General features: G+C 40.8%; 4 protein-coding genes and 1 long non-coding RNA gene across 7 annotated transcripts in view; 2 read left to right on the forward strand and 3 right to left on the reverse strand.

Annotated features, from left to right (window-relative positions):
• Positions 1–1,263: 1,263 nt before the first annotated feature.
• LOC120575645 (von Willebrand factor A domain-containing protein 7-like) lies at positions 1,264–11,376 on the reverse strand. Its single transcript, XM_039826461.1, has 16 exons — positions 11,356–11,376; positions 10,519–10,721; positions 10,137–10,403; positions 9,768–9,861; positions 8,653–8,787; positions 7,531–7,717; positions 7,256–7,425; positions 6,855–6,967; positions 6,626–6,742; positions 4,480–4,695; positions 4,261–4,393; positions 3,862–4,011; positions 3,229–3,321; positions 2,872–3,149; positions 2,482–2,775; positions 1,264–2,382 (listed from the first exon to the last, which is right to left on the reverse strand). Exons 2-16 carry the CDS (start codon positions 10,708–10,710, stop codon positions 1,927–1,929), a joined length of 2,895 nt encoding a protein of 964 aa, XP_039682395.1. The 5' UTR covers positions 10,711–10,721; positions 11,356–11,376; the 3' UTR covers positions 1,264–1,926.
• A 3,460-nt stretch (positions 11,377–14,836) lies between these two features.
• Positions 14,837–18,584, forward strand: LOC120543811 (protein ABHD15). Its single transcript, XM_039777074.1, is given in 4 exon segments — positions 14,837–15,872; positions 17,035–17,082; positions 17,084–17,268; positions 17,375–18,584. Coding segments are annotated over 4 exon segments (1,764 nt in total). The 5' UTR covers positions 14,837–15,077; the 3' UTR covers positions 18,111–18,584.
• Positions 18,585–18,630: 46 nt separating this feature from the next.
• On the reverse strand, positions 18,631–43,226 carry taok1b (TAO kinase 1b). 3 transcript variants are annotated; one of them, XM_039777070.1, is made up of 21 exons: positions 42,556–43,226; positions 33,238–33,496; positions 31,282–31,353; positions 30,630–30,731; positions 30,479–30,524; positions 30,222–30,318; positions 29,984–30,097; positions 29,377–29,468; positions 28,876–28,969; positions 28,648–28,729; positions 27,671–27,838; positions 27,124–27,330; positions 26,511–26,645; positions 25,962–26,198; positions 25,723–25,851; positions 24,763–24,846; positions 24,517–24,636; positions 24,171–24,410; positions 23,821–24,033; positions 23,250–23,432; positions 18,631–22,835 (listed from the first exon to the last, which is right to left on the reverse strand). In XM_039777070.1, exons 2-21 carry the CDS (start codon positions 33,367–33,369, stop codon positions 22,347–22,349), a joined length of 3,036 nt encoding a protein of 1,011 aa, XP_039633004.1. In that variant the 5' UTR covers positions 33,370–33,496; positions 42,556–43,226; the 3' UTR covers positions 18,631–22,346. The 3 variants fall into 3 exon arrangements, with proteins under 3 accessions (XP_039633004.1, XP_039633005.1, XP_039633006.1); XM_039777071.1 differs by lacking the exon at positions 42,556–43,226 and adding an exon at positions 41,788–42,034; XM_039777072.1 differs by lacking the exon at positions 42,556–43,226 and adding an exon at positions 41,627–41,755.
• Positions 43,227–46,439: 3,213 nt separating this feature from the next.
• On the reverse strand, positions 46,440–60,396 carry smg6 (SMG6 nonsense mediated mRNA decay factor). The gene is made up of 19 exons (XM_039777315.1): positions 60,267–60,396; positions 56,524–58,945; positions 55,692–55,884; positions 55,153–55,263; positions 54,720–54,826; positions 54,188–54,266; positions 53,903–54,013; positions 53,573–53,788; positions 52,511–52,572; positions 52,232–52,377; positions 51,255–51,368; positions 50,554–50,713; positions 50,054–50,273; positions 49,685–49,861; positions 49,331–49,498; positions 49,009–49,153; positions 47,839–48,101; positions 47,559–47,640; positions 46,440–47,418 (listed from the first exon to the last, which is right to left on the reverse strand). The coding sequence occupies exons 1-19, from the start codon at positions 60,355–60,357 to the stop codon at positions 47,288–47,290; spliced, it is 4,998 nt and encodes a 1,665-aa protein (XP_039633249.1). The 5' UTR covers positions 60,358–60,396; the 3' UTR covers positions 46,440–47,287.
• An 8,143-nt stretch (positions 60,397–68,539) lies between these two features.
• The window catches only part of LOC120543920, a 4,746-nt gene continuing 1,771 nt past the window's right edge, over positions 68,540–71,514 (forward strand). The window contains exon 1 of the long non-coding RNA XR_005636414.1: positions 68,540–68,729. This is a non-coding gene — a long non-coding RNA (uncharacterized LOC120543920). The remainder of the gene's footprint in view (positions 68,730–71,514) is intronic.

The following is a 71,514-nucleotide window of genomic DNA, read 5'->3' on the forward strand; positions in this document are numbered from 1 at the left end:
TTTCCATAAGGTAAAAGAATAACTGAGCTGTGCTTTAAACTGTCTCTCTGCTACTAACAAACATTGCTCTATCTGTACACTTCTTAACTTTTTTGTCACCTTTTCTACCCATTTCTTATATTCAGTTGTTCTTTAAGTAACGCGCACTTTATTAGTTACGTATAATACTATACTGTGTTATTTACTTGTGTAAGGATTTCATTGTGTGTGAATTGTTGACACAATGTTAGAAAAGTACAACTGTTTGGCCTGATTGGGTCAACTATGGGTCTCAGCTGTTCTCAGTTGCTTGTTTGAAGCATTTGATACATTGAAGACATTGTATGTGATTATTTGCATGTGCAAATTATTTGTATAAGTGGGTATTATGGCTATATTGAAATTACCTTAACTTGGGTTTTAAAGTTGTTACAAAACACAATCATGAGTTACTTCAACTTGGAAGTTGAGTTGAGATAAGAAAGGTTTTAAAGTCATCACAATGTATTATGAGCTACTGCAATTTTGAGTTAGGTTGAGATAAGTAAGGCTTTAAAGTTACCTTAATTTATTGTTGTGAGTTACCGCAACTTGGAGTTAAGTTAAGCACATTTAAAATTTAGAGTTGGACCAACTCAGAAGCAAAACTTAAAAAGTTTAAAATTGTAAGTTGTGTCAACTTTTTATTTTTTATGGTGTAGAGCCAGGGAGGGAAACTTGCCAGCAAGGGTCTGGTGGCAGGGTCTTGACCCATGGGAGCCTGTCGGGCACAGCCTGAAAGAAAGACATGGAGCCACTGCCCTGTGAGCCCACCACTAGCAGGGATAGCCATTGAGTGTATTGCCAGCTGTACAACAGGCAAAGGGGGGGGCCTACTGAGCTGACCCCCAGCATTGCAGTCTCTAGGGACATGGAAAATCACCTCTCTGGTGGGTGAGAAACTAAAGCTAGTGCGGGAGGTGGAACAGTACCAACTAGAAATAGTTGGCACCACCTCTATGAATCGCAGTGGGTCTGGAACCACAATCCTGTTGAGGGGCTGGACTATTCATCCCCCCCACACTCTTTATGCCCTTGGTCTGATTTGGCATTGTTGCTGGTGTGATCCCATCGCAAGATGGTTTCTAGCTTAATAATCACCTATTGCTGCATTCCTAGGATGAAGTTAAACCTATATTCATTGTAAGCAATACTACACAAACCAGTTTATTAAATGGTATTGATATTGTTATCAATTATGCGGATATCTCAATTACAGTTACCCTCTGATGAAGTAATGTAATCTGACATTGCTAGGGCACATTTCTTTATTTACACTTTTGCCATACACCTTTCTCCAAAAGGACCACAGTGATTGACATAACATTTCTTAGCTTTATTGGGTCATTATTAATGTTTTCTAATCATCAAATGTTCATATAATTGTAAATGATCAAATACATTTTATAATCAAATCAACAACAGTAATAACTTAATCAGCAGTAGTACTCAAAATATGAATAAATGATTCTTGATTGAAATATCTTAATTAAATTGACTTGTTCACATGACCATCAAATATTCAAAACACCATTCAACTTTTAAAGATCATTTTGCAGTGACACTACCATGTAATACATACAGCACATGTAGTTAATATTACATAGATTAATATTTCAGTTCAACAGTAAATCACCCAGTTGTATATTTGCCAGGTTATTAGGTTTACCTAGCTAATTCTATTTATATCACCAAAGTTAGACCAAATATTAGAAACACCTATCTGTGTAACACAATGGAACAAACTACAGCCTCCAAAATGACCATAAAGTGGATATCCTTATGTTTTTTTTTAGTGTTGTTCATACAAAAGCACTTACTTGCATTATATTGCATTAGTTTTAGCTATGTAGACCTAATAGCTGGTAACTGAGTATAAAATGTAACTCTTCCTCAAACTGTAAATTCTCAGTTGTTCCCCATTGGTAAGTTGATTCCAAGGATTGTGATGCCTAAGCAAAGAAAAAGAGACTGGGCAGCTCTGTTAGACAAAGACACAACAGCTACCGCAGTTGGACTGGGGCTATTGGTGGTTGCTTGTGGGCTGCTGGTGGCTGTTGGTGTTGTTTTCAGGATGCTGTAGAAACAGGAGGCTACATTACCCACTCCATCCACAACCAGCAGCTCTACATCAGGCGAACAGCAAGATGCATTGTAGGAAACCAGCGTTATGTTCTCGTTACCAGCAGCCAGGCTGGTGTTCAAGGTCCCGTTGCCCTGTCTGAGGCTTAAGCGGTTGACACCTGTCCCTTCAGCCCCATCAGTCACCTGAACAGAGAGCTCCCACATTGATGAGATGCAGTTATCAGAGCAGTTAGACTGCAGGCTGAGCAGCTGACAAACTGGCGAATTGAAATCAGTCACCTATGAGGAAAAAAGGTAAAAGTCAGTTTTACATTAGTTGATTAAACCAATAAACACAATGATATGATATTTATTGAAATGTGATTTGTGATGAGTTACCGTTTTAAGGACAGTGAAACGCAGCACAACATAGTTGGTGTCTGTGCTTCCAGGAGCTACGGCCTCAACAGTCAGGGTGACGACTGTACCAGATGGGGTGTTAGAAGGTGCCGTGAGGTTCACTGTACCATTAGCACTCCCTCCAGTTTCCAGGATTAAATTGGATGGGAAAGTTGAATTAAAACCTTTGTCATTGGTAGCTTGGATGGTGAAGTTTCCTCCTTCACCGTTCGTCATCACAGAGAAGGGAACTGAAAGAGGTGTTCCTGGTACTAAGACGCTGTTTGAATTAGGCTAAAAAAGAAGGGTACAATCTGTATAGTCATATTTAAAAGACTGTGGCATCTTAATAGTAATTTCATAGGTTTTAGATTGATGGATTTTACTTACAGAAGTAACAGTAACAGTAGATGCTCGGATGTTGGTGGATGACTGCCTTTGGAAAATTACTGAGGATGCTCTGGAGGAGCTATTGCTGTTCTGCCCCTTCACAAGCACCACAAACTCCTCTGCTGGTATCCTGTCAAACCGAGCTAAGAAGTCTCCTCCACCCAGAGCCTCCACGCTGCCAGTAACCTCTCCTGACCCAGATGAGGCAACCAGAATGACTTCTGTCACCCTGGCGGAGTCACTCCCAATCACGGTCACAATCAGGCTACCATTAACACCTACAGAAAAAAACAACTACTAAAATAAGCTGAAGTAAATTATGTTACTTGGAATATCACAAAATGTTGTTTCTTTTACCAGATCTGGGACGATTGTTTACAACATCAAAACCTCCAAGTGGGCCCTGCGATTCCTCCAGAAAGTTAAACAGGAAGTCAATGGAACTTTCACCTGCAAATAAAAGAAGCTGAAGGAAGGAAAATCTCCAAACGAGGCCACATGCAGAACAAAGCATTCACATTTTGTCATTTGGATGAACCAGCCCTTTAAGGTAAGGGATAGTTACACCTAAAATAGTCTTTATCCATGACATTCGACTTTAGTGATAACTCCGTTGCCGTTTCACTCTTTCCGGCCGGATGCCCAGTACCTTACGCTTTCTTTGTGTTGGAATTTTAAACTCGATTTATGAGGACTACGGTTGACTGCTCCTCAGATCTCTGCAGGGTAAATCGAGACAGCTAGCAGACTATCTGTCCAATCAGAGTTTTCTGTTGCACGGCTAAAACAAACTTTTAACGTACACATGTTCCACCAAAACAAATTCCTTCCAGAGGCTATTTTGCCAAGGACTCCTTCCAGATGCTATGTCAACTAGTCAGAGCCTCCTCTGCAGCGCTGTGGAGGAAGGTCTGGCAATGTGAGACTTTAACTAAAAAAAAACTAAAAACAGTTATGTGATTCAACCACACAATCATTTTGAGTTCTCACCTACGACCTTCAGAATGTAGGGATTTGTTGACACCATTTTAATTTCCCACTGTCCAGCTTGTGTTTTTAGCTGCAGAGTCATGAAGTTTCCCACTGAGTGGGATGCAGTAATCAATGATCCTGTGGTGTTAGTGCTTTCCTGAGACACACCTAAAAGCAAAGCCATGGCAAGAAATAGAGCACACTGGTTCAAAGGTCATTCATTTCAACAATGAAACATTTCATTGTTCAGGATCAAGAATTTTCTAATACGTGGCTTTACAATACCCCTTCTATGCCAATACACCACGATGGCATACTATTTTCCCTTAAAATTACTGTCTTTATGTATTTTGTAAACTATTGCTTATTAAAATAACTTAACACCTATAAAATATTTAATCTGCAAAGAAGTATCACCTGAGGGACTGATGAGAATAAAGGTGACAGACCTCCCAGTGATGTAAACTGTGAGGTTTCTTACTGACTCATCAACTGTAAAGGTGAAATTTTCAGCCTTTCCTGGACTCCTGGATGCTTGCACAAGGGTCACCTAGGAGGTTAAATGAAACTGGTGACACAACTGAATTGTTTTGGAACTAAAAAGTCATTGGTAATGGCCAGTGAGAGGGTTAATACCAGAGAGGAGCTGGAGGACTCTGTTATTATGCTTGTAGCCATAAGAAGCTCACTCTTTGTGACTTGAATAGCCAGACCTCCTGAAGCCTGAGCCAGGTCTTTGTACACCTGGGCATCTGAGGTCACCATCCGAATGTTTTGTTGTTCTTGTTCTTGGCTGTCATCACTCCGTTTCCGACGACGAAATCCCAGTATGTTAGTAATCATGAAGTTCACCTGAATAGAAGCAGAAAAGATGGATGAGAATTTGAGGTGTAAAGCCTCCCTCCCTCATAGGGGCTTTAATAATGTTAAAGGTCTTTAACAGTGGTTTATTATTGAAAAAAACAATTTAATTCACAAAACAAAAACAAGATTAGTATATCTTTATTTCCATACATAGTGTAAACTCCGGATATTGTAATGACTGCTTATAATGTCATTCAAAAATCATGATGTAATATTGTGCCAAAAATGCTGAGTTCATGTTCAACTGTGTGTATTACATAAAGGAAACCTTTTTTGTACTCATGTCTTTGTATTGTTGCCTCTATTTGTATGTTGCTTGAATGTGTTTCTTTTTTATCTTTCACTCCTGACTGCATATCAAGTTTCCCATATGGGATAATAAAGTGACTGAATTGAACTGAACTGTTAGCTGCAATGTGATCAAGATAAAGGCCAATGTAACAGTCAATATGTGTACTTTATTATTTCCTAAATTTATCTTAGCAGGCCTATTTCATAATTTTGACATACTGTGTCAAATCTAACAGAATTAATATACTGTAAAAGATATTGGGAAGTTGTGATATATTTTTATTTCCATGTAGCCTACATGCATGCATACAAAAATTGCATTAACAAAAGTGACTAGTATTTTATCATAATGTCATAAGTTCTTATGTTATACTATGCACTTAATATTTTTATTATTTTTCCGTGTTTGGGCTCTTGTTTTTTTTTTTTCCCCCCAATTTTTTTTTCCCTTTTTTTGATTGATTGCTATGAAATGTTAATATAGATCCATGAACTACTCAGAATGAATTGTAAAAACAGGTGATTTTTTAAAAACTTTTCATCCCTATGCACTGCTGTGCCTAAGTACAGCACTCAAAGTGCCTATACACTCTCATGTGAAATATTCCTCTGCAGAAAAGTTTGCACAGAGCCGCAGAGATGGCTTGCAAGGCTTGCAGAGAGCCGTGCCGCATCACCTAAACCAACCGTTGGTGGCAGTCATGCAACTATGTGAACGCTGGCAGTTGGAAAAACAATGTAATCACGGGGGCGGTTCCTGTTATTCCCAGGTAGCATGACCGCAGCAATAGTCGGGATGCGTGTTCTTCTTCTTCTGTTATATTGGCGTTTTGCATAACAACTTGTTGCATGACTGCCACCAACGGTTGGCTGTATCCTAGATCATCAGGTGTGTGAAAACATGGAGGCCACAATAACAAAAGATTTGCTGCTGTTTTCTTATACGAGCATCCAAACAGCATATGGACAGGTGTTTGTTTGTGTTATCTGCAGGACAACCAACGGGAAAGGACACGGATAAGCTGTTTTTTTTTATACATGGGCCTATTTATGAATAATTTGAAACATGTTATGTCTGTGTATGTTTCTTGGCAGAGGCATTTGTCCACAATAAACAGTTTATTGTCATTAAAATATATGTTCAGTGAACCAAAGTCGCCTACATCAAACGTCAGTTGTCAACAACGCGTCACCAACTGGGAAACTTGGTTAGCAAAATCTAGCCCAAGTTTCCCACCTTTGATTCCCACAGGAAGTGATGTAAATGATTTTCCGATGTCCATGAACGCACACGGCAAGTTTTGAGCAACTGCACCACCAAAGCAGGCAGTGTGAGCAATAGGCCTATCCTACGACTGGGAAATGCCGGGGATTGGAGAGCACTGGTACGACTGAAAAGTTTTACATGCTGACCCTGTATGTACCGGACAATAAAAAGAGTCGTTCAAAAAGATTTGTATGTCCATTTTCACCATCACTAAGGTGGACTTGTCCAAACATGTCCGCACCGCCACTTTGCTAGCCCCAAGCGGAGAGTATAAACAGAGCTATGCGTCTGTTTTTTTTTTAGCTGTCCATGTACGTGTCCATTCCGGAGTATAATTGAGCCTTAAGAGTAACTACTTACCACTGATTTGGTTCGCTCTATGAGTGCGATCACTGTGCTTTTCAGGTATAGGTCTTTAGCAGGTGCATCAGTGAAGAGGAAGATCTCAGAATTAGGAGGAGCACCAGTTAAAGCCAGCTAGATGAGGAAAAGAGGAAAGCAATGATACAATAGTTTTACTTTCAACTTTTTCTTATTTTCAAGTTTTGCAGAGACAGATTTTGAAGTAGTCTCAAAGACACCACAGCACCTGAAGCCCCGAAAGACTCAATTCCGGAAGATCTCCTCCACCGGCTGCAGATAGTGCATTAATAGCCCGCTTAAAGACATTTGGGTCTGTAGTCCTTATCAGTGGCCCAAAATCTGGAGTTCAGGTAGAGATAGGAGAAATAAATGATTTGATTCTTCATCTTGTGCTTACGTTCGTTGAGTACTTTATGATTCACAGATACTGTTATTGTTCTTATTGTATTGCTGACATACTGTATATGAACAATTATACAGCACTTGACAGCACATACATATCTGCTGGAGTTAGTCAGGCAGATAAAGAGTAAATTCATAAACTTGATAGAGAAAACATCACTTTACTTCAGTGGAAAAAAGAAACGAGGCCGGATTATAAAGTTCATTTTGGGGCATATGTTCTACCTGGATCATTGAAAGGTACAAGAATGTAAACTGGGGGCTCATCTTCTGTTCCCACTTTAGTGTTAATAATAGAGGAAGTGACGGTCTTCACTGCATCAATGTCATCACCCATGCTTCCTGTTGTGTCGATCACGAAACAAAGAGCTTTACCTTTGGAAATTCCCATCATCCTGACGGTAAGGAGAGAGATAGACATTAAAAAAAGACCTCTAAAACTCTAAACTAAACTAAACCTTGTGTATACAGAACTGAAACATTAAGACTGGGTTTCATACTGTAGGAATGTTTTGTCACCAGCAGCTCCTCGAATGTCCTCTAGTAGCTCACTGGTTGCAGCTATTGCCATATTTGCTGCTGTCATGTGGAGGTATCCGTGGCTGGATCCGAAAGTGTCTTTGTTGATCCCACCTTTAGGTTCGATGTTACTTGTTCGATCAAATCCACCTCCATGGCTGCATTTTCCTGTTTAGCATTAGAAACAGAACAAGAACGAATGTTTTATACAGCTTTAAACATCCATTTTCCTTAGGGAAAAGCCAGGTAAGAGACCATCCACTGCGTCAATGTATGTTTTTAGCCAAGCTAGCAGCATGGCCATAGCGGTCTAGCGATAATGGTCCGTCAGTCGGTGGATCCACAACTTTGTTCCATACTAAAATATCTAGATGGACATTCATAGTGCCCAGAGGAGAACTTTATTAGCTGGAAACATTTTCATAAGTGTCCCAAATGTATACAACATATTAACTCTAGCAAGTTTTGAGCATGCAGTGTGTTCACGCTGGAATATGATAAAATAAAGTATACTTAAAACATGTAGTATCCATACGAAAAATCACCTGATTTTGCAATGCACAAATAAAAAAAGGTGGTGCTCACAGCTGGAAGAAATTAAAACTTGTGGATGGTGGTGAAACTGATCCAGAAACAGTTCAAAAAACAAAAATAACTGGAACATCTCTGTTTAATTGGCAGAGGCACTTCAAAGTTGCAATTATATTGCTTTTGCATGGCACACATTGCATCATTTCCTGTTTTAAACAGTTATGTTGATTTATGTTTATTTATGACTCTTTGATTTTGTAAAGATTTTTTAGAAGACATTTATGTTGAAATAAATACACCTACACAAGTAGTTATTTATCTCGTACATAGGTTTGCCATCTTATGGACATAATGTGCCAAAATAGAGGGACACACCACAAAATCTAGGGCGACAGTCGTTCACCGCCAGCCCAACTTGGACCGACGGACGGCCGACGGTCGCCATGCTGTGTCAGGGCCTATAGACATATGAACTGTCAATTTACATTTACAACCCTAATGACAAACATGCATTTCTGTACTATAAATGAAATACAATTATTAAGGTAGGCAGGAAGATCAAGGTCATTTACCTTTTGGTTTGGTGGAAAAAAAAGGCACAAAATTAAAATATCCCGAGGTAAGTATCTTTTCCCGTAGAATATCATCCAAAATGTTGTTACTGCAGTCGTCACCATTACAGTTGCGACAGGTTGCTCTGCTTTCAGCTGTGGAAAAATTATCATTTTTTATCAGTGTTTTCTTTTGTAAAATTATCTCTCTAATTCTATCATTATCTTTCCTCATCTTTGCTTCTTTTATATATATATATATATATATATATATATATAAAAGAAGCAAATTTGAGATCTTTGGTTCCAACCGCCGTGTCTGTGTGCGACGCAGAAAAGGTGAACGGATGGATTCTACATGTCTGGTTCCCACCGTGAAGCATGGAGGAGGAGGTGTGATGGTGTGGGGGGGCTTTGCTGGTCACACTGTTGGGGATTTATTCAAAATTGAAGGCATACTGAACCAGCATGGCTACCACAGCATCCTGCAGCGACATGCCATCCCATCCGGTTTGCATTTACTTGGACCATCATTTATTTTTCAACAGGACAATGACCCCAAACACACCTCCAGGCTTTGTAAGGGCTATATGACCAAGAAGGAGAGTGATGGAGTGCTGCGCCAGATGACCTGGCCTCCACAGTCACCGGACCTGAACCCAATCGAGATGGTTTGGGATGAGCTGGACCGCAGAGTGAAGGCAAAAGGGCCAACAAGTGCTAAGCATCTCTGGGAACTCCTTCAAGACTGTTGGAAAACCATTTCAGGTGACTACCTCTTGAAGCTCATCAAGAGAATGCCAAGAGTGTGCAAAGCAGTAATCAGAGCAAAGGGTGGCTACTTTGAAGAAACTAGAATATAAGACATGTTTTCAGTTATTTCACACTTTTTTGTTAAGTACATAATTCCACATGTGTTCATTCATAGTTTTGATGCCTTCAGTGAGAATCTACAATGTAAATAGTCATGAAAATAAAGGAAACACATTGAATGAGGTGTGTCCAAACTTTTGGCCAAAATTTTGGCCCTTTTTGGCCTGTACTGTGTATATATATATATATATAATATATTTCCATGTAGTCTAATTGTTGTGCAAATGATAAATGAAGAACTTAATCCTTAAAAATCTCTTTACCTGCTATGTTACCAATGCTGGTTAATGATCTGATCAGATTGGAGTTTGGGAGTTTGTTTCCAATTTCCACCCAGTTACTATGACTGTAGAAATCCTATTATTTAAAAAGGAAGACAGGTTAAATATTTACAACATAATAGCAGCATCGCTCTTACATCTCCTACTACCAAGAGCACTTACCAGAACAAAGCTGTTCTCTTCAATAGCCTGTTAAATAATTAAATAAACTGCAGTGCATACACTTTTGAAATCAACCTGCAAACACTATGGTATTACATTGTTGTGCTGCTTGCTGAACATGAGTGTACGTTTTGAAGTGTAACATTTGTAAGAAACTGTAATGGAAACAAAACAAACAGTAAAAAGTACCTGTAAAGGGTGTAAGATTTTTCCCAGTTGTTCTCTCGCTGCCTCAAAGTTTTCTCGCTTGTTACTGGCCTTCACAGCTGACAATCCGTCTGTGATGATATTCCTTCCCTCTGAAAATGTTTCATCGTCAAAGTGGAAGGGCGGCAGGTAGAAACGAAACATGTCTACTCCACGATTGTTTTCTTGGATTAATTTGATGGCTTTGCAAAAGCTTTTGGATGATTTTGATGCTTCACATGCAGCAGCAACAGCATTAGGAGTCAAAGGCTGTGGACACACACATCATTTATAGTATTAATACTAAATAATATGTATTAATAACACAGGCACTGATCATTTTAAATAAAAACTCTGATATAATTTGGTTAAATTTAATCCTTACAGGAAAAGTGAAGTCTTTGCCCTCAGCCAGGGCCAGAGCACGGCACACCTGCGCAGTGACATTTAAGATCGCTCTCTCAGTGATATCCTCATGAATCAGAGAGTCTCCTCTGAATATGTTAAATAGGTTTATACCAAACCCGAAGGCTCCAGTCTGCAGAAGTAGGAGACACAACGCTGCCAACCCAGACATGGCTATACAACCTGTTAAAGAGATTAAAAAAACTAATTTTACTATTTATCATAGATAAATTGTCAATAGCCAGTCCATAGATTTAACTACAAATCTAACTACAATGAAATGTGTTAGGGTTCTTCATTCATCCCAAGAGGATGAACCCTGAAGATTTTGGTCACCCCTGACCTTTGATCTAGAACCAGTCAGGTTTCCTCTTAATCATAATTTAAAAAAATTAAATTGGTAAAAATACAAAACAAATTGGTAATATGTAATATAAACTTTACAAACAAACCTGGTAAATAGAATTTTTTTGAAAATCTACCAAACATAGTTTGCTCTCAAGCTGACAAACCTTTGCATAGAACTGGATGAAACACACTGAACCATTTTTACTACAACAAAACAAGATTTCCCTCCAGCACTTGAAAAATTAGAGAAGCTCACAAATTATTATAACTTATTATTTCACATTTACACAAAATACACAGAAAAATGTAATTGGCATTTGGTTTTCTGGTCAATTGACGATGAATTTAAAGTTAAGACTACTAAAGGGTAAATGATTTTTTATCAATATGAAAATATAGCTTTTAGGTTAAAGAAAAATGTATGTATAAAAAAAATTACTAATAATGATCAGATATGACTATACTGTACCTTAGGTCTTGATGTTGTCTGGTAGACTATCGTGACGACTTAATTTATAATGCTCAATGTTCAGGGTGGAGTCATTAGTGTGCTGGATGGGTTTGACCTGTGGCCTTGGCATGATAACAACATGAGATACTGGCAATAATAGGGGCTGAGGATAAAGCACTGATCCGTCAATCATTGCAAGCAGAAACATGCAGAACTGGATGCTTAAAAATGTACTGCTCCTTTAAGGTGACAGAGCTTTCTGCTGTGCCTGTTTGAATGCTTTCATTCACTTCTGATAATGACAGATTGTATGAGAAACCTGTTTTTGCAGTTAATGTAATGGTATGTGCTACAGTACAATGAAAGGACTGACAAAGAACAATACTCACATTCCTGGCTACTCGCATATTTCTACAACTGAAAACACCTTTAGAAATTTAGAATTTTAAAACCTCTTATTCAACTGCAAAGAAAAGTAGATTGCACTTGTTTCGCATTGCTAGACCTATGTCGACCGGTGTGGCAGTTTACTGAGGCGTCGCGTCGCTCGCTTGGCCGAGCCAACCCCTTTTTATTGCCTTCCCCTCAGAAAACCCCCGGCCCAACCATGCCCTCTTCTGCCGTACGGACGAACACCAGTCGCCCGTCAGCGGGGCGGATGTTTTGACCTATACTAAAAAGGAGTTGCTTTTGACGCTTCCCTGATTAATTAGTTTATAGAGACACACATGCCCTCCGTTTAAGGAGAGACCCTCGCCTGGATCAGGGAACCCGAAGGCGAAGCAAGAGGTTAGACACACACTACACCAGACGTCCCCAACACAAGGGCTTTTATCCCCCTGTATATGACAAGCACTGCCCGAGGGGATCTTTAAAACCAATGATTTTTCTTTAGTACTTACGGTCTGTAGCCGTCCTCCCAGGGTCACCGGAGGCCCCTTCCTTCTCAAGGACGCCCGCCTTGCCCTCCTTGGTCGCCGGACTGAGAGAGGAGGTGCTCAGAGGCTCTGACCAGGCTGTGCGGGTAGGGGAATGCACTCCCACTAGGAGATGACAGGAGGTCTGCATGTCCAAGTCGATCCCCGCCGGGACGCAACTCTCCACGGGCGGTTAAAGAGGAGTCACTAAACCCCGTAAGGGGGAAACCCTCACCGCTGTGCTCTTCTTATCTATCTAGATGCTTTCCTACACTCTTCATAGTTTCTCACTGAAAGCTCTTTCTGTCATAAAATGCAAAAACAGATCAGTATGTAAGCAAAAAACAGATTAATATATAAGCAAAACAGATTAATATGTAAGCAAGATATATGTTATTATTTTTTGGGGGTTTTCAACACACACACACACTAAGCAAGGATATAGTTTGCTTTTCAAAACACATCTATCTAAGTGCTTATATAGTTATCCTGTTAATACTGACAATGTTATATATGTTTTAAAGCAAGGAATAGTGGAATGATTCTGCTATTTCTTTGTTTTGGGGTTTTCATCCGACCCAGCGGTCAACACCTATCTCTACAGCGCTGCAGAGTAAGTTTAGTGACATTCATCATTTTAAATGCAAGTTTTCAAAGCAATTGGATGTAACTAACAAACAGTTCAATAAAGAAAAACTCATCAGTATATCAATCACAAGTGCATCTGTCCTCAAAACTCCTCGTGGTAAAGGAACTTTTGTAAATTCAATTAAATTTTATTTGTAGTATCAAATCATAACAAGAATTATCTCAAGACACTTTACAGATAGAGTTGGTCTAGACCACAGGTGAGGAAAAACTCCCTTTTAGGCAGAAACCTCGGACAGACCCAGGCTCTTGGTGGGCGGGCGTCGTGGGCTGGTCCCGGTTGGGGGTGCGATGAACAGGGGCAATTATAGATAAATAAAGATAAAGATAATGGAACTAGGACTATAAATAGTAGTTGTAGTTGTTGAGGGCGTAGTAGGGAACTGCAGGGCATAGCAGGACGTAGCACAACACTCACAACACAATCCCAACACTTTATGCCAAACATGCACATGTTGCATTAGCAAAGAGGTATAACTGTTAGTAAAAAAATCAGAGTAGACTTCAGGATAATTAAAGCCTCCCTGGATGCTTAAAAATGTACTGCTCCTATAAGGTGACAGAGCTTTCACTTTCACTTCTGATGATGACAGATTGTGTGAGAAACCTGTTTTTGCAGTTAATGTAATGGTATGTGCTACAGTACAATGAAAGGACTGACAAAGAACAATACTCGCATTCACGTCTACTCACATATCTCTACAACTGAAAACACTTTTAGAAATTTTGAATTTTAAATCCTCTTATTCAACTGCAAAGAAGAGTAGTTAGTAGCTTCTATCCCCGTGTTCTGTTCATGTATAGATTGCACTAGTTTTGTACCGCCAGACCTATCTCTACAGTGCTGCAGAGTAAGTTTAGTGAAATTCATCATTTTAGATGAAATTTTTTTTTTTAAGATTATTTTTTGGGCTTTTCCACATTTAATTGATAGGACAGCTAGGTGAGAAAGGGGAGAGCGGGGGAAGACATGCAGGAAATCGTTGCAGGTCTGATTCAAACCCTGGCCTCTGCGTCAATGGCATAAACCTCTTAGTATATGTGCGCCTGCTCTACCCACTGACCTAACCCGGCCACATCAAATGCAAGCTTCCAAAGCAATCTGATGCAACTAACAAACAGTTCAATAAAGAAAAACTCGTCAGTATATCAATCACAAGTGCATCGGTCCTCAAAACTCCTCGTGGTAAAGGAACTTTTGTAACTTCAATTCAATTTTATTCATAGTATCAAATCATAACAAGAGTTATCTCAAGACACTTTACAGATAGAGTAGGTCTAGACCATACAGCTATCAAAATGTGTGACTCTCTCTGTATTTAACATCTGAATATACCCTGTGTCTGTTTGAATTCTTTCATTTTCACTTATCATTAAGGTGAAAGTTGTGTGAGAAACATGTTTTTGCAGTTAGAGTACTTAACAGCAGCAGCTGATGGGATAAGAATCATGTACTAGTACAATAAAAGGACTGATAGAGGAGAACTCAGTGTTACTCGTTGTGTCAAATGCGTTTTTTTAAAGCAATCTGATGCAACTCACAAACAGTTCAATACATACATGTTGTCAGTGTATGAATCACAAGTGAATTGGTCCTAAAAACTGCTCGGGGTAAAGTAAGTTTTGTAAATCACGACAAAATAGACAATATTCCCTTCCAACCAATTTGAAAAGGAAGATAAGAATGCAATATTAATTTAAGACCTCTTTATATAGTTAGATATAGAATAAAGACGTCAAAGGAAAATGTACAAGGACTGCTGAATCAGCAATCCAAACATTATTCTAAAGAAGTAAAGAACAAGAAGAAGTGAAGAACAAGGTCAAAGACTATAATCATTTAAACATTAATGGGTCAGATGTATGTGGCATGTGTTTACTCAGTTTCTATCTGAGATTGTGCTTGCAGTAAATGATTTATGGAGGGAGGAGAAAGGGTCGGGGAGGTCGAGCAACAGCAGGAGTTGGAGACCACACTTTACATGACCCACTCTTTCCTCCAGTTCTCTATTTTGTGTTTCTTTGTTCGCCAATTGTTAAAGACTCCTTTTTACTCTTCTTAAAAAACTGGAAAAAGCAGACGACTATAAAAAAACATCGGTCAACTTATGAGGCAAGAATTTCACACTGGTACATGAAGCAACGAGGCAGGAGTTTGTAAAATATGTGAGTCAGATGTTTTTGAGGAAATCACAGCAACGCTTCCCAGAGAAAACATCGGATTTTATGTTAAACTACAATCTCCTGTATTTACCAATGGCATCATTTGCATGGAATTATTTGTTCTGTTTGCTCCCATCACTGCTACTGCTTCTGTCTCTGTGCGTACCCAGGGTACTTTGTTGGACAAGGCTGGTTGTCAGGGCTGCAGGCTGGAGACTCTGGATCTTTATTTGCCTGATCCTGGAGCTGCCACTAGACAGGAATATAAGAACATGGACCGAATCACCAGGAATAGATATTCTGTCCAGGTCAGGTCAGACCTCAGATAGTCCCAGGCTCATCTGCAAACCCACTGCACTGGCCAAATATCTGCGTCGGCACTGTGGTTCTCTGGCCAGGCAGAGACTTGCCTCCTGGCCCAGGGGAGACCCCCACCTCCAGACTCTGTCCAGCCTGCTGTGTGGACAACATAAAGACATGTTACAGTTCACTAGAGACAATCTGTTACTAAGAGACGGGGGTATTTTGGCTCTGGATTGGGCTGTGGGAACAAGACTGGGTGAGGTGGTCGGGAGGAAGGAGCATCAGTCAGGGGGAAAGGCGCTAGGCTGCTTCACCACAACACCTCCTGTTCTCCTTCTCATCCCAGAGTCCTGGGGAGGGATGACCCCCCACCTAAAGGTGTTGTGCCATCAGGCCATGTGTCAGGGCTTTTATGTGGTGGTGTTTCATGCTCGAGGCACAGCGGGGTGCCCACTGACCACAGCGCGACTGACTGAGTTTGGAGACCAAGCTGATCTTGAGCAGGTATAGAAAGATGTCAGGTCTAAACTTTTTTTTGTTTTAGTTTTTTTAGATAATGATTTTAGGAGACTATTTTACATTTGTTCTGATACAATAATACAATGAATTGCCAAAATTTTTGATCAATCATATTCAGTGATTTATTAAGCAAAATGTCCAATATTTAATGGTCTAAATGTGAGGATTTGTACCTTTGGGTATTGGACTGCTGGTTGGATAAAATAAGCAATTTAAAGACACCACTGCTCTCTTGTGATTGACATCATCTGCTATTTTTTATGTTTGAGCAAATAATAAAAAATAATCAACAGATTAATACATACTGTAACAACCATTTTTTGCAGCTTTTGTTTTTTATCCAATTGACCAGTGTTTCTCAAAGTGACCCAGGGCGTCCTTCAGAGGGTTCCAGGGGGTTACAGGGGCCCCCTAGCAAAAGGGAGAATCATTTATTTTCATTATAATTCCATCCATTAGTAACACAATGACATCATGTTTGACTATTTTGGTCAAAACATCTAAAACCAAAAATCCTATAAGCCTGGGACAAAATCTTATCAAAATGGGGTCCGTGGTCTAATTTGTGTCAGTTTAGGGGTCCTTGTCGTGAAAATGTTTGAGAACCACTGCAATAAACAATGCAAAAAATACAGTTTTACGCAAATAAAATATCTGCAGCCATGCCAGAAACTCTGTGAGGCTGTACTTGGGCAAAGTGTTGCTGAGCTAAATGCTAAGGTCAGCATGCTAAAATGCTCACAATGACAAATACCACATTCATCATCTCATATTAGCGTGTTAACATGCTAACAATGCTAATTATCACTAAACATAAACACAGCTGTGGCTGATGAGAAAGTCATTAGTTTTGCAGGTGTTCGGTTGTAAACCAAAGTGTTGGAAAAACTAAAAGGTTTGACCTGATGATGGCGCTATATGAAATGTTAAGGGATTACCAAAGTCATTAGGTTTCATCTTCTGGAGACCATGAATGTCGGTACAAAATTTCAATCCATCAAAACGTTGTTGAGATACTTAAAAGTGGTAGACTGACCGACAGACCATCCATCCATGCTGTTAGCATGACTAAAATCGACATTTTGTTCATTCAATGACTTTATTTTACCTGACAATGATGGCGATCTTTGATGTCTTTAATTTTCAGGCAGTGGCTTATGTCCACAGCCGGCATCCGTCCTCTGTAATGGTTGCAGTGAGTGAGTGAGGGTTCAGGCTCAGGGATTCTTCTTTCCTACTTGGGGGAGTGTGGATCAAGTTCACACCTGACAGGGGCTGCAGCCATCTCACCTGTACTCCAGGGACAACTGTGGTTTGAAACAGCCATGCCTCCTATCTATCGCTGGGGGGTGTTGTTTCACCGGAAACTGCAGCTCAGTAGGTAAGAGAAATTAAAGCAAAATTAAAATGTATTAATAGTAATAACATTATTGCAATATGGGCAGGATTTTTCAAACTTGTGTTTTTTTCTGTAAATGGCGCATAAGATATGCAAGTTCCTTCAGAGGAGTCCTGGATGTGGATCGGGCCCTCAGCTGTTCCTCACTCAGAGACTTTGAGGAAACTCTCTCCTGCTCTTCAACCCAGCTTCAGCAGAGGCCCCCCAGACCTCCAGTAAGTACTCTAAATTCTGGACTGAACTCAGGATCCATTTCCCAGCGGGTCCTGGCACCCTCAGTGGCCTGGGCACTGGGCGAGAGGGCTTACCCAGCCAATGACTGGGACACCTACTGGGAGAGGAATGAACCACTGAGAGATGCAGATGAGGTGGCGGTCCCTGTACTCTGTATCCGCAGCCGTGACGATCCTCTCCTCCCGCCCGCCTCCACTTTGCCCCTTCCCCTTTTCCAGAGCAATCCATATTTTCTTTTGGTGCTGACAGACAGGGGAGGGCACTGCGGGTTTACTCTGGAGGGCCGAGAAGAAATGGAGGGAGGGAGGACTGGAAATGAAGAGGTGGAGGATAGTAACTGGAGTCATATTGCAGTTCTGGAGTACTTCAGAGTAGTGGCTGATTTCCTGAAAGGGGAGGAGAGGGATGGGGTGAGACTGGATGGTCCACTAGGAGAAAATAGTCAGGCTGGGCAGAGGAGCAGGACCAGCAACAACCCTCGCAGGAGGAGAGCAAACATGGTGAGGAGGCAAAGACTGCAGGCACCTGAAGAGAGCAGTGTGGAGGCAGAGGAAGGGAACTTCACCTGGAAGAGGTCTTACACACGCTGAGGAAGAAGAGATGGTTAAGGATGAGATCTGCAGAGACTTTGGACAACAAGGTTTCTCCTTGTTATTGTCAAGTGATCTAAATGGACGTTAAAGATAATGAAAGTACAGTCCTACGATATAAAATGGAAAATAAAATCAGCAAAATAAAGACAGTGGACAGCTGATGATAACAAAAACTTGTTTTTTACGGAGCCAAATTAGTAAAAATCATCAAGAGGATGCATGACCTTTGGTAAAGATGGACAATAACATGGTCTCAGAACATAGCTTCACTTGTTTGAAATTCCAACAATATTTATAAAAGGATAATTTACTCCATTACTAAAGCAACAAGTTTTCAGGCAAATTAAACAAGCAGTTTAAAGTCAAATACATGTCAGAGAGTAGCACCATCAATTTAAAATGTATTATAATACCATAGTTATTTATGTCAAACAGTATAAAAGAATTCAAGTATTTAGGTTGAAGGTTTTTTAATCATGCTGTCATGCTCCTACACAAAAAACACCATGGGACAAAGAAATATTAAAATTACTTTATTACAGATGATTCTTTATCCAGTAGCCCTCTTCCAACAAAAAATAGTAATTACAAACAAAATATTACATTTATCCCCCTAAACTTTGTTTCTCAATGTCTTTTATACATTTTAAATCACTTTGTCATCTGTAAGGAATAGCTTTTCTCTTCTGCTATGCGACATTCACCTTTTTGCACAATCTATACAATTTAATACAGTTTAATACAGGTCTCTGGACTACGTAGAATAAAACAGCAAGATCCACCAAATGACAGGAGAGATAAAGGGAATACTGATAAACAGACTGTACAGAGACCTAACCCTCCCTCTCGCCTATTTCAGCCAATGGCAGCCGTCCCTCAGCAATACTATGGGGGATCACAGTAGTCTCTTTAATCTGGTCAATCACTTGTGCAATCAGTGCAACTGATCCAGTTCAGAGTGACCAAGGTCTAAAGCTGGACTCTGCCCGACTGCCTCGCAAAACACCTGGGAGTTATAGTAAACACAAGAGAAGTTCTAAAAATCATTTGGCCGAAATCTGCTGACATCTTCTGGAAAGTAAAATTAACCTTTCTGGCATAAAAGGAAATAACACATTGGTTGGGTACAATGGCATACTGGCTGAAGAAAACAGTTTGACCACCACATTCTGTGGTTTTTCTGTTTTCCTAACTTAGCCAAGAGAAACAACATGATTATAAATTCATGTGTGCAGGGTGGTAAGATAAAAAAGGCAAAAACTTAAGTGCAGTGTGAAAATGCTTTGTGTATAACCACAACAGAAGAGGGTAGATGATTCATAAATCAAGTCCAAATTATATCCGTGGACCCTACAACACCTAAGAGTTATATCAAAGAGAGATATCAAACAACAGATGTATTTTCACCGTCTTGTGCAAGAATTTTGGTTGTAGAGTACACTAAATATGGTTTACGCAGCCAAATATTGTAGAATTCAGCAGTTTTCCAGATAGTTGAAGAAAATTCTTTATTGTTCTGTGTTATTATAACATTTACTTTAGGGCTGAGTCTTCTAAAAACCATGAAAAACCTAAATAGACACGTTGAGTCTTCTATATTGGGTAGCATAATGTCAGTAAAATATAGCCATTGCTAATGCAAAGCTACACCTAACTAGAGTTCAAATTATGTGTAAAATCATCCTTATTCAGCATCAAACTAAATGTTGCCATTTACTCAATGCAATATGACCTAGAGTTGTGTTATCATTCACAACAGAATATCTGTATCAAGTTTCAGAACTCGCAGCTGCAAGTCAGGGAAAACCTAGCAGCTGTAAATTGAACGTTCATTTGAATACCGCTGGTCTAAAACCACATCACTGTGTCCGCATCACAACTAGTTAAGTTGTCTTTGATTTGTCAATTAGATTTCCATATTTTCAAATTCAAAATATACAATATTAACAGGTTTCCTGTACATTCCACCTCTAAAAATTATAATGCATAATCTCTGCATTTCATAGTAATACTTCCACCTCTCTCTCTCTCTCTCTCTCTCTCTCTCTCTCTCTCTCTCTCTCTCTCTCTCTCTCTCTCTCTCTCTCTCTCTCTCTCTCTCTCTCTCTCTCTCTCTCTCTCTCTCTCTCTCTCTCTCTCTCTCTCTCTCTCTCATTTTACTGAAAGAGCTCTTCCCAATTAGATCAAGGAGGGGGTGAAGACCACAACAGGCTGAGGAGGGGAGGAAACGAAGGTGGAGGGAATCAGGGAGGTCGCTGGTCAGAACATGACATCGGGTTCACCGGGGGTGAGACAGAGTGGGATGTCAGACCGGGGAAGGTTGCAGGAGCATGGCAGCAGAGATCACAGCATCACCGCCCATCCACCCAACGAGACATTCAGCAGTCACCAACCGGCAGAGGGCTAGTAAAACTCCTCATTTACGCTCCCTTTCATTCACTGTAACTATAGTCCCATGAAATGATTATTTTTTTTTCATTAAAAACACACAGGGACATTTTTAGGCAACTAAGATGGATTTGTTGAGCCAACACAAATGCTGCTGAGTGTGTTGCTCATTTGTAGCCAACTCAACAAACGACTGCGGAGTATGTTATTTTTCGTCTTTTTTAAGCACCTTTATGTCCCAATCCCATTTTCACAAAATGTACCCATGTACATGCATCCATCAACCAAGTGGGCAAAGGGACATACTGTTTCACTGGGGAATAAACATTCTATAACTACTGTATGCGCATATATGTGTGTGTGTGTGTGTGTGTGTGTGTGTGTGTGTGTGTGTAAAACTGATAATTGTTTAGTGTGGGTGAAGGCCTGTGCCAAAGTGCAAGTCATTGTTAATCACGACACCCTGTGGTGAAGCTCTGCTCGAATGTTCTTGAGGTAGACCAACAGGCATGGTTCTATTTGTCAGATAAAGTTTTTTTACTGCGTCGTGCATCGCTTTCATGGACCAACACAGGGCCAGATTAGACCAGAAAATTACTGCAAACTATTTAGGAGTGAACATTAGTTTTGATACTATTCAAGGGGAGGTTAGATGCTGCTGAAAACCCATCCCTGTTATGACGGCTGTGGACTAATAAGGCTACAGTATCCCTCAGACTGGCTGTCCACTTGGCAGGCATGAGTAAAGAGAGGTCTGTGGAAACCCAAGAGCCGAGCCAATGAGGATGCGCAAGAAATGACTCCCTTCTCTCCTTCCATCCAGCAACACATGCATCTAACTTGGCCACATAGTATTACCTGAATTTCCACTGACATCACTCGCACAGTCTCATTAAATACATAACAGTGTGTTGGCATAGATCGGACTGTGCACCCTTAACTTTGGCATCTTTGCAGCCCTGCTCACAGTACACAAAAACTCCTAACTACTCATATCAGTAAAACATTGCATAAGGTGATTTCACTGGTTAGATGTCCTCTCAGGTGGAGAATAACCCTCTCAGTTAAGTCAATTAGGCTGAAATGAAAGATTGCATACTTTTAGCTATTACTATTCGTGACACTTTGGATGTACCTGTGCTACTACTATAAAATCAGAGATACCCACTGGTACTCACTTACAACAACCTTTGCACTTTTTTCATGATCCTTCTAGACCTGTCCCAATGTGTTCTGAAACTGTCTGTTCTTTAATCTTAAGTCATACCCCTACATTACCGCCTGCCTTCTCATTCGTCAATAACTGCACATAAACAACAATCTCATTACACTTTCTATCCGTAAGATGTCTGTGCTTAAATCTTGAACTGTGAGTGATTTGAGGTAAAACAATTTTTTTTAAATGTGATTCTAAAAATTGCACACTGGATGCAAATTTTCCCACAATGCACCATATTGTGAAAGCATCACATTTATGGCAACAGAGACTAACATGGCAAAACACATTAAATAGCACTAAAGGCTACAGTAAAAATGACACTATTGCACTGTGGCTTTCTGTATATGGCCCTCAGCCATCTTGGATGAGTCTTAAGACTTCTGGGTTTCCACAGACTACTGCTAGCAGTACACTGATGTAAGAGAGCAGTGGTGATGGAGAGATACTGGGCTGAGGTAAACCCAGTCTTAGCACTGTGCAGTGTGTGTTAGACACACTGTGGGAAATAAGTGTATGTGAAGCATGTGTGGTGCATGCATGGTGCGTGTCTGTGTAGTGTCACCTCGGTGCACAAGAATTTGACTTTAAGACAATTATCGTGTTGCTTGTGTGTGTGTGTGTGTGTTCTAGGTGTACGACAGGTGGGATCCGTTGGAGATCTGAGAGGTGATGCTGGCGCTCCTGCTCATGCCCTGTTCATTTCTCCCCCCCGATGACGTCCTCCTCATAGCCTGAGGACTGTTCCTCACCCCTCCTGCGCCTCCCGCGCTACCCCTCTGATTCCCTCCTCCAGGGTGGTGGAGGCTCCAGGGTGGCGGGCCCCCAGCCAGCATGGGGTGACCCCAGGGCTGCTGTGAGCTGGAGCCCCCCTGGTGGTGATGACTATGGTGGGCGCCTCCTCCACCAGGCCAGTGGCCCCCACCCTGAGCCCCCTGGCCACCTCCTCCCCCCCAGCCTCCCTGAGAATCGGGAGCCAGGTTTGTGAGCACCATGTTGCTGAAGCCCAGTCGCATTGACTCGGAGTCAAAAGCCTCGATCTCTCGGGCCTGCCGTTCCAGCAGTGAGCGGATTCGCTCCAGGCGCTCGTTCTGCAGGGCAAGCATTTCCTCCTCAATCTACGGAGAAAAGCGAACACATGAGTTCAAAATACATTCTAAGTGATAGCGCACAAATCAAAGTCTGTCATTTGTCTGCTTTAAAAGGAGAATCAACTCAAAAGTTCACTCAACTAAAGTCTGCATATTATTGGGAAATAGAAGAATAACCCCCGGAATAAAAATCTACAATGAAATATAAAACACGAATAAAAAAAACATACAGCCCACAAAAGGGGAAATTACGTAGGAAGGGTTGAATGGCCTTTAAATTAAAGACACAATGCATGGGGACACAGTATGTGAATGTCAACAAAAGGGTAGTCCCATTACCGATATTCAAAACACAGATTTTTTGTCTACTGTCACTCCCAAATGTACTGACACACATCCTGACACTACACATCACTAGACAAAGTCCAGGGCCTTTCTTACTTTCTGCTCCAGCAGAGCCCTCCGCAGAGAAACCCTCTGCTCCAGCTCCCTCCTCTCCTTGTCGTGCTGAGCATCGGTTTGCATCTTGATCTTGCTCTGGTAGGCGTTGAGCAGCTCCAGCTCCTGCTGCAGCTGCATCCTTAAAACCTGACATTCCCCCTCCTGAGCCTCATCTAACCGCAGCTGAGGGCAGGCAAGTGAAAGAAAAAGAAAGTCATAAAGAGAGAAAGATCCAGATATATAGCTACATCTCTCTTTGTAAGCACCATAGTGTTTGTTTTTGGCCCAATGTCAGTGACATACAGTTACTTACAGGAAGCCATAAATACTAATATAATAACTTTGCTAATTTAAATATTGTTTAGCTTATGTTGTTATAAGAGTTGTGTAGAAAAACATATCTAAGTTCCTTAATGCGAGGTATTAACAATGTACGTTTTGGTTTCTTGTATTGTATCGGTACTGAGATTTTTTTAAACGATGACGGTGAGTTTAAAACTACATCAGAAAAGGAGTTCATTTTTTTATTGTTGTTACCTATGCTGTATAGGCCTTCTCTGTAGGTACTCACAGCCTGCGTAGAGAGCATTTCATTAATGGAGTGGTCGTACTGCTCGGCCAGGATGGCCAGCTTCCTGGTCTGCTCCTCCTTCAGCCTCTTGAGCACAGCCTTGTGATCAGCCTTGGGCGTGGTCTCCAGCAGATGGTTCCTGAGGGCCTTGTACTGCCTGGTCTGGGTTTTACAAGTCTCCTGGAACTGCTTTTTAATCTGAAGCTCCTTAGACTGAAGAAGACAGAAAGAAAATAAAAGAAGAAGTTGAGTAATGGAGCATGACCGCTGCAAGTGTTGTGTAAGTAAGTCTGTATATCGGGGTACGTTACAGAACTGCATCCAAGAAAAAAAACTTTGAGTCTACGAACCTTGAGGCTCTTGGGTTGCTGTCGGACCTCCATGACATGCTTGCGCCTCAGCTCCCTCTCCCTTCTCTTATTGTATTCCAGCTGGTTGGTGAGCTCGGTCTGGTGCTGGGTCCGGATCAGCTCTGCCCGCGCCCTCTGGATCGTCCCCAGATGCCTGAACTCCAGCTCCTGCATCGACTCGTGATGTCTGAGCAGCATGGCGTGCTCCAGGTCCTTCTGTGTCTGCCGTTTGTTCAGCTCCTGAAAAAGAGGAGAGAATGCTGGGTGACAGCGGTCAAACAACTAAAATCAATCAAAAACATAAAAGTGGGTGGATGTGGCTGGCTCTCTCTGTGTGACTAAGTACCTCTCTAGCAAGATCCTGCTCCACATTGTGTCTGGCGATGAGGATCCTACGTTTGAACCGCCGACACTCTAGCTCCAGGTACTGCCTCTGTCTCCTCAGCAGGTTGGCCTCCTCCTCCGCCTGGGAAGCAAGTTCTGTTAACATCACAGATTCTACAGACTGTGTGAATTCACTGCTCGGCCTGTGTAAAAGCATAATTTGGTCTTGGGCTTGCCACAGTGTACATATTGTCTGAGAGTTCCGGACCTGGAAGTGCTGGATGTTCTCTTTCTGCTTGGACAGCCACTCCTGCTTCTCTTTCTTAGGAGTCGACTGGTTCTCGCTCAGTTCCTGCCACACAGGTGTTAATTTAGTTTTCTTTCAGTATGTCAGGGCATTGGCATTCCTGGGATTTATGGATATTACAGTTTGTCAGCATGGGGTGAGCACTCACAAATTTTCTTCTTGCATTTTGCTGTTATTCAATTAATAGCAACTGTACAATCAAAACACACAGATTCTTCAAGCTCTGCCTTTTTCAGTGTATGTCAGATCAATATATATATTTTTTATTATAATAATGATTATTATTATATGACAAGAGCTGAAACAATTAGTCAATTAATTGATTAATCAATCAACAGAAAATTAATCAGCAACTAATTTGATAACTAATTCATTGTTTAAATCATTTTTCATGCAAAAATGCAAGAAGTATCTGGTTCCAGCCACTTAGGTGTGAGGATTTGCTGCTTTTCTTTGTCTTATGTGATAACAAACTGTATATCTTTGGGTTTTGGACTGATTGTCAGAAAAAACAAAACATCTGAAGACATAACCCTGGGCTTTAAAAAAAAAAAACGGTGATGGGTATCTTCCCAATTTTCTATACATATTGTAGACCAAGAGACTAAAATCATCAATTAATCAAAAAAATAACCAGCAGCCCTAATAGTGACGCCCAACTCTGCCCACCCATTGTCAATCGGGTCCAGCACATTCACATCATATTGAAATAAACAATCTTAACCAAAAAAACATACCATCAAAATAAAATAAAAGAACAATTATATAGATATGTACAGTACATATAGCAGAGCTACCTCGACCACACACCTAAAGGAGTCCAAGTGTATACTTTATTATGTATGTTTAGTTGATTTGGGTAAATCATAGACAAAATCATCATAGGTTGTGGTGGAGATGTGTGCGGTTCAAGTGTGTTACCTCTTTGAGCTGCTCCTTGCGAAGTTTATACTCCCGCTTCTGTGACTCCAGGAAGCTGCTGAGCTCCTTCTTTTGCTGCACCTGGATGTGCTGCTGGAACTTCTTCTCATCGTTGGTAAACGTCTTAAGCTACACCAAAACACAAATATTGATTAGCAGACAAGAAAAAGCTTGCTATATATAAATAATTGAATTGAACAGTATCAGTAGGCCAATGGAGTTTTCCTTTTTCTGCATACGTCTTTGTCCAGGGCCGCCTGGTGTTTTTTGAGCAGCTTCTCCATTTCCTGGGTGAAGTTGTTCCTCTGACTCTCCAGCTCTTTGTCCAGCCTCAGCCTGTGCTCATCCATCTCCCCTTTCAGCTTGTTCTCCAGGGCCATCAGGTGCTTCTGATGTTGCCGTCTCATGCGTTTGTATCCTGACATCTGCTCCCGCAGCTCCGAGTCCTGCTCGTGTTCCTGCATCTCACGGGTCACCTGCAAGATGTGGACGCAGGAGAGAATCAGCACAGTCCATTTAGATATATATTATTTGAAAAAATGTGATGAAATATAGAAATTTGGCTTGGTGTTTGTGCAGAGGGATAAAGACATCTTACTCAAATGTGTAGGTATAACAGCAATGTTGAAAGACTTAGTAGATGTATGTAATGTAGAACATTTCAAATTATTTCACAGACATTTTGTCAATCATTAAGCACTAAATATCTGGCCCTTTCTGGTATACATCCACTAATAAATTGAATTAGTAAGTGAGCTGCATGAAGGAGTAAACAAGTGTTCTCTCACGAGTGACGCTGTGCGTATGGTGGCAAAGTGCTCTCTGTTGCGGTAGTGCTTCCTTGGGGGCTGAGCTGGTGTTGGCTGGGGCTCAGAGGGTTCGTTGCGGGCTGCCTGCTCCCCAGAGAAACTCTCCTCTTCTTCCTGGAGACGTAAGGCAGCAGGATTAACATATTATATTGTTACGGTATTTAATATAGACAAAAGGAAGCATTGGGGGCATGGGACGGTTTGGGATAAGGGGAGAAACAGATCAAGATAGAACAAAGGAGAATCAGAAACAACTTTGTATGCCAAGTTTTGGGACTTGCACGAGACAGAATGGTTTTGGTCACACTCCAAAACCACGTGATCCTATATTTCCCGCACCTCAATAGCATCTTTCATTAGACATTCCCTGAATTGTATACATTATGTCCATGTCTAAAATTTGACATCGTCAATTTGCAATACAGGGTTTCTGTTATAAACTGATACCACTTGACTAATTTTCTCAGACTATACAAAGCCCCACCAGAGCAAAGGACATGTGTAAAATCGGTGAAGTACCCCTTTAATCAATAATGAAAATAATGCACTACATCCTTCCTCTAAAGCTGTGTGTCGGTGTATCTTTACCCACCGGTTTGAGGTGTATGACGGAGCTGTTGGACATGACGGTGTGGTCTCCCTCCATCAGTTCCAGTTCGCTGCGGCTGTCCTGGGCCGCTTCGTTCAGACTGTTGACAGAGCTGCTCTGGGAGCTGGCGCTGATGGACATGCTGGGAATGGACTGATTACTGCCGACACTGTTCACCGTTCCTGTCCGACCTCCGCCCGGCTCCAGCTCCTGGAGACAGAGCGGAAAGGAACTCTTCTTGTTGAGAACTCTTGGCCCCAGACGGAACATTCACATGCCTCCCTCCCCCCCCCTTCACTCGCTTGCATGAGCGAGCAACTGCCACCGCCTGTTGCTGATTGGCTGGAATAGTGTTTTGTGGCTCTTGCTCACCTTTCGGTTTGTTTTCCATTTACAGAGCCAGGGCTGTGTAGGAACACTGGATTCTTTTTCAGCGCACACAGAAAATAGAGAGCTAGGTGACCGTGAGAAAACATACACTGAATTTGACAGAAAGTGTAGTGGTTTAACATCGCTTACTACACCTTTAATATACAAAACATCCACACACCTCGTCTCCATCCTGGGCTTCTGCTGTGGGTCCGTTGTGGGCCTCTTGAAGGAGGATCTTCTTCATCTTCCTGTACTGCAGGTTGTCAAGCTCCCGCACTGCATCCTTGGTCCTCTGAATAAGATCCATCAGCACGGAGTCCGGACGTTCACGCTGCAGAAACGCATGCTGGAGGGAAGGGTGAAGAAAACAAACCAGAATGACTGAGAGCTTTTGGAGTAGATCAACGTGTGAAGTTGTTTTTGTGCCATAAACTGCACAAACGTAAAATATTCAATATCCCAAGAAGGAACCCTCCCAGTTAGCTCCGAGCGCGGAATTGGCTATTAGTTTCAGTATTCTGGTCAGAACACTATATTTAATGAGGCGGTGGATGGTTTTGCACTGAAACTACAGAAAGAAAGGCCTGTATTAAGTAAGACAGCACAACTCACATTGTTCCTAGTGTTTATAGCTGTTTATTTTACATTGCTAACATTTGTTAGGCTCTATGATCAATGCAAACAGTGTAGTAGAGTGGATCATGCAGATGATGGCCAGTTGTCAATATTGACAAAGATATAAGAATAAAATCAGAGCTGACAAAAACAGGATTTTTAGAATGATTAGCAGGCACTTTGCTAGAAGTCAAAGTTAGGCCAGAAGTCCAATTAAAGAAGATCACAGTGAGAAGCAGTTAAAAGAACAATGTAACACTTTTGGAACTTGACATTTAAAAAAGGAAGACACAGTATGCAGTGCTTCTATACCCCAAGGACAACTTCCATTAGCATTAGTGGACTTAGTGACAGCTGCTCAGTTACTTAACAATGGATGCAGAAGTCGCATCTCTACAGTAATTACATCTGTGTTCTTTCTACAAAACCGAGCTCTGTGTGTACTGTCTGTACATGTTCTTTTGTGTGTGTGTGTGTGTGTGTGTGTGCGTGTGTGTGTGTGTGCAGAAGTAAAGGATTAGTTAATCAGAACAGACTTACACCCAGCATATCGTCAGAGTGTGGTCTGTCCTGGGGGATTTTCTGAAGGCAAGAATCAATAAAGTTTCTAAAGTAATCCGTCCTGAAACAAAGATGACAAGACAAAGGGTCAGACACTGATACCGCCTTTAACAAAAGTAAACCTCATCATTTTAGAAACATACAACTTACATGTATGTGCTCATGCTCATATGTGTGTGTGTGTGGGGGGGGGGGGGTGCATCTCACCATTCACTGGATTGCAGTGTGGGGCTCTCATTCTGCGCTATGTGGTATAAGGCACTCATTGCATTCATGTTAAACAAGGGAGGCTTCCTCTCGGGCTGGAACAGAAATGACCGTCAGTATGTATTCCTGTCACCGGTTTATTAACATATCTTAAGTTTCAGATGAAAATGTTTTGCCTTACTTTAACTGATCATAACTGAAGATATTGGACTGTTTTACTGCGGAGTTCGTAAACATTACTTGTTTAACCAAATCTTATATCAAACAAATCTTAGTCAGACAACATTACGTAAGTAGATGTACAGTAGTTACTGGTGTTAGTCCTTGTGTTCAAAGACCTGTCGATCAATAGCAAATTCTGCGTTTAGAATGGTAGGCCATGATTTGTTTACATCTGGATAAAATATTGTGTATTTAAGTATACACTCATTTTTATAGAAAAATATTCTTTCTACTGCAGTTCCATTTTAAAAGATAAAATACAGACATACTGTCACCTACCTAATTCTATACAGGTGATCCCTAAGGACCAGATATCCACCTTCCCATCATACTGGCCCTCGTCCATAGCTAGAATGACCTCCGGGGCCATCCTGGATAAAGGGAGGAGAAAGATAAGTGAAGGTGAAAGTCCTTTTAAAAAAAGAGAGAGAAGACTTTCAAAGATACTCATTCGCACTTCCGTCTTTATGTGGAAAAAAAGAAGACCGTACCTTTGTTTTAATATTAATCTGCAAACTAAAACACACTGTCACTTTGTTGGAATTAAATAATGATGTTATTCATGAGTCATCTAAGTTATTTCTCAATGGCATAAATAACACCAAAAAAGCATAATATTCTGTAAATAGAGTATATAATCCTGAAGATGATGTCTCCATCCTGAGCATACATTGCCCTCAACAATCACAGCAGTAGAGCATTTGAATACATCAGCAGGATGCTTTTTAAGTATGTGTGCAAATAAAAGGTAAATACTCAAATCCATTTCATGAGCCAATGCTTCTTTAAGCAGACATTCAATAAGAGACTGTTCATTATGTCAATATTTTGGTCAGCTCAACATTTAATACATAAAATAGTTTCAATTCTTTCAGTTTTCACTTACCAATATGGTGTTCCCACAAAGGAGTTGGCAGGTGAGGCAATGGAGGCAGAGCCAAAGTCTGCCAGTTTGACCAGCCCAGGCTCAGTCAGCAGAATGTTACCTGCCTTCACATCCCTGAGAGAGAGAGAGAGAGAGAGAGAGAAAAAAAAAAAGAACGTGTGAGAGAGCAGGGGGAAACAGTGTTTACAGAAGCTTCTTAATAACCAATAAATCAATATGCCATATAAAAATCATTCACCTGTGGATCATATTGTGGGAATGAAGGTAGGCCAGCCCTTGCAGAGCACCATGTGTAATGGCAGCAATCTCTACTTCTTGTAAAGGTTTTTTATGAACTGAAGGAGGAAAAACAGTTTGAGCAGTAATCGACAGCAGCTGATGAAGACACATCAATGTCCAGGTTTCTTTTCTGTGAGCTCATGTAGCCAGTCCTACATCTCATCTCTTGTGGAAGGGTCAAATCTGTTCACAAAAAAACATGCAACACCTGCTCACCTTCTAGCAGATCGGAGGCTGAGCCGAGACAGTACTCCATCACCAGCTGGAAACAAGAGATAAAGTCAAGAATAGCAATGTATAGATACCCTTACACATTGTATAATGAGATCATCTTCCAGTTGTAAATTGTTGTTAACAGGTGACTTACCCATGCTGTGTGCTCACGGAGGTAACAACCTTTGTATTCTATACTGTTGGGGTGCCGGATCCTCTGGAGAAACTTCACCTCCTTTATAATATCCTGCCATTTCTGTCGGAGGAAAGAAGGGAAACAAAACAGGCAATGCATTGCTTGGATTTATGCATTGGAGGTGACTGCATATGTGTGTGCGCAAAAGATTGTGTATGGTGGTTCTCTCACAGATTATGTGTAATCTCATTATAGCTAATCTGAAATCATGAGCAGAGTGAACTGTACCTGGGACAGTGAAAGCACACACACACACACACACACACACACACACACACACACACACACACACACACACACACACACACACACACACACACACACACACACACACACACACGTGACCTTTCACTATTTGACATGAATATTTATTGATGATATCAGCACAACATTTGTTATATAAAGATAAATGTCAAGATCTTGTACTGTCAGAAACACAAAGAGCAGCTGGCTAAAACGATGTGAGGTGTATGGTCATGGTTTGATACATTTACAAACTAAAATATAAAAAAATTTGTTAATGTTCAAAGTAAAATACTTCCCATTCTGTGTGAAAATGTTTATGGTTAAGGTTTGAACTATTATAGAAATATAATCAATCTCGTCTCACCTCATTAGACTGTTTGCCATTGTAGGACATCTTTTTAATTGCCACCACCTCATTTGTGCGTACATCCCGTGCCTGGGAAACACAAAGTTCACTGTCAGTACATATTTCAACCATAACATACAGTACATCTAATTCTCTGTACATTATCTCTCAGCGAGGATGTGGTTTTTCAAGACCTCTTGTACTTTTTTTAAACCACACTGTGTGTAGTGTTCAAGAACAACAAGTCAGATCAGAAAGCTAGGGTGAGTCATATCACTCCGCTGTACCTTTGTGTTATTAAACTCCAACATGGGGTGGTAAAAATAACTTACAGTTAGTAAGTGTTAGACAAACTCTGGCAAATTTTAAGTAGGGCTAAACAATTAATCAACATGTTATCAAAATTGCTATACAGCCTACTACAATTCTTAAAGCGCCCATATTATGCTCATTTTCAGGTTCATAACTGTATTTTAAGGTTGTACCAGAATAGGTTTACATGGTTTAATTTTCAAAAAACACCATATTTTTGTTGTACTGCACAGCTCTCTCTCACTGCTGCAGATCCTCTTTTCACCTGGTTTCTGTTTTAGCTACAGAGTGAGACCTCTTTTCATCTTCTTCTTCTGTACTATCTTTGATTGCACTCGCACATGCGCAGTAGCTCAGATGTAGAGCATGTCAGCTAGCTAACTCTAGAGACAGTAAAAGAAAGCCTGTTTCTCCAACTTTGGTCAGTTACAAGGCAGGTTTAGCTGGGAGACTTCTAAATGAGGGCGCACATGTAAGTAGTTCTTTTGTAGATTATGGTGAACTTGTGTGTGTTGTAGCAGTGCTTTGCTATTGAGAACGACGTAGCATGCTAGCGTTAGCCGGCTAACGCTAGCATTAGCAGACTAACGCTAACGCTACAAGCTAACGGTTGTGGTTGCCAGCTCATTTCGGACTGTGACGTCACAGTCCGAGGCTGATTTTGAACAGCTCACTAGGAGACTGAAAGCAGGACACATTCAGAAACCGTATCTCACTCAAAACACCATGGATGGATTTTTTCCAAAGTTTGTATGTGTGTGGAAGCACCAGAGACACAAAAGAACACCCCAAATCCCTGAAAACGTGTTTTTTTCATAATATGGGCACTTTAAATCACAAGAGTGTTGAAGGTGATTTTAAATTAAATATTGTCGTGCTGCAGAGATGTCCTGGATTACACATCATATTCTACAGACTTAAGAAAACATCTTTGTTTAGTTAAGATCCTCACAAAAAAAAAAAAAAAAAAAATCACACCACAACAATTTGAATATGTTTTTCAAGGATAATGAAAATAATGATGTAAAAATAATCATTCCCTCCAATATCGCAATTGCAATATCAGTCAAAATAATCGCAACTTCGCTGTGGGAGCGGAGGAGATTGAGTCACTTAGTTACCCTGCTTGCTTTTCATGGTTGTAAATAGAACTTTTGGCCCAACTTTTGTAGCAATCCACAGACAGAAGGGAAACGAAAGGGGAGTGAGGGGACAGTCAACGACAGTGCTGCAAGCCGCGATAGCTGTTTCTAAGCTCCTCCCCCTGCTGATTTTGATAGATAATTGTTCATAAATTGTAATTGTTCATCTATTGTAATATGTTCTTATGTGAGTGCTCTGATTAATAAATGCATTTCAAAATAGGCCATATATCATGATTTCTTCGAATAATCCAAGCAATTCTTTGTAAAATCACACCCCATATAGCCCGAATGGAATGATCCTGTTTCATAATCACATTTTCCGCCACTGCGACGATTCGTGTGTTAGATTAGCAGTCAGAATGAGGCTCCTTAGATCAAATTTTCAAATAGTCGACTATTCAGAGTCACCCCTAATATACTGAATAAAGTTTTCCTGTATTATCATATCCCTGATTAACAAATCTATAAATTACATTTCTCTTTTTTGTGAGTCAGCGTGAAGATGTAGTTGCCTTACAAAGTAGACAGCGCCAAAGCTGCCATGGCCAATCTCTCGGAGGTCAGAGAAAAGCTTTTCTGGGTCTTCTTTGAAGAAAAGCTCAGCCACATCCGGATCCTTCAGGCTCCCTGCCCTTACAGAGGAGGGCATCCTGGTTAATGTAGTCCCTGGTCACCCACGCAAAGGGGATGGGACTATCTGGGTGCTGAGCTACACCAAAGCAGCTGAAGATTCATCTGCAGTAATGGATGGGCCTAAGGAACCAGCACATGGGCACCTAGATGGACAGAAGCAGAGTCACAGAGACAGAGGTGTTAACTCCCTGATCCGACACAGTATGAAGACGAGTCTATTTGCACGTATATGTATTAATTATAGTGTGTTCTAGACCTACTCTATCTGTAAAGTGTCCTGGGTTAACTCATGTTGTGATTTGACACTATAAATAAAATAGAATTGAATAAAGATGCAAGTGAGAAAGGTAAATGGCCAAATTTTGAAAGGAGGAAATACACAAATCCAAATCTAAAACATGATGGACTCAAAGTCACATTTTATCAAACTCTGCTTTTCATCCATTCCAACCACAACACACAATAAAGACACTCTACGAAAGGAAACAAAAATAAAATGCTGTGATACATAGGCTGGAAAAAGGTGTTTCAGGAACTGACTGCAGGGCTCCAGAACAACTCTCTACATTGGCCGGACTGGAGCCAGCCTGTCATTTTTTACTTCAGTGATTTCATATGTTCATGCAAAAAATTTGGCCACATACAAACAACTAAAGACAGCACAACGTTTCTTCAGAAAGGTCAGAGGCTCCTGAAGTATCTTAAACCTGCTGATTTTAGCCACTAGTCACACCTTCAAGTGCTGACCCTAATATAATCTACTAATTGCAGTCATCACAAGTGCATCAGTTCAGATTGCTTCAGCAATTATTGCAGATCTGCAAGCTACTGGAATGACTGGGCAATGCAAATATCCCAGCTCGATGATCGATTTAATGTCCCCTGCTATGGAGGTGGCCTACAGTAATGGGGTTTGAGCTGCACTGAATGATCAATTAGAGGACCTTGAGTTACATTTTATTGTGTACTTTAAAATGGATGCAATTTTGGTCTCGCTAATTAATTTAACATGCATGTAAAGTTATGTATGTGTTCACATGCAAAGTTTTCTACCACATACTCATAATACTGAGTGTATGTATATGCATATATTGTATATTTTATACCTTATACAGCAAATTCTCCAAACCTCTAAAGGTCTTTTCTTGGGATATACTTAGGCCTGTCGCGATAGTCAATAAATCGAGTTATCGCATGATAAAAAAAATGAGCTCGATAATTTTTCCGGCCGCGATAATTTGCATTTGCATGCTTGTTTGTTTTCCTCGTCTCTCTCTACCAAAGAGACTGGAGGACCACTCTCGGTTCCTTAGCGTAACGAGGAGTGAACCCTCTTGTCAGTCGCATGGTCTTTGTGGGGGCGGGACTCCAGGTGGAGAGAGAGAGACAGAGACTGACAAACGCTAGTTGAGAGTTGGAGCAGGGTTTCCCGCAGCACTTTGCAGTTAAGGCGCCGTCAAAAAGAAAGTATATGAGCGATATCAACCGTGTTACTCGGCGTCCCGTTATCTCCCTTTCATTCCAAACCACACAGCTGACAACCTGCAGGTGGAGGCGGTGGAGACGGGCTCGGACATACACGCCGCTGTGGACTCGTCAGTCTCGCAAGCGGTTTCAGGAAAGTGGCTGCATGTGTCCGACAATGCACCGAACATTAACGGTACAAGCCTACAGCTGTCCGCGGACACGGAGTGTGGAAAGTATGTCAGAGTTGCACCGTGTGTGTGTGTGTGTGTGTGTGTGTGTGTGTGTGTGTGTGTGTGTGTGTGTGTGTGTGTCGGCCCGCCCCCACGAAGCTCCGACCTGCAGAGGAGCAGAAGCCGCACCTTTGCCAAAATGAAAACTGAAAAACAAAACTATTTTGGTACATTTACTCGCCATGTGGCAGATAGCCATACAGATAGATTTAATTTATTAATTATATATTATTTAAATTTAATATTTAGTATTAAATAATTGTAAAATTTAGTATAGAGTCTGTAGTCTGAGAACTTACGTGTCACAAACGGCAATTCCACAACTGTACATCAGCGTGAAAGACGACATAGGCTACTAAAGGAGATCAAAGACATATTGTGGATATTTAAAATGTCTTACAGTTCCAGTGTTAAATATTCTTTAGAAATAAAAGTGTATTGATCTTTGAAAAGGTGTACCTGGATTATTATGCCATTATCATATTAGATGCAAATGGTCTCTCGATGACAATATTATCGTTTATCGCAATAATTTCTGGGACAATTTATCGTCCAGCAAAATTTGTTATCGTGACAGGCCTAGATATACTGTGGAAACACACACAAACAAACAAAGAGACAGTTCTACTAATCGAGGGTTGTATTAGGCTTCATATTAATTTGTATGTCAATGCCCTATATGTTGTATTGTATAGGTGACACTGCTATGATGTGCATGTGCTGTTTGTTTAATAGGTATTTAATTGTACTTGTTTTTGTCAGATCAGCTTTTTTAAGTTACAATAATTACTAAAATAATTTCGGGGTTGTAGCTTTTACTGTGACTGATGCCGGTTAGTTAACTAAGCTTGCAGACCCACATCATCCGTTGTTCTTTGAACATACGCTTTAACATTTTGAGCAGGGATACATCATGCCCAGGATGAGGTAAAAGAAAAGAAACCAATTTGTCTCATGTGACATTATGGCTTGATGTCAAACATACCTTATGTGTATGTGTATGTGTATACTTACAGGGGGGTACACCTAAAGAGTGGAAAGGAAATGTACAAAGCACTCACCTCTAGTTTGTACTTTTCCTTTTCCCAAATGTTAACCACCAACATGGAATAAAAGAATTACTCCACCTATTTCAACCTCACCTACATGTCTTGCTTCGGCCAGAAATTGGCAACAACCCCATCCATACCTTAACACCACACGTATGTCATTACAGAAACACTGAGTGGGAAAACTGATAGTTGCCTCATTCGGTTTATCTTTGGTTCTGCAGCACCGCTAGCCTAGCCTGGGAGCCTGCTGTACCAAAACCACATTGCTGGCTTAATGTCACAAGGTTTCTCCTGCTGAAAAGCTATCTAGCTGACTGAGAAAAAAAAATAAAAAACACAAAAGTGAAACTTGTATACCAAGACACACAGCCCTCAAGGACAATAAATATCTTAGTGGAGAGAAGCTAAAAACTGCTGTTGGAAACAAGCTTTAGTAACACGAGCAGAGAAGTCTTTTTGAATTCTAGGGAATCTAGTCATTCACTTTTTGGTCTAATTCTGTCACAATGCTTGCAGCAAGATACGCATTATAATACATATGTTTGGCTGCTAAATGTGTCCCAACTACACCAAACCTCGTTGGTTTGGTTGAAAGAAGCAATATGAATCAAAGTTTAAACCTTACACTGAATATTCAGGCGTAAGGATGTTTCTCTTGTGCACAGTGACTTAAATCAAGCATGGCCTTATTCTGTAGACATGCCATCCAATCTGACTTAATGTTGGACAATGATTCAGTTTCTAGCAGGACAATGGTCTTAAATAATGCACTAAGGACAAAAAGAGTGAAGTTAGGCAAATGTACTGCCTGTGTGCAAAAATCTCAACAGTGCAGACGAGACACGATGATACAATATTTTTAAATTACATTACAGATTCAAGCTATAAGGTAAACTTGACATTCAGTATATTAAAAGACAGACCCCTCTGTGTCTGTGTGAAAGGCAGAAAAGCTTAGAAGTAGTGTTGACAAAGTACTCTAAATGATTAATATCCTAGCAGACAAAACTCTCACCCCGCCCCAAATAAGCATCACATACTGACAAAGCATGAACATTAGCAGCAACAAAACAATGTTATAAATACTCTGCTGTCAAAGCTCTGTACTTTTAAAGAAAGACTTTTCCCACCTAACATATACTTCCTCATGAATGCGTGAATCAGCACACAATGATTTGGCATTTTACAATGTGAGACCGCAAGCTAGGTTGCTAAAAAGCATACTATTATTTACCCGTATAAAGTGCTTATTTACTTTGGGCAATATTAAGATAGCCATACACAGAATCATCCTTTAATTAAAAAGGAAATGTGATCACAATGGACGCCTCCTTATAACAATGGTATGATTAATTCCTCTTAATTAAAGCTGCACTCACTAAAACAAATAGTTCCATGTCTTACAAGGATTTTGCTAGTTGCTATAAGGAAATGACCTCATTTCCATATAGTTTCTAGACTATTTTCTAATAGATGTGCTTTCTAAATCATTGGTTTTTTAAGACAATGTTGGCCTGTCTTCACTATTTTTAACCAATACTAATTATAAATATTACATTTTTAGAGGTTTGAGTGAGTTATGCTTGTATAAAGAATCCACTGGTAGCTCAGTGGACTGGAGTGTGTCCAGCCCATTACCTGTGTAGCATTAAATGGTCATGCTCTAAGAGATGGATGACTTACTAATGAACAAGAAAACTGTATTTAAGAGCATCTTGGTTCCTGTGGCAGGGTTGGATCAGTGGTAGAGCAGGAGCACATGTACTGAGAGGTTTATGCCTCGACGCAGAGGTCCAGGGTTCGAATCAGACCTGTGACAATTTCCTGCATGTCTTCTCCCTCTCTCCCCCCTTTCTCACCTAGCTGCCCTGTCAAAAATTAAGGGGCGAAAAGCCCAAAAAATAATCTTTAAAAAAAAAATAATAAAAAAAAGAGCATCTTAGTTCCTTAATTACATTGCCTGATGAAACAGGATAATTTAATGGGACAAAGGGAGGGAGGCATAACTTAAAAGCATAACCAATTGAAAAAAATCAGAAATGGAAAGGACAGTTTTTCTTGATGTTAAATTAGAAAGGTTGGAGTTGTTCAAATGTTGTGATGGTTTTATTGACACACACACACACACACACACACACACACACACACACACACACACACACACACACACACACACACACACACACACACACACACACACACACACACACACACACACACACACAAAGTTGTTTTGCTTTACTGCTCAAGAAAATGGATTCTCTTTGTGTATTATGTGAATTGATTTCCTCTGCACTGTAAAATCACCAAGAAGCCTAATGAAGAGACAGCCAATACACCAAGCTGAGTAGCAAAGGGTGTCAAAGAGAGGAAAAGAGAGAGAGTGTGCACGCGGGAGAGAGAGAGAATGGAGAGGGATGATAAATAATCAAATACGTTATTGATCGCCATTGTGAAATTCTCTTAGCTGCACAGGGTCAGTTACAGAGGAGCAACCCTGGAGCAATCCTGCTGTCTGCTGATTTATCAAAATGCAGATAAAAGATGTACAAAAGATGTTCAAGATATGAAAGATAAAAGAAAAGAATACAAAGGAAAAGCTGTTTAAAACACAGTGTAAGATATCCATCCATCACAGTTCCTTTACATTTTTTTTTGCTGTTTGAAATCCAAACAAAACAGTTACGATCATTAATCCAGCTCCAAAGTAACACTTTTTTGCTCAATAGCCAACTGTCCCGGGTCGTATTGTGACTAGCTACAATTACAGTTTTTTGTTTGAGTTATTTGGGCTGATTACGCTTTCTCTGTGCGGACATCTCCCTGACTCTCCTGAATTTGCTGCACCTGCTAAAGCGGGACAACTTGCACCGTTATGAGTATTTTAGGTACATGTAGTTGACCTCAGCAAAGCTTCAACCTTAAATGTAAAGCTGAAAAGAAATCTAATCAACCAGAATAACTGATATCACCTCTGTGGGTGTGCAGGCCTTTTCTACAGAACTGTGGAAACGCAGTAGTCATTTGGATTTTCTTCATTTCACACACACACGCACACCTCAACAGAAATATATGCGGCATATACTTTCATTAGACATACTTTCAAAATGTCCCTCAGCAAGATGCTAAATGTATTTCTAAATAATTCAAAGTAGGAATGCAGTGAGCGGGTGTATATTATTAAATGGTCATAGTTTAGCCCAAATACTTAGACTTGTGTTGTAAAATTGTAAATATGCAACTTTATGACAACAATATAGTTAAAATGTTCATAAGCCTAAAAATGGCAGCCAATATGCTGAGTTTAGATATTGAATTCCATAGAAGAGAGAAAAGATGGGTTAGATGCATCCTTACTTTAAAGATCAGCCAAATGCCTATTTAAAACAGCACTGCACAGCGGTTTGTTCCGAGACAATGTTACTTTCATGACCTACATTTGTGCTGTTGTTCAAATGGCTTACACACCATGTTTCTATCCCCCAAGATGAAGGGTGGGGTGTCCGTGCTCCTGCTCCCCAGACTGATTACAGATCGTGGCTTTCACTGAGTGGAGGAAGTGAACACTCTAGCTACCAAATGTTAACAACACATTCCGATTTGTGGTACTCTAAAGATGATGGTGACAGGGGAGAGGAGTGGAGTGACCAAACACTAAGAGGATTTGACCCATCCCGTTCCACTCACCAAGCTCCATTTACACTCTTCCTGTTGGCATAAATGACCCGAACATCAACACACACACAGTTGGGTAAAAAAGAAGACAATCTCCCTGTCGCCCCTTCAACAACAAGACATACAGGCATTTAAACAACGTTTATAAAGTCCTCTCAGTGGATGTCAGAGTAACTTGAGACAGAATCATAGACTGTTTAAAGTTCAAAATAATCTCAAAAAATGTGTAAAATTTGAGACTGAAGCTGATGAAGATCAAGTAATTGAAATGTCAATGTGCATCCTATAATTTCAGAAAATGGCAGACCCGCCAATAAAAAAAAAGATCACAAAAAAGAAAAGAAAATGGCAGACCCGCAACTATTGTGGATATTAATTATTGTCTGTGTGTCCTCTGTAAATCACCTAAAAATATATTTTTGATGCGTCTATCCTCTAGGACTGTGCAATTAATAATAATTTTAAAGACAATGAGTAATCGTGTTAAATAATCATAATTTCAATATTGACCAAAATAATTGTGATTATGATTTTGTCCATAATCGAGCAGCCCGACTATCCTCCCTGTTTTACTTCTTGCTCTCAGTCTGACTCATCAAATACGCAATCATTGTTTTCCAACTGTTCAGCAGCCATCCTCAATCAAAGACCTTGACCAGATGCCTAGGAATTCCTTTGAAGGAAGAGGACCATAACTTTATTATCTATTTTTTTTTTAAATTGCCATGTAACTGAAGATGTCACTGTCAGTTGGGTTAGTCAACACAGCTAACACCTGAGGATCACTGTCAATTGATTAGCCATTAGTTTTCACAATGCGATTAAATATAAAAGCACTGTAACATTACAATCAGTAACCTAAAAAATGGGGGGCATACTATGCCTTTTATAACTGCATTACACATTTCAAAACACACAAAAAAAACATTATGATGGCAGTACTGCAGTGGGTCATATTATTGAAATGACACTCGTTCTGCAGAGGCTGACTGCCACTGACTGACTTGGATCTAGACTTTAGCAAGCAGCGCTGGCTTTGCTTCAATGTCTAATCCATTATTCCTGGGAGACACTTACATCCATTATGCAGTGTGCTCATATTCTGCACCCCCTGTTTTAACTCTGACACACAAGAAACATAACTTTGCATCTATAGGCTTCTCATGCATTGAGATGTTTACAGTCAATAACCGCTGCATACTTTTCATCATCAGCTGGCAGCAAGTCCTTGAAAGTAGCTAAAGGGGAGTTGTTCCAGCCTTAGAATGCACTGTTGTTTTGACAAGCATGCAGGTGCATAAATAAACAATTGAAATGTGTGCAGATCAGGAAATGTTATAAAGAACATAGGAAAACAGGGACAGGCAGCCTAGCACAAATACGTGATAACAGAGGACAAGTCGTACCTGCCAGGCTGCATTAATAACATGGACAGCTGTTCATCGCAGTCTAAAGACACGAACAAAGATAGGTGGACTAGTCATACTGCAGTGCTTATTGAACAAACAGAGCCAGTGTATATGGCACATAAAACATAGAGCATGTGTAGGCTAGTTGTTTGGGTATCAGTCATCAAACCTGGACATCGCATTTGACAGATCACTACAATAGAGCGCAACGTCTCTTATTGGTTAGTTAACGTTAAATGGTAAACTTGATGTCACAACACTGACGTTATGCGTGATTTAACCATATTCAAAGTGTTATGGTAAATCGTTGTGTAGCGATTCCCTGTGTCATGCATACATTAATCGGCGAAGTCACAGATAAGCCAAGCAGAAGAGTAGCTGACTGAGTGATAGCCAGTGTTATGCAATAACAACACAGAAAACTGAGGAATGCGACTCACGTCAGTGCACAAAAAAACCCATCAGCAGCAGATGGACGCAAGCTCTCCTCGTCGCTTACACAATCATACTCACAATGACTTGTCAGACTCTCCTGCTTGTAAACACAATGCCAGGACATGTACGTGCGACAGACAGAAAGGCTTGACCCAATGTCACCTACCGTCACACAGTTAGCTATTCAGACAGTATGTGACTCATCATGCTGTCCTTTACAGATAAGCAAACTTCCAAAACAGACACCTCCAAAGCAGAGTTTCAGCCAGCACAGTGCACATAAACAAAAACGAGGGAGTGGCACGTACAGCTTGCAACGATAGTTGCATAAAGCGGATTAGCAAACTAACGTAGCTAGCTAACGCTTCTTAGGCAAAGCAATCCGTTGCCATTATTTACACCAAACCACTCACAATTTAGCTCGCTAGCCCTACTCCCCATACGTATTTTTTTCCTAGGATGGCGAAGGCATAGAGAAGGCATGCCCCGCCCTACTCTTACTCTAATTGGCTTGTATTCGCTGCTTTCGTTGGTGGTTAGGTGGCAAGAGGAGTAGGATTGGTTAGGGTAAGCATGTCAAGGTGAGCCAATCAGAGGCAAAGTAAGGCAGAGTAGGGCGGGACATGCCTTCGCCATCCTGGAAAAAATATACTCGCTGCCCGTACATTGTATTTTTGCTGATGAGTTACACTGACATTCAAAACAAACGCCTTTATGCTAACAAGAGATCTCTGAAGTTACCCAGTGCGGCAGACTAAAATCTGTCGATGCGACAGAACGTACAAGTTGTGACAGCAACTTTTGGTTAACGTTAGCTAGCTAGCTGTCGAATAGCAATCAAGCCAGCGAGAATCTGAAATCCACTGCATATTGGAGAACAAATCTAGCTACCCATTGTCAGTTAGCAGAAAGCTAAAGTTAGCGACAAACTCACCCGGTTAAAATGAATCCACGCAGGTTGCGAAATGGTGTGTAAACGGCTGGTTAATCCAGTCGCAGAGTAACGTTAGCTAGCTAAGTAGCTGACGCTAAAATCACAGACGAGGCATTGCAGTCCAGAGAAATCAAAGTGTGAACTCGTTAGCTATGAATTAGCAATGCTAATCTAGCCGCACAATTGCACTGCCCACGACGATCACACTGACTTCTATCTATATAGTTCACTTTAGCAATAACCGTTGTTTTTGTCACGTATACTGGTCGGCCGCAGGGATAATTTATACCAACGTGAAGCAAGCTGCTGTGGCTAACGACTGCCAAGCGTTAGCAGTCACAACGAACTGGTAGGCAGGCAAGCTACTGGCAAACTAGCTACATAGCTGCTAACGTCAAAGTTTCTCTCTTCAATAGGCAGTTCCCCTAAAAATGGCGGCGAGGAGAATCGCCTCCCTTCCATCGTGAAGGAATCAAGGAGCAAATTAATCGGAAAAAGCACAGAATCGGATCGGTACAAGAGTACACGTGTGACAGTTTTGGAGAGGCTTGTGGATGCTCAACAGCTGTACACTACTAGGGTACACGTTGCCCCCCCTTAATCTCAGTTTGGTACTGCTGTGGCATCCAACAACTGCATCTGGATGGAGAGAGACATCCACATGTGTCCTAGTGCATTTTATAGCAGGGGATAACAATATCAACGATGGTCGGATCTCAATGTGTGTAGTGTGTTTGGTCGGATGCACTTTCAGTCACTGAGCTCCTAACCTGATTAACAGTTTCAGTCTTAATCTGGTGTCACTGTCTACTATAAATAGCCCGTCGTTAACTCACAGACAATGTGACAAACTTTTTTATGTATCCAGGTCCTCTCAAGATGTTAGGAATGGCTGTCCAGGGACCACGCTGCAGTTCATCAGTCCTTGAACGTAGTATGATGAGAAGAGTGGGGTTTGACTCAGAACACCATAATTTATTCTAGTACACAGTAGTGCGGACTACAGTCTAGTTTTGTACTGAAATATAATTGCAAAACTATGATTATCCTCTGATGGACCTGTCAGTTTGCACTCTTTGAAACCTATGAAAGTGTGTGCTGCGTGCAATACCTTATAATCCATGACCTGGCGTGATATGACTTGGTATTACATGGTTATGTAATGAGTAACACTAAAGTGGACTGAACATAAAACAGACATAATTGGGGGGGGGGGCAAGACCTCAGCCCCAAAGAGATTGGCAACTGATCATTGATGTGCTGCAGATTTTTCCACGTCTGACACTGTACTTTTTGCCTCATATTATGTTTACATCAGGGAAGCATACATTTGTGTAGCTGAGGCAAATGCTTATTCTGTATCACAGATTTTTTTTCTCCATTTAATTAAGATGTTCTAGTTCTAGCACAGAAAAACAACTTATCACGTCAGTATAAAAACGTGACACCACATCTCTGAGGATTACACATGTAGCTGTAATCTGTATCGAAATATAGGATATATGCAATGTGCATGGCAGCAGTGAGGTTAAAGATGGGCATTCCACAACAAGCTGCAGGCTGAGAAACCAATCAGCTTGCAGAACTGGGCTCAAAGGGTTTTGATTGGTTGCTTGGTAGCCCTGTTGTCATGATGATGGGAATCGGGCCCTGCCTGTGTGGTCTGTATCCAGGCATAGAAGTACACACTGAAGCAAATGATATGGGTGGATAGGCTGCAGAACTTTATGTCTCTTAAACACACCACATACATGTGTATAATGTAAATACATAAATCCCAGAGTATACCCATAGATGTTTATTCAAATTAGAACTGAACATATTGGTGACTGGGCTTGTTTACAGATGTTACACCCATAGTTACATGCGGAAGAAGCATCTGTCTCACTTAATGTATGCTCTCTGGAGATGCACATTCACCAATAGCTGCTTGTTACAAAATAGTGAGTTTTATCATGTAACTGTTAATAGTAGAAAGCCTCCAAGCACTGATCTCATGCAGTTGGTACTCAGAGTGCACCGAGGGCCTTCATTAACACTGGGATTTTTTTCACATACCATTTATCAGCCATAAGAATAGAAATCAGGACTGAACCAGAGCAGTTCAGTCTTTTGAGGAATGTCTAGATAATGATCAGTCATACAATTTTTGTTTTTTCACAACGTACCTGTGACCTAAACAATTCCTCATGTTTGTCTATTTTTTCAGTTTATTAAGACATTCTCTGTATTGAAGTGCTACACTGAAAACTCAATACTGGCTTCTCGGTTCCATCACTCTCGCCTGTGTCATCTTCTTAAACTACCACATGAGGGCACACATGTAAAGGTTTTGGTATGTCAGTAATTTAGATATAACTTTCTGCAGACGTGTAGTATGCATGTTATTTCTTGTTATTGTTGATTATCTGGGTTTATTAATGGACTCTATTACATTTTATTGTGCCGACATTTGCATGTACTAAATCAATCTCAGTATTCTGAAATGCACGCTGGCTCCCTGTTACACTAGGATAGCTTACTGGGACACTTGACTAAAACAAGGTATCGTTAGTGGTATTAGTAACACCTGTGCCTTTCCTGTTATGATAATTCAATGTCTGCTGTGAAAAAAGGGCATATTTTTACAATAATATTACATTCTTCATTTGCACATTGGGGTAAAAAACAAACAAACATGCCTTCAAAACATTTTAATGTTATGATGAATAATGAAAATGTAATGCGTGTTCTATAGACTATGTATTTACTACATCTGCTTCAACATTAAAACACTGCAGCAGAGCCACTTAACACAGTAGATTGCACGTAACACTACAGTAGCTCCAGAACAGAGGGGCTGAAAAAAAACTAATAAACCTGTCTAGAAGTTCTCACAAATACTGAAATATCAACAGCTGATGGAAGTTGTACAAGCCCAGCTGAAAAGGTAGAGGACAAATACAAAACAGGGTAGCCAATTCTACATCCAGTATTATCTAAATGCATATGATCAAACTGTGATGACTGAATGATGAATTGCGTATGATGCAACATAACAAGAGAACATAGGTGTACATTACATCTATTTTGAGCATCCAGACACAGTCTCAAATGAACACAGAACATACACTATAACTCAGAATCTTTTCAAACTGTCTCCCAAAGCAATTGCAGCAAAAAAAAAAAAAAAAAAAAAAAAACTTTTTTAATTTTTAATAATAAAAAAAAATTTTTTTTTAACCTGAAAAAAATTTTTTTTTTTGTTTTTTTTTTTTTTTTTCCTTCTTTTTTATTTTATTTTTTTTTTTTTAAAAAAAAAAAAAAGGAAGGAAAGAAAAAAAATAAAAAAAAGTACAATCTAAAGAGGAAACTGGTATTTGTGATTAAAATAATTTTATGAAAAAGTAAACTCATGTGGTGGTATGAGCTAAAACGCACAAAAAGAAGATGGAAATATGAAAATAAAATGAAGAAAAATAGTCACCAATGGTACTCGATAATAAAGCATCTGCAAGTCAATGAAGGACCAAACCTAACATTGTGGCTGTCTAAAGCAGACCTGGGTCAAATAGTATCCGCACATTTGTTCATGTTAATTTGTTAAATGATAGGTGGGTGGGATTTCGCCCTTTGGGCCCACAAAGATAGTCAATGTAGCATAATTCTCTGGAACTGAAAACTCACTACAAACCAACTGAGTAGTCTTGATATATCAAATCTCAAAAACAGAAACAAATCAAAATCAATTATTTACTAATGCATTTGCACCCAGATCTGTTTAAAAAAAAAAAAAAAAATCAACTGTATTCATAAAATGATGGTTCTGTTTTTAGGAAAACTTTGCAGAGGTTTATTATCAGAGTCTACAAAATGAAGAAATGGCCTCCGAGTGGGAACAAAACTTTTTACACAACCTCAAAAACAAGAAAAACAAAAATAAATAACAAATGTTTTTTGTTCTTGACTTTTTCCGAACAGTTTCTTACTATACCCAAAATTAATAATAGCATCAAGCTGGGTGAAAAGCCAGTTACCAAACAGGCATCAAATACTTCCTGTGTTAGCAGGAAATAGCGTACCTGCATATGATTCCTTGGAGGTGCTGAGGTTGCATTTGGACTCGATTAACCCTGACTACAATCAGCCCCTTTTTACTGTACTGACAAACACCCTCCAGCTGTGCTTCTCTCTGCCTTTCTATATCTCAGCTCTGCTGTAGAGGCCAAAGCAGTCTATGCGACTGGGCCCTAAGAGAAGTGTGGAAGTGCCAGTTATGGTCTTCATTACTGCTGTCCTTAATCAATTAAATGACCATTAACACTCTCCATCTCTCTGCCTCATTCTATCATCAGCCTCAAACTTTAACACTGCTTGCAGAGTACACGCTCACCAACTAGGAGCAGAGGCTCAAGGCTGGACCAGACAACTTACAAATCCAATCCTTCCATTTTTTTTTACCTCTTTCCTCCCTTCCAGCCTAGCCTTACTGAGACTCGTCAAGTCTCCCTGTCTCTCTCCGGGGAAGCTCAGGGATCTCAACACATACATACACACATTTTATCACAAGGGGGGAAAAAGCTCATTGAAACCACCCTGCTCTCACTACATTTGCTTGTAGTGGTTCTATGCTTTCTTAATCATTTCCTCTCCCCTGTTATCTCCTCCTTTCTCTGCTTTAGGGTGTCTTCTCTCATGGCTGTGGCAAGCAGGCTACAGCAGTTGGCTTCCTTTGATTCCAGTTTGGCCTGGTTCAGCCCACTTTGGCCCAGCTAAGGAAAGCAGGGATGTCTCGGACCGGGACGTTGCGGGTCAAAGCTTTGACACGCAGGTTACGGTCATCTGTAAGGAGTACCACTTCCCTTTGGAGCCTCACTGTCCCATCTGTGTGTTGGAGGGAGGGGGGGGGGGAAGCCAACAGTAGTAAGAGATAAACTCAGAAGACATTATTCACATCAACCTACATGTTTGCATGTGTGTTAGGAAATATAAACACTGAATGAATAGCAGTCAATGTTACATACTTCTCTGACCAGGCATGAAATCTTTTGCCTTGTCTTTGCAGTAGTGGAGGCAGCAGGACAGAATCAAATCATCGTTGGTACCCTGGGGGAAAACAGAAAACTAAGTCACTGAAAAACAGTAAAAAACATTTGATGCAAGTAGTAATGTTCCATCAGCAGTCAACCCACCATTTCCCAGCAAAAGAAACAGCCTAATTCCATTTCACAATCTGAAACCAAATTACCAAAAAGGTAATAAAATAAAACAAACATTTTGAGCAACATTTATTTGGGCTCTCACCTGCTGTCCAGAAGTGTCTTCACTGCGGAAGGCAATAGACTCGAGCTGATTTCCTCTGCTTGTCAGGGCCCTGAGGTACGGTTCCCTGGCTTCGAATCCTTTCTCTAGGAAAGCCACTGCCAACCGGGCCTTCTCCTGCACAGCCCGCACATGGGCCGCACTAACGTTATAGTTGCCCCGACCGCCAGTGCTGCGTCCTCCTGACCCCACTCCTCCACCAAAGTTGTCCTGGCCTTTAGCCAAGCCATCTAACTCTGTAATCACTGAGAGAGAGAACACACATCACACCATGAGTATACATAAACAAACATGTCCTGTTCCTACACTAAACGCCAGACACTTTTTCTTTATTATTATTATTATTTTTTTTTAATCGTCATCGTGATATCAACTGGCGCAATAAACACATCGCAAAAGGCTGCGACATATCGCAAAAGACACTATTTTGTGTTAATTGAAAGAAAGTAGTAGAAAACTTTAAAAAAATACTTTAAAATGTAACTGTCACTTTTTTTAGTGGTGCCTTTTATATTCAATTCAATGTTCAATTTGTTCAATAAAAGAATGTTGGAAATGATTTCCTTTCATAAGTTTTAAATTCAAGCATTTTGTTGTATTTTAGCAGAATACTGAAAGCAGCAGAACTGAGTACACTTTAATATTGGTTTATTTATCGCAAGTAATATTGTCATTGCGATATTCAAACTGTTATCGCATGTTTTCCTCTTATCGTGCAGCTCTAATTCTTATCATGTTTAACATCTCACATATATGGTGAAACCCTCTATGAAAATGTCATGGGTGGGGCTTTTTTGGGCCATTCAGACCTAATCAGACTAATTGAAGCCAGATGGTGTGTCAGCTGAATGCGAGCCCTACATATATCCCTTCATCAAGTGTGTTCACCATTTCCCTGAAGAAGACCCAGTTGGGTCGAAACGTTGCATTTGTATTAAATATGGGAGTTTAAGCAGTGTTGCGGACATAACATTTATTTCATTTTAAGTATTTTCATTTGTCCTGCACCTGCCAGAAGGTGGGATGTGCACACGATTACTTTTATAAAACATCTCACAACACCACAATTTAATCCTTCATCCCTATTACTAGAGAGTGTAATTATCCATTCATTTATTTCCTCTTTTCTTTGTTTCTGTCTTTTACTCTTACCGATGAGTGGCACAACAATGATGTATGTTCCACACTGAAGGAGTCTCTTCAACCCTCCCAAATGATCAATGAATCCATTGGTATCTGGAACCAAAAAGAGAGGCCTCACTTCCAGCTCCAACTGCCCGCCTGTCTGCAGCACCGCCTAGAACACACGTTAAATTTGATGACATTCAACTCTGCCAACTCTCAATGATTTTTGATCCTTTGATAATTCACTTCATATAAAATGTCAGACATACATATGAATGCCCATCACAATTAACTCCCAGATTTGAATACCTATTATTATTATTATTATTAACATATACATCTTTTTTACCTGTATTTTATCCTTGCGCTTCTGTTGCTGTGCCAGTTTGTTGGTTAGGGCGTGGCGTCGCGCCTTCAGCTGTCTGATGTCATTCTCACTGTCTTCCGCCTCCTCAGCCTCCTCCTCCTCTTCTGATGCGGAGAGAGATGAATCTGCCTCGACTATGACATCATCAGCCTGCCAAACAGACACAGATAAGACACATTTTCAGCAATTTGGCTTTCTGCTACTTTCAACAGTGTCTTCTGAACTGCAATGAAGATTCAATTTACATAGTTTTTTGTAGGTAAATTTTTTAAAGAAAAGAGTGCAATCAGAGAAGAGGAAATATTGTTAGAGGCAAAGTAGGAAAAAGACAGTCACCTCTTTCTCTGTTAGAGAATCCTGCCTGCTCCTTGTAGCCATTGAGTGGTTAGGTGGAGAAGTAGCCACAGAGATGTATTTGCCTCCCTTGAAGGCCAATAGAGGCTCTTCCTGTCCACACAGAGCCTCCAGAAAGTACTTGAGCACCGTCACTCTCTTACAATCTGCTGCTATTGCCTATGGGAAGAGGATGGGGGTATATGTGCATGACAACAGGAAGAGGACAATAAGGAGTACATGTAAAAGCTGTCACTCTGACAGTGACAAAAGGATAATCAGTCAAATATTCAGTAATTCCACAGGAGTATAAGTATGTACCAGGGCTGCAGTGTTAAAATATAAGGGAATACACCTTTACTTTCCACTCACCATGTCAGTGTGTTGGTCTGTATAACAAGGTTCCTGTGGTGCAGCAAGAAGTGGTACAAAGCCAGCAAGCAGCCGGTCCTCCTTCAGTTGCAGCACAGTCAACTCCTCATCTCCCTCCACTTCTTCAGTGTCGACTTTGTACAGCGGCACTTCCTCATGGTCTACACGTGCCAGCACGTTACACAGGTCAGCCAGGCACTGCCAAACATCAGGGCTGCAACTTGATGGAGAAGAAATGCCACAAGTAATGGCGAGGAATACGTAGTTTAAAGAACTACTGTCTGAAGAGAGTTGGTGTGTGTGGTTTGTGTACAAGTAGCAGTAGAGGCCATGAGCAGAACCGACAATAGTATCTTAAAGCGACTTAATCATTTTTTTAAAATTTAAATGTAGATTTAATTTAATACATGATGATATGTCAATGTTATGTTCACAACTTGTTTCCAATGCCCTCAAGAGGCCAAAAAAAAAATCTGTTACTGCAGGTTTAAAGTACTCACTCTATACTGCACGGTGGTGGGTTCCACTGGTCTGGTTGTCCCAACATCCAGTCAGACCAGACCTTGATAGTTGGCAGCAGTTCTCTAAGGTCCAATGGGAAGGCAGAGACCCTCACCATACCCTCCAGCTCCTCCTCTCCATCTGCCATGGGGACTGGTTCTAAAAAAAGAGAAGTTTTTAAAATACAACACTTCATAGTAAAACAAACAAAAACAAAATAAAATTCACAAAATGTTATCAGCTGTACAAATAAAGTGATGAAATGAGTTTAGAAAACTCATCCCTTTTTATGGTCAAAAACTATGTATGATTATTTTTGAAATTAGTTTTAATATCATTCTAGTGTTAGTTCTAAGTGTTAAGTTAAAACTAAATGTCTTAGGGTTTCTCCAGACATTTCCAAAGAAACTAGCCACTGTTGTTTTTCGGACAATAGTGTGGGTTAGTAGTAGAGTAGTAGATGATACAAGGAAGACAGTGCTGACTGCATGTTTAAATACACTGTTACTATTTAGCTCTATGAATAATGTCCACCAATGTGCTATGGGATCGTACTATTGTAATTCTTGTTTAACCGTTTGTGTGATCTGGATGAAAACGCCATAATACTAATGTTGACCTTAAATTCAAGTGAGTGTAGAGCCACAATTTCAATAAAGGCAATTCAATCAAATACTTTTGGAGCTTCCCGTGTTCGTACCTGCAGGAGTATCCCTGAGCAGCTCTGTGCAACGCTGCACCAGTAGTGCGAACATGCCGAGACCCAGGGCAGTGCTTTGCTCTTGTAAAACAGACCGCACTTCTCCTTCTTCACCTGATAAATGGAGACAAGAATTTGAAACAGCACTTCCTCATCACTCTTTGTATCAATGTTACCAATGACTTGTGTGCAGCCCCAGCACATTCTTTTTGTTTTTTGTATTTAAGTTGGGGAAAAATAACTGCATGTGAGAAGATGAGATTAAAAGTGTGGCAAGGAACTATTATCATCTCTGCAATAGCCACTGAAGCTCTTCAAGTTGACCTGTTTTTCTTAAAAGGTCCCATAGCATGAAAATTTCACTTTATGGAGGTTTTTTAGCTAGAAATGGCGATAGGTGTAAACCGAGCCCTGGGGATCCTGCTCTGCCTTTGAGAAAATGAAAGCTCAGATGGGCTGATCTGGAATCTTGCTCCTTATGAGGTCATAAGGAGCAAGGTTACCTCCCCTTTCTCTGCTTTGCCCGCCCAGAGAATTTGGCCCACACATGAGAGAGAGAGAGACATCATGGCTTTCAAAGGAGCAAAGTGGCAGTTGGTCAAGGCCACACCCCCACCCTCCTCCTCAGTAGCATTTAAAGCTACAGACACAGAAATGGCACATACTAAGGAAAGCTCTTTGTGGGACTGACTCTAGTGGCTGTAATTCTGCACCAAGGCTGAATTTCGGGAAAGAGACTATATAAAAGCATCCAAAGAGCACCATGTCATGGGACCTTTAAATTGAGTCACAATTTACACAACAAATGAAATGATATAATAATTACCTGCATCAAAATAAAATTTGTTGTTCATCAGCCATGCATTTGTAATAATTTTGCAGATAAACACAATGCTTTAAAGCTCTGAAGCAATATTTATTGTTTGATGAAAATATGGTGTGTGTGTTTCTGTTTCTGCATGTGTGTGTAGCATCACCTCGGCTGTGAGCATTGTGTATGGTGAACATGTTGATGGTGATGATCTGTAGCATGTGCGTGCTGCCCAGTAGGGAAGGGCCATGCTGGAGCAGAGTCTTAAACTCCTGCAGAACACGGCTTGCCACTTCAGGGAAGGATTCCATGCTGTATGGGCATGACAGACACATTCATAAAAAATACAGAAAAATAGACACAAAAGTTACACACAAAAATAAATAATTCATTCAAACTCATTGTCTATGAATTGAAGAGCTGGAATACATGAGAGATCACTCACCCTACTTTAGTGAAAAGCTTTCCATGTGCATGCAGGAAACTCAGAATGAATCTCTTATTTAGCTGGAGAAGAAAGAGAAGGCAGAAAGACAAAGAAAAGTATTACTAATAATTTATTAATTTGTGCAACAGTTTTATTTAGCTACAAGCTAAGCTACTGAAGCTGAAAAGAGCAGAGAGGATAAACACACAGATGTCTCTTCCAACAGGATACACTGACGAATAGTGAAGAGAAGCAAGGTACATTGGAAAGCGACAAAACACATGTGTTAAAGAGTAAAGAACATGGTTCTTTGCACAAAAAATGGTTATGGCACAAAGCTACTTCTTGCCTTTTTGTAGGATATTTAAAAAGGTACTTAGTATAATCACTGGAATGTCAAAAACTGGTAACTTCTAAAATTTGCAGCGAACAAATGGATACATGTCCAAATATTCCATATAAACACATGAGAAAATAGCATGTTCCACTTAATAAATACATGGTTAATTATCGCGAGCAAAAACAAACCAAAAAAGGGCCAAATAACAAAGAAATTAAAGATGGGTTCAAGAGGGAGTTATTAGGAACCGCGATGAAAACAAAAGATTACTAAGACAGAAGTAGACTCAATAAAACAGTGTGTGAGACATCTACAGGCATTAGTATCTAATGGTTTAGGGTCAGGAGGACGCAGCACTGGCGGTCGGGGCAACTATAACGTTAGTGCGGCCCATGTGCGGGCTGTGCAGGAGAAGGCCCGGTTGGCAGTGGCTTTCCTAGAGAAAGGATTCGAAGCCAGGGAACCGTACCTCAGGGCCCTGACAAGCAGAGGAAATCAGCTCGAGTCTATTGCCTTCCGCAGTGAAGACACTTCTGGACAGCAGGTGAGAGCCCAAATAAATGTTGCTCAAAATGTTTGTTTTATTACCTTTTTTGTAATTTGGTTTCAGGGTTCTAAAATAGTTAGAAATATGCACAGAGACCAGTGTCTTTGAGTGCATACCTATAATAAAAGGCATATGACGCGTGAGACTCGATGTGCATGGGAATATGAGAGAGAGCGAAAGAAATGGATCTTACATCACTAGCGCTGAGACTGCCCAGCTCTCCATCCTGTTCAGAGTCTCTGCTTGATTCACGACCTCCTCTCTGAGAGGATGGGGTTGCCGCTTGTCCACTGGGACGAGTCCAAATCTCCACACGTGCACCATCTTCCCCTCTTCCTCTTCCTCTTACTGCTGGGCCCCTGGAGCCCCCTTCATGCTCCTGCCTCCTCCTTCGCTCAAGCTGCTCTGTCTACAAGAACAAAGTCTGTAAACAAGAAGCACTTTCGCTGCCTAAAGTTTTTACTCCGACAAACAAAAAGGTAAATTATATGGCACAAGTTAATAGCTGAAGTTTGTGTCTGACCTTACGCTTAGCTTCCTCAAACAGGCTCATCAGGCTTTCCTTTGCAGTCAGGATGGGGTTGGAAGCTGCCAAGCTGCGCATGTAATAATACACAGCATCCAATTTCCGCTTCTGTAAGTTAGGGAGGTGGAAAGAGAGTAAGAGGAGGTATACTACAAAAGGAACCACACTGGGTGGACCATTACTCAAAATATAGTTATATTTTTCCACTATCCCAGGGACATGCCAGGAGAAATACAGTCAGTCACGAAAAAAATTAAGTTACTTAAACTACATATCACTTACTGTATAGACTGCCAGCAGGGCTAGCTGGTTATATGGTCGTCCATTTTTGGGGGCAATCTGCTGGGCTTTCAGGTACCAGCTACAGAAAAATGGAAATGTATAGTTATGAGATACCATCACAGAAACTTTCTTGAAGATTTGGCCTTTCAAAATTTCTGCTTCTACTTTAAATTATAAAGTATTCATCTAATCGGTCATATACAGCTAGGAAAGAACATAACTCTATTATGGTACAAAGTCTATAGCATCACAGGAAAAATTTGTCCAAGACTAAGAAGGTTTTTTTAAGCAGTCAGAGATTTTGAGACCTGTACAGGCATCTTCAAAAATAATCAGGACTAAATGAAAATTGGTTGTCTGGGAGAAATTAAACAAGTGTTAAAATTGCCCCACGACATCCTGACACTAGTTCAAGAGTGACCAGATCCTTACTCAGTCAAAACCAAACGTTAAATGACAATATGCATCCCGTGCTCTTGAACGTGTCTAATACATTACACAATACCTAGAGAATGCTTGAATTACAGCCTACCTGCGAGCCTTGCCATAGTTGGCCGAGTCAATGGCTTGTTCACGGTAACGTGCTATATCTCCCTGACAAATCATGCAGCGCTGAGCACTGATAAGTGCATACTTCACCTGAAAAAGATAGAAACACAAGAGAAAAAACATTTTCAGAGTTTCAAATTGCATTTTTATTGCCCAATTTAGGTATTTACATTGGAAACATAATAGATTTTAAGATGCATTACTTGATAAATTGTTGAACAGATATTAAGTACACACACACACACACACACACACACACACACACACACACACACACACACACACACACACACACACACACACACACACACACACACACACACACACACACACACACACACACACACACACACACACACACACACACACACACACACACACACACACACACACACACAAAAAGAAGTTTGCTTTACCGTTTTGCGTAATGGCCGAGCCCTGATAGCCATGCCATCCATGTAATCCTCTAACTTAAACTGGTACACTGTCTGCAGCTTCTGAAGCAGCACATTAAAGAATAATGCCCCCTGTAAAACACAGATAGTGATCACAAAGGACAAGTGAAGTTACATATTTAATGTATGCTTTACAGGCTGTACTCATATTCATAATCCTATAAAAGTGTAAACAATTATGAATTTATTGTGGCCTGTTACCCCTCCAAGAAATTAAAGCTGTAAGATGGTTTTGGACACAAATATTTCCAAGATTCTTAAGGCAACATATAAACAAATAGGTACATTATCTAATGCAATACTAATTTTGGGTTTACTGATCCCACTGCTCACCCAAATACTAAGCAAGGTCACAATTGTATATCTAATAAAGTGCCCAAAGAGACTTTTAGCATTTGTTTTGATCTATCCTCAAGCAAGATTATGAATCCTGCAACCCCCTTGCAATAACCTCATTTTGTGAAACTTTGCCCTGTCTGAATTTCCCATACATTCCTTACCTCATCAAGCAGCGTAAGAAGCATGTTCCGGATATGAGGGGTGTTGTCATAGGTGGGGTCTTTGAGTAGCTGCCGGAAGTGCTCTATGACCTGGTAAAAGACATTCTTCCACAAAGCCTGATCCACGTTCTGTGAATCTGAGAAGTCGATGTCTGTCAGGATGACCTGCTCATATAGCCCCAAAAGGTCAGCTCTAGAAAACAGAAGGGCGTAACAGAACAGGACTGTACTGACTCAGTTCTGTTGAGGGCATCTGGCAGCCAAACAAGTAGTGCAAGACAAAAACATAAAACAAACCAAACACACAGAAAAATGCCACTAACACACATCTTAAAAGGTGCCCTGCCACACGTATTTCATTACTTTGTGGTAATGTCTGAAGTTCTACCATGGACTCTGTAACATTTTTTTGTGGAAAAAATGCCTTGGTTACCTTGTTTCAAGCCATTCTAGCGTGGTATAGAAAGCCTACAGGAAGACTCAGCTCGATTTCTGCCAGTTGTCGTTAATATTCAACAAGCTAAGCTGTTTGAATCTGATTGGCTAACAGCTAGCCAATGAGAGCCTGGCTATCAGAATCCTTTACCCAGCCCAACTGGGCGAGCTAATGAATAGTAATGAGCTCAGGCAATATGATGTCAGACTGACCAGCTTTTGTAATTGGCCTGATTTCTCTGCTTATTTCTTTTCAGTGGCTAGAGCTGACAAAGGAGGTACCAGTTCATTTTCACATTCACAACATAAAACAAACACATATGGACCTAACATATTTCAAAAAATGCAAGTAAAAACGGTTTTGTATGGCAGGGCACCTTTAACCCCAAATCCTCACCTGAGCTGGGCCATGCGATCCAGTCCATCAGCACTCACTCTGTCTCTGGACAGAAGGTTACTGAGCTGAAGCTCCTGTGCATCTGCAGCTCTCAGCAGCCTCCCCAGCTCCCCTCTGGCTTGTTGCTCCACCTCTTCAAATGTCAAACTACCTCCTGCACCAGGCTGGGAATAACCTGCTCCCCTGTAACTCCCACAGAACTGACCCACACCAGGGCCTGGGTACAGAGCATTAGGGGGAGCCATTTGGTAGGGCCCCATATGATAAGGATATGGACAGCGCTGACTGGTGGTGGTGCCGGGACTATGTGGGTTGCTCGTGGGCATGGGGTAGCAGTAGGGGTTGTCAGAGTTTTGGAATTTGTAGTAGACCATGGCAGCAACCTTCTGGGATTGAAAGTGCTCACCCTGCGGGACTGGAGGACTGCCTGCTACCTCATCGTCTGTGTCCAGAAAGTGAAGCTGTCCATATCCGGTCCCTGTCTGAAGATATATATGCTGTTGGAGAGATGAATGCTGTGAGGATTGGGTGCTGGTAAGAGCAGGTTTCTGGTCGGGGTTATTTGGATCCCAGAGTCGTCTAACTCCTCCTCCTCGGCCTCCTCTACTCCTGCCAGCTCCTCCTCCCCTAATTCCACCAAAAAGAAGCCTTTGCCCAACCTCAGGCGAATTAGAGATGTCTATGCGGGCTGGAAGCACCAGGATACCTCCACCCCTGCCACGAGGAACCAAACCTGGCTTGCGATGTTCTGACACACCACTATGTGACCCGATACCAGACTGTTTTTCTAGAGAAACCCTTAGGATTCCCCGACCTCCTCCTTTGTTTCCCTTTGGTCTGTTCTTTTCTTCCCTCCGCCTTTCTGCACTTAGTTCCCCACCTCTTCTCCTCCTTCTTCTGTCTTCTGCTATGTCACTCATCTCACTCCCTTCCAGTGATTCTGTAGATGATTCCCCATTGGTTGTCCAGCTTTGTAAATGACTCCTTCGTCCTTCTCCACTAGTAGCCTTCCCCTCTTTGTTATTGTGCTTTGGCTCCAAGCGTGGCCACTTGGTACTCCCCACGTCCATCCCTATTCCAGGACCATCCAGGCTGGTCACACTGCTGGCTGAGCTACTGCTGCAAGTTCGATTCCGTGAGCGCCGAATATCTGATTTGGAATAGCGTTTTGAGGTTGGTGCTGTGATGTTTGCATTAGATTTGTTTCTATCACCTCTTTCTACAGCCCCGTCAGCTACTCGTTCTGTCTTAGCATCTTTCTCAGCATCTCTAGGCCGGTTGTTGTTGTTGTCTCCTCTTCTACTTTCTCTGCGATTTTCTTTTCCTATGCTTTGGTGTGTCTCTCCGGTCTTACCTGGTTTGTTGTCCCTATCTGCTTCTGCTTGCCTCCTGTCTCTTTCCTTCTCCACTTTTGCTAGGTCGCTCTTTCCTCCACCACCTGCTTCATAATCTCCTCTTCTGGAATCCTGATTCCTCTCTTTTTCATTCTCTCCTCCCCTTTTCCTGCGGTTTCCCTTTTCTCTCTTCTTCTCTACCTTTTCTTCCTCCTCTTTTGTTCCTTCCTCTTGGCCTCTCCTTTCCTTGTCGGTTGTTACCCATCTCCTGCAACTTAACTCTTCAACGGCTTGGTCTTCACATCCCACTTTACCCTTTTCTTTTACACTGAGTTTTTCTATTTTACTAGTAATCTTCTCCATTGAAGCATCAGACGGTAATGTTTTTTTTTCCACATCTTGGCTTCCTTGCTTTCTGTTTGTCTCACTGGATTTAGACAATTTTAAGTTTTCCTGTGTACCTTTTACTTCTTTATTTTTCCCTCCTTGCTTCTGTATAAACGTTTTTTTGTTTCCCTCCCTTTCCCCTGCACTCATCTGGGATTCTGGCTCAGTTTTCTGCTTATTCTCCCTAGGGGGAGGCTTATCCTGCTCTTTTCCAACTCCAGAGTCCTTTCCCTGGATACTCCTCCGGCTTCCAGGTTGATACAATTCTCTGTCTGGTTTGCGGGCTTTCCGTGTCTGCTTAGCAGCTCCAGCAGGTTCCTGGTGTTCTCTGTCACTTTCAACAAAGACTTTCTCTTGATTTGCTTCTGATTTAGACTGCGAGTGGCTGCCTTTTCTACAGTTTTGAGTGTTACTTCCGTCACCTCTCATTCTGTCTTCATCTCTTTTGTCAGTGTCTGCCCCACTGTATGTGCACCCATGTCTCTCTAAAACTTTTTCAGAGACACCCTTTTTCTCACTCTGTGATGGTTGATCATGTTCATGTGAATCAGCAGCCAGGAGATCACTTAGACCAGTTTCTCCCTCCTCACTGTCACGGTGACACCGTCCATGTCCAGCTACCGTCTGGTAGCGCTGCAGTTCAGGGCGCTTTCCGTCACGCTTCCTATGCTGCTTGTGTACGTGATGCTCCTGTTGCTCCTCTGCAGAATGAAAAACACAGAAAGAAAGTATATGCAGTATGGGTATTAAAGAATAAGGTCGACATATTCTGTTTCTGTCTTGTTGTCAACAGATCCCATGAAAAAAAACAAATTCAACAATGCCTCAGACTGTCTCTCAGTACTTTCTGACTTCCCTACTCTGTCTCTGGCGCTTCATTTCCATTATGGACATAAATCTTTAAAAATGGGTTACAAATACATAGCTTGACATGATCAGCTGGGCCCTGTAGTTTCTTATCAAACATCACTTAAACAGGAGTAAACAGTGCATTTGTTGTTGGAACCTATTTTCAGCTGTTATTAATATGCATTTGCTGCTCTAGTAAGTATTGATGGCAGCAGAAAGGTGCATGTTGGACTGACTCAAAATAAATGAGTCCCTGTGTTCATCAAAAAGAAACAGGTCAACAAGTGCAGAGTGTCTAATTGATTTCTTCTTTTTTTAATTACAGCTTTATGCTTTTATGGATAAGCTACACCAGACTTTAGAGGGATTTGTTGACAATAACAAAAATAAACTATATCAATAACAACAAAAGTTCTGCCTGTTTGGGACTAAGTCACTGAAGATAAATAAAAATAAGAGCCTAGGGGGGAAACAGATGTGTGAATATTTACACAATAGTGCTACCCCACTAAACACTGCATTAATTAACATGAAAAAGATGCCATCCGTTCACAGCGTTACAAACAGAAAATACCTAGCTACAGTTAATGTCAGAAAGCATTCCCTGTCTGGAATTGTGAAAAAGTTCGCATAGGAATCTGCAGCTACAAATAAACTTCGACGGAAAAAAAATGGGTAACGTTAGTTGACGTCAGCTAATTTTCCAACGTCAACGTTAACTAGCTAACGTAAAGATTACAAAAGTCAAGCTAATCAGTCGTAACCGTGGATGTAGCTAAAACGTAAACGTTAATAAGGTCGTTAACACCATTCAACGTTACATTTAGCGTAGCGGACACAATCCTGCGACAAATGTACATAAAGTATAGGGAGTAAATATAAAAAACAGTACGAAGAATATGAGCAACAGGGGTTAAATCGTGACAATAGTCGCACATAAATTATCTAGTGTCGTTATGGTTGAGGGGGGCGTTTAAAACAGACCGCGCGGGACCAAATAATAGACAGGCAGATAGCTAGCTAGCTAGCTTGCTAACAACATTCACGTTAGCTGGTTACAAACTTAGCAACTCCATAGGTTACTTTCATCTAACTTGGGATACTTCTTTGCTTCAATTTATCGACTTTTTAACGAATGTATTACTTCCGAGTATCTACTTAACTTCCTCTCACCTTTCTGGCAGTAAGTAATATTGATTGAATTCGACGCTTCAGCTCGGAGTTCCGCAGCTGAGATTCGCACTCTGTCCAGTTCGTTCGCCATCTTTTGCTCTCACTGAAAACAAACACAACAAGTTAGTATGGTGGCCCAGCTGGATCAAACATATGGTGACAACGCAGCGAAGGTAGTCGGGTAATGTAGTACGGTCCAATTTAACCTGTGCGCACGATTTATTGATCCGTTTCAGATCCAGGTAAAAGTAGCAATAATAGACTATTTAACGTTGAATAATTGCATTATAAGTAAAAGTCCTGCATTCGAGATTGTTGAATATTGTAGCATACTACACAACACAGCACATCAATCTCCTTCGGGTTAAATAGGTCTACAGTTTTGTCTTATCTTATTTTATCTTTCTACTATAGCATTACTACTATTACTGTTTAATATAAGTGGTAGTAATAATGAAACTTTTTAGGCCAAATGAAGAAAAATAAGTCCTTATAGTCTTATACAGAATACTCATGCAAATCCTTAATATGTTTTACTCTTAGCCTTTTTTGTTTATTTTATTCATATCTATAGCCTACAGTAGCCTATATGTATTTTTATTCTGATTGTGCCTATTCATCTTCATATTCCTTAAGGTCGTTTGATTGTATGCTCTTTTGATGTAATTGCTGGTTTTGTTTTATAACCCTTATCCTATGTACTAGCTATATTTATATTCAATATTGTTTTAATGTTTTCTTAAAACATGTTTTGCTGCCTGTTCTACCAGAAATCCCTTTATTTCTTTATTTTATAGAGAGCATATTAACAAATAGGGGCATCTTGCCATGTGCATATACATTGTATATAAATAAAATTAATCTTAATAAACATTTTTCATTACAATTTGACCAAATGTGTCTTGGTCTAAAATGTGTAGTTATGTAATTCTTATGTAGGCCTTGACCTACATATATGAGGCCTGGGGGAAGGGGCTTAAAGGTCCAAACATAAAGACACAGACTGATAACCCTTGAAATCCTTCATACACACCCTCAATTCCACACAATAGCCACTAGATGTCAGGATTGATTACTTATTCCCATTTTTAACTCAACTGTCCTAACCCTTTGGATTGGCCCGACATCAAACTTTCTCCCGTCTACTTTTGTTTTCCATTTAAGTAGCATTATTTATATGAATAAAGTGCAAGATCTCCTTATCATATCTTTTCTCTTATGTCTTCCACTCTTGACTTGATGTGAACTGACAAATTGCACAAGGAGGGGGATTATGAGACTGCAGAAACAGATGACAGAAACATACACAGAAAGACTGGGTAGTGCGTGTTTATGTGTGGCTGACATCATCAGTGTGGCTGATGCTAGAGTAAACAGCTTCATTTCCCTAGCAACACCAAATTAAAGGGACAGAGTATCGTGTCCTTCCCATTCATCTATAAATCTCTCACACATGATTCTTCATCCAGAGCCAAACCTCTTTTTCCATACAGGCTACTATATCATGTCATTTAATAATTCATCCAAAGTGCTGGATGACTCACTTCTTTGGCATAGTAATTAGATATGTCTACACATATATGTGTTTGTATATTACTTACAGTAGTAGAATTTACTTTTGTCTAAACTTCGTTATCTTTTAAATAGATATTTTTATTTATCTATTTATTACATTTTCTGTATATTTCAAAATGTTTTAAATTGCACAGGATTTGGTTTTACTCTCATATTGTTTTATTTCATTATCGTTGTCTACATGTGTTATATTAATGAATTTCATATTTCATGCAAAGCACTTACAATACTACCTTAAATTATTTGACTTATGTTGATCATGATTATTATCATTATTATCCTTATTCCAATCATTAACTCTCTCCATTTTTCATTTTGTTATTATTATTATTATTATTATTATTATTATTATTATTATGTGGTCTAAACAATAAGCCATATTGTGTTTGAATGCAGAATATTGTTTTGATGCCAGCATTGTCTCTTGATTAAGTGCACTGGCACACCAGGGGTTGTACAATGTTTCGTGTCTGCAGTGGAGAGGTGTGAGGGGGGGGGGGGTTGCCGGAAGTTGTGGGCGTGTGTTTTCCTGTGCGTGCGTGAGTCTGTAAGTGTGTGTGCCTCTGTGTATGTGTGCAGAGTTCTGATTGTCAGTGCTGCACCACAGTGCAGGTGGAGCAATGCAGGATGCTAAGAGACACAGAAGGACAGAGAGGAGGCAAGGAGGTACGGATGGAGGGAGACAGAGAGAAAAAGGAAGCGAGGGAGAGAGTTAAGGAGGCATGATGCAGGAGGAGAGAACAGGAGGAAGAGAGACTGAATACAGATGAGAAAAGCGTGGGGAAGCAGGGAGTTTTTGCAGATGAATTTCTGACACCAGGTGGTTTCTCCAGACCAATCATATCTCCATGTCTCCTGCCCCCATCTCATCTTCTTTCTCTCTGTCTGTCTATCTCTCTCTGTCTTCCCCCACTGGGACACTGGGAGGTGGGAGGAGATGACTTTTAGAGTAGACTGGAGTGGTGGAGCAGGAGGAGGACTGATGGGGGAATACAGTCACACACAAGAGTGGGACTTTGTGGTTGAGGATGGAACAGAATGAAAATGCTGGGGTCGAAAAATGAGTAACAAATAAAAGAGAATGGAAATGGCAGTGAGTTAAAAGTGAGATGACTGAAATGGGATTCACATAACAAGTGGTGAGAGAGACAGAAATGAAAGAAAGCGTGTGTGTAGGAGATACAGACAGAAAGACAGAGAAAGAGAGACTGAGGCCAGAGGCTTGTGTGACGCATATTTGCTGGCACTAGATATTTGGAGTATATCCATTTCGACTGGTTTTTAATGTATAATTCACAAAAAGAAATAGAGGGAGTGACAGGGGAGGAATGAGCGAAAAGACAATATGAGATAGAATACATGGAGTGATGTATCAGAGCAGAGGAGCCAAACAGAAAATAGAAAATTTTAAAGAAAAAAGGCACAATGTAACACAGATTGTAGCAGTAGAAGCTGTTGATTTCATGACCTCATTCAATAAAAGTTTTATTAAAGACATTAGTCAAAGACCAAAACTATATTTCAATACTCCTGACTATGTCGTGCACTAACAACACCAACCATTAATCCCTTAATATACTTTTTAAAGTAGCTTCAGGGTTGTTAAAATCATATTATTCCACATTGTCTGACAGTATCTCATTCAGTATATATTCTGTTTTGGCTTGTTCCAGCCCTTTATTGAAGCGGAGTGAAGATTTTCTAACCCCAAATGTTTTTAATGGGTGCACTTTTCCATCAAATACAAATATTTGTTATGCTTCACATTCTGCTAAAATTCAACCTGACATGTTTGGTATCTTTTGAAACTTCGGTTTGGATCTTAAAGTTTTGTGCATTTGAACAATGTTTGACTGCACTCAAGAATGCTGCGTTCAAGAGTAGCATCCAATGTTATGGTGCCAATTTGGAACCAGTTAGACCGGCCGACATGAGAATATACAGGCTTTTAAATGTTATGTTTTAACAGAATGTTTTTAATATAGGTATCCTGGACTGGAACACAGTACATTGAAATTGATTGCACAGAATAAGTTTGTAATGACTGGCCCACAGGTCATTGAGTTTTTACCAGCCGTGACAGCGACGCTGGTATTGTTTTCACCTTGTGAGTGTGTGTGTGTGTGTGTGTGTGTAATCATGGCAAAATATGGTCTAGAGACATTTACTGTAGCAGGAACTACAAAGTGGATTTCAGTTCTTTGCCAGGTGTTTAAATGTCTGTCTCTCTGTTTGTGGCCAGATTTTGACACCGAAATAGCTTCACAACTGTGCAGGATACAATCACGAAACTTTACAGGTGTGTAGTTGAGATCAAAATGAAGGCCTAGTTTGAAGATATGTGTGGCCAAAGCAAGGGTGCCAGAAGTAGATGATAGAAAGTAAAGAAGGGGCCATTGGCCCCCCACTTTATGCCCCTGGCCTGATTTGCCGTCGCGGCTGATGTGATCCCATTGCAAGATGGTAGTTTTTACAGCTGATTTTGAGACATAAACTTACAAGGAAACTCCTGCTTCATCTTCATTAGGCTATGTATATGCAGTATACACAATATCAGGACATTGCATGGGCTTTGACACATAAATACAGACACATATGCTACTTAAAAAATCCTGATGATCTGCACTGAAAATTCCAATGATCCTCATGCTGAACTCAAACAGACTGCCCACGCTTGAACACACACACACACACACACACACACACACACACACACACACACACACACACACACACACACACACACACACACACAGCTGGCATTGCACGATAATTACATTCAGCATATGACTTTGGCCTAATGTTGTGAAGTTTTGTCTGAGTCACTGTTGGAGTTACAGCAGATGAGACGAGATAGCATATGACTTTGCAAAAAGACAGGCAATGGAGGCATCCTTTGCCACAGATACTCTGTAAATATAATGAAATCATGGGACTAATCTTGTCATGTGCATCTCAGGTAAGTCAATTTTGTTGGTGCCATTTAATTGGCTCCAGAGGCTGAGGAACACATGTCACTGAGGAAGTACATGCACCATTACACACATATTTCTTCCTCCCCCTCCGTCACACAACCTTAAAAAAACACACACATAGTCAAAGTTTCTGAGTAGAAATGGGTTCACAATATGTGTCTCTGCCTAGGCGCGTGTGTGTGTATGTGTGTGTGTGTGTGGGTGGATGTGGAGTTGCTGCTGTGTGTGAATGTGGGTTTGCGATCTCACAAATCTTGCAGGCAAGAAGAGCACAGAGACAGTGGAGGTAACGATGCGGGGGCGAGAGGGGTTTCACTAATAAACACCCACTCTTTCCAAACCTCCATCTCCCTCTGACACACACCACCACCACACACACTCCTCCTCCCCTACTCTTCTTTGACAGAATCCTCATTAAGGGCACGTTTGGCAGAACAGTCCTCCTCCTCCTCCTCCTCTTCCTCCTCCTCCTACTCCTCCTCTCCATCCCTCCACTCCCTCTCTATCTTTTACATTTGCTCATTCTCTCTTGCCCTTCTCATTGCATTCAAGCCAGCTTGGCAATCAAAGGAAGAGAAAACACAAATGAGAGCGGAGGGGTGGGGTGGGGTGGTGGGGGGGGCTCACTGGGATTTCAGTATGAGTCAGAATGGGATAAAGGGAGGTGGGAATGCAAGGTAGGTGGTTGTGAGGAGAGAGAAGAGTGTATAGGAGGGATGAATTTCTTTCTCTCTTATCTGACTGCAATCTCTGTTTGGAATACAGATGAGGAGATAGAAAGTGAGCCAACAACTGGGCATGACAGTTAGACAAGAGATTCAAACAGATGAATGTTGAATATGAGTTGAAGGCGGATGGCCTATGGCTAATTGCTTGGTGTCAAAACAAGAAGCAAATGGTTAACGTTGACCATATATGAAATAAAAGGTGTTAAAAAAAAAAATATATGATACTGTAGCTGTGTGTGTGTGTGTTTATGGCACAATGGGGCTGTAAGTGAAGAACTACTTCATTCACACTATATCAGTCATTCATCCCCCTACTGGAAAATTTATGTGGGGTGTAGTATGATGAAATTGGATTGTGCTTGTGAACTCAAACTTCCATACTGCTTATCCTCCAGCACACATCAGCACATGTATATGGCTGTTTGGTTGCATTCAGTGAAGATTTTACAGTTTTGAGACCCAAGCTGGAGAGATTCACGCTTCTCCTTTTCTGCAATAATTTCTGAGTCGAGTTTACTCTTAAAGAGTAAGAAAAATAGAGCACAAGTCACTGACCAAAATGTAATAACAGAGTGAATAAAAGGTTATGTTGCACTTGCCTCTGTGGGTGTATTGTTGATTTGTTATTGTTATGGGATGATGTTTTTTTCTGTTAAGTGATAAGCATACATCCCAGTTGCCTCTAGTGGGGACATGAATGTATATTTTAAAGCCATGGGTGGAGTGAGCAGTCAATACATCAATTCATATTGCATCACTCTTCAAACCTCAACAAAGCAAATAGTCATAGATGGTCTTGCTTAGAGACACGCTGCACATTCTTTATAACAAACTAAGTTTATAAATATATGATTATTCTGAACAAAATCAACCAATTTCACAAAAGATGTTCATATTAAAACAAACATCCCTATTCTTTACCTTGTTATTGTAATACTTGTTTTTTTAATTGTGTGACAATTCAACCATTCTCAAAAATAAAATATCTACAGAACTATCCACAGATGGCCACATGTTTTGATATTTTAAATCTTAAAATACAGACAGGAAACAATGGTAGAGAGAGGGGAATATGGCATGCAACAAAGGTCTCTGGTTGGAATCAAACGGGGGACATTATTGCTATGGTATGCACCAAGTACAGAACTTCGGTCACTTGATAACAGGTGATGGGAGGAAATTGTAACCCCTGTTTATTCTAGGATTATCTCTGGTGCACAGAAATGTGTTCTCAAGCTTCTGGAGTCCTGGCAGCCTCTCCACAGGTGAAGTAAATGCTTAGTTCAATGAGGAGTTCATTCATTCACAAACTGAAATGTAAATTGGATCTTAGGGTGAATAATGGGTTTGTGTTTGTTGTATCAGAAACATGTTTACAGCTGAAAGATGTTACCAACTCAATCAATTACATTATGGATATGCATTATGACACATACAACGTTTCAAATTGCACCTTGGAGTTAAAAAAGATTGAGCATGCTCTAGAGCAATTTTAGGTCATATTTGATTCTACATTTCCCACTGTGACATCTTTAAATCATAAAGTATTAAAAGAGAGGCATGCCAGAAACTTTCCCTCCAGTGGCTGCCTTTGAAATAATATTGCTTTGATTTGGACTTAACTTTAGATTGAGAGTTGAGTTATAATTTACTGTTCTTTTGAAATCCACAGTTGGTAAGAGGGAATTCAGTAATGTCTGTATAAAGAGTGTGTGTGTGTGTGTGTGTGTGTGTGTGTGTGTGTGTGTGTGTGTGCGTGTGTGTGTGTGTGTGTGTGCGTGCGTGCGTGGGTGCGTGCGTGGAGGTGGGTTGTACAGGAGACAGATCATAATCCACACCTGGCAAGTGTTTGAGTTTTGGAGTTTTCTTGCGTGGCGTGACTCTGTGCTTCCTCTATTCAAGACATCTTAAAAAATAAATAAACAAATAGGCATTTTAGTCCTGCATCCAAAGTGCATCTAATTTATAGAAGACTCTGACTGCTCACGCCTACGTCTGTCTGACACACTTCTTTACGCACAAGGGTCTCCCCCAAATCTATCCCCGAATTTGTTGTGAGTTTAACGGCGTCGGCATGGATTTACGCACGACTCCTGTCACATCTCTCCCGACCTTTCTACATATATGTTGTAATCCAGGTTGGGTATTTCGACCAAGTTTTATTTCTAAAATTACATCAATAAAAATAAAATAAAAATCATTGCACTGCACCAACATTTTCAGTCTCTCTAAGCAGGCAGCGGCAGTGATTCGTCGTCTAATCTAAACATCATGTTTGCACATCGCTATCATCACTTGGTAAACACATTTTGAACATATTCGTCAGCTTTAGATGCATTTTGTCTCTTTTAATATTCTCCAATACATAGACTGTATCGAGAGAGAAGTGAAAAAGACTGTTTCAGGATTAGCTGATTGACAGATTTAAACATACAAAATAATATTCGTCGATGCATTAACCCACTTGAGCTGAACATGATATCACCGAAACAACAATTAAATCCTCTGACAAAAGCAATTACAGCATGTCTTATTGGCAAAATAAATAGACACTGACAATCTTAAATGCACCCCTTGCAATATTTAACGACAACTAATTATGTAATAAATAGGCTGTTATAGGAATATTGGGAGATGGAAACACGATCCAACTCACTAATGAGTAGGCTACCTCAGAGACTCCAAATGTCTTTCAACATGATTTTTCTCGCAAGAGCTTTTAATATTTGACATCTTGTTGTAAAGAGCGACATAGACTACACAACAAACGTGCTATTTTCATCGTCCTTTTTAAAGACCTGCACAGTGATTCAGGCTATACTTTTCCTCCCCTTTATAAATAGCTGCACTCAGACTCCGTTCAATGACGTGGGATACGCACGTACATGTGTAGGTGAATCTTTGAATGAGCTCTCCCTCTCCCCCCTTCCTCCCTCCCTCCTCCCGTTCCCTCTACTAGTTACTACGGGATCTCTATAAAAAGCCTACGGTTGATGGGAGAGCCCGGTCTGTATGGGAAGCGACTTTGGAGAAGAGGGACGACAGCGTCTGTGCGCGAAGACAGCATGTCACAGATTTTCGCTGACAGTTTTATGTTGATGATGAAGCGAGTTTAGAGATAGCCTACAGACATATTTCTACAGCAAGGAGCCGCAGCCATGGTCACACAGGGAACTTTGACTGAGGTAAGTTACATTTCTATTTCTACAGACCACATTTTGGGTTGCCTCATCTGAATCCTTGTGAGAGAGAAAAAAAAAGTGCAACCTAGGGAGAGGGTGTATTGGACGGGCCACCCCCTTAAGAAGCCCAATAGTCTGCTTTGACTGACACTATTCTAGTCTTCACTCTCCGGTTGGAAGTTGCTGCAGTGTGACTCATTTCCCCTCCCATGTGGGCAGCATTCAGCCTGCAACCCGAAAAAAGAAAATCTCAGAAAAGACAAACGGCGGACAAAAAAATCGACTTTGTGTTTTTTCTGTCAATCTGGTTCACTTTTTTTACGCACTGTACAAAACTATATTTATATCACCATATTTGTTGGTTATTTATGTTTACCTGTCATAAAGATTCCAAATGGTTAACAATTAAACAGGTAGAGGCTGTTTTGGTTGCCACTAAGGCAGCAATGGACCCTGGATGTAGGCTGTCCGCTGTTGTCCACCTAAGGTGTGCAAATGCCACCGTGCAATGTCCACTGACACGTGCACAGACATAAGGCGCACACACGTCTCCTGTGCCCCAATGTGTGTGTATGCAGGTTTCTGTATGAGCGTATGCGTGGTGTGTGTGGGTGGGTGAGGGGCGGGAGGTTTGGGTTTGTAAGGTGAGTGTGGAGGTGGGGGTGTTCCTCACCAACCCCTCTACATTCTCTGGAACGCGTGGCACCGGGAGGTTTCCGGCGATAGTGATGACATTATAGCCATCACTTTCTTTCCTCGCCTCCGCCTCTCCCTCTCCCCTCCTCCCTTCCCTTCATGCACTTCCGGACGGCGTTTCCTTTAACTTTTTTTCAGTTTCAGTTCTGTGACGTCGTCAGCCAGTGAAGTCAGCCCTGCGTCATTCTTGCGCACTTTGCAGATGATACGCAGTCACCTACTATAACCCTTTTAAAGGCATAGCGCGCACGTACACACGCACGCACGTGTACACTGCAGTGTGATCCTCTGGCGTGTGGGGGTGTGAATGCGCAATGTAAGAGGCTCGTGCGCGGACAACACGAGGAAGGAGTGTGTGGAGCGAGTCAATGAAACCCCTTGTTCATTCACAACTCGTTGTTGTGGCTACTGTTGCACTGACTTTAATCAGACAACGTTAATCATGTGTTAGTAAAGCAAAGCAACGGAATATTGTAATAGGCTAGTATAATAAAATATGTAGAGAAAAGAATAGATTAAGCAGAATATTGCGTATGATACCAGCATCATTCAAACAACCTTGTTCATCATTATACCGAATGCTATATTTTAGTATGGTGCAACAATTATTGATAAAATACAAGGACAAGAGTGAAGATCCACCAAAGTCCAGGCTCAAGTTCACGGCACACGTTTTATGATTCCGTGCTTATTTCACTGGATGCTTGTCAAGTCAAGCAGTTTCTCCCCGGTGCCATGGAAACCGAGCCAGACCAAGCCACTGCCCACGCGCTCTGATTAGCCTGGCTGCAGAATGGGACGAGAGACGATTGGTTTGCTTGCGACATGACGTCATATGCCCGTACCCACGGGCATGTGACTTGTCGAGCAGTGAGACGCGTGACGGTACTAGTCACCTGACCAACATCTATTCGGTAATGAGAGACTGCAGAGCCTGTGGTCCACTTTAGACACGGTTAAGTTGGAGAACCAATGGCGCTACAAGATTTGCGAAGTGTCTCTCTCTTTACAATCTGAAATGAGACTTGTAGGTTGCCTTTCCTCTCCACTGTCAGCGTCGTCCACTTCAGAACCGCGGACAGCGCCGAGCCACAGCGCCACTGTGTCGCTGTCCCAACGCCATGGTGCTGAAACACAGATGAAAGGGAACCTGTTGCAGAAAGACGTTCATTAACATTGACATGAGACATTTTGCTTATTCAAAGACATACATCTGTTTCACCAAGATATTTGCTTGGTGAAATGAAATTAAGCTTTGTTTGTTAAAACATCGTTAAAAAAGTGAAAAGTGATGGCTTTCTATTAGGATTTTTCTTGCTAGACAGATTTGATTCGCTGTTGCATATAATGTTCCTAGTTCTTTTTCCTAGAGTTAGCTGTTGGAATCGTCATCTTTAGCATACTGTACCATGATTGCATAGCTTTGAAATGTCCCCTGTACTTGGCCAGTGAGTCACTGAGTAGAGTATCATCCGCGAAACTAATCAGGTACATCTCCAGGTTAAAGGGCCAAAAACACAACAGTTAGTTGGTTGGATTTTAAAAATCGTATTCAACAATGACTTGTTTGGGGCTGCTTGACGATATAGTAACCAATGCAATTATCATCAAACTATTAAACATATATATAATATAAAGATGTTCCCAATTGATGAAAGATCCTTGGTGTATACTATTGGGGGATATTCTTAAAAAAAAGTTATTATTCTCCTCTTGGATAGGTGACAGAGTTTCATTATATAAAAATAGTCAAATAGTCACAGGTCTCTCTCTCCTTCCCTCTTGTTGTCCCTGTTCCTCACTCACTCTATGCTCTCTCACACATAGTATGAACACTAACTAGGCCAAAGACAGGAAAAACAGTGGGTGCATGATGCCTAATGCCAATCTTGCCAATAGTTTTTTAAATGCACGTTAAGTATACAAGTTTTTCAAGGCTCTTACGTTTAGATAAAAATGTGAACCGGATGACTAAGAATATTTTAACTTTTGACACATTACAATTTTAACATTCGCTTGACTGGCTGATCAGTACAATATTTAGATGATTAATTGTTTGCTTGGTTACTTGGTTGATACATTTGTTCTACTT

Source organism: Perca fluviatilis, chromosome 16 (genome assembly GCF_010015445.1).
Source record: "Perca fluviatilis chromosome 16, GENO_Pfluv_1.0, whole genome shotgun sequence".
NCBI lineage: Eukaryota > Metazoa > Chordata > Actinopteri > Perciformes > Percidae > Perca > Perca fluviatilis.

Bases quoted from the DNA above. Each gene is read 5' to 3' on its own strand.
- LOC120575645 (XM_039826461.1), bottom strand. From the start codon at position 10,710: ATGTCTGGGTTGGCAGCGTTGTGTCTCCTACTTCTGCAGACTGGAGCC. The intron at 10,404-10,518 runs GTAAGGATTAAA...GTGTGTCCACAG, and splicing joins GCAAAGACTTCACTTTTCCT to CCTTTGACTCCTAATGCTGT. The intron at 4,012-4,260 runs GTGATACTTCTT...CTTTGCTTTTAG, and splicing joins TATTCTCATCAGTCCCTCAG to GTGTGTCTCAGGAAAGCACT.
- taok1b (XM_039777070.1), bottom strand. From the start codon at position 33,369: ATGCCCTCCTCTGTAAGGGCAGGGAGCCTGAAGGATCCGGATGTGGCT. The intron at 30,098-30,221 runs GTGAATGATTTT...TCTCTCTCTCAG, and splicing joins TCCCACAATATGATCCACAG to GGATGTGAAGGCAGGTAACA. The intron at 27,331-27,670 runs GTGTGTGGATGT...CTCTGTCTCCAG, and splicing joins AAGCCCAGGATGGAGACGAG to GAGCTGGAGCCGGGCGGAGG.
- smg6 (XM_039777315.1), bottom strand. From the start codon at position 60,357: ATGGCGAACGAACTGGACAGAGTGCGAATCTCAGCTGCGGAACTCCGA. The intron at 54,014-54,187 runs GTAAGTGATATG...CCTAACTTACAG, and splicing joins CCCTGCTGGCAGTCTATACA to AAGCGGAAATTGGATGCTGT. The intron at 48,102-49,008 runs GTAAGAGTAAAA...TCTCTCTCTCAG, and splicing joins CATTGTTGTGCCACTCATCG to TGATTACAGAGTTAGATGGC.